This window comes from Coregonus clupeaformis, chromosome 18 (genome assembly GCF_020615455.1).
Source record: "Coregonus clupeaformis isolate EN_2021a chromosome 18, ASM2061545v1, whole genome shotgun sequence".
Lineage (NCBI taxonomy): Eukaryota > Metazoa > Chordata > Actinopteri > Salmoniformes > Salmonidae > Coregonus > Coregonus clupeaformis.
This window is the reverse complement of record NC_059209.1, coordinates 35079579-35150495: the sequence shown is the minus strand read 5'-3', so window position 1 is coordinate 35150495 and position 70917 is coordinate 35079579. Positions and strand designations below refer to the sequence as shown.

Sequence of the window (70917 nt, the reverse complement as noted above, 5' to 3'; positions counted from 1 at the left end):
TGTGTAGCCCCTATGGAGGAGAGAGATAGCCGTTTTAGACTACTGAGACGAGCCATAATGGGTTGTGGTCCACTGGCCTGTTTACGCATCCACCATAGTTGCTGGGACCGTGCTGAAAGCACAATGAGCAAATAAAACCTCTGAGCCAGCGCAGAAAGATTTGGGTTGGCACGATAGTATGAAAAAAGTAAGAAGGAGAGAGTCATAGTGTATGTAGCCCTTTTGGAAAACAGCACGTCAGTGATAATTCGTATACGTGACGTCTAGCAAATACACTGTTAAATGTTTTCAATTTGCCAGGAGAAACCCACCTGCCCTCCAGCCGGCTATAGAGGTTGGTGTTGTCTGTGCGGAGCACGAAGACAATCTGGAACCAGCGCTCTGGGAAAAAGTCACAGCCGTGGTAGTCCACTATCACCCCTCCGTCCCCCATCTTATCCTCCAGCTCATCCACCACCTGGAACACACAAGGAAATAAAAACAGTCAGCCTTAAACTTCGACGGGAAACAAAACACACTGGAGTCCTGTGGCGGGTAACTGCAGTACCTAAAATACACAGGCTTTGTCTGGCTTCGTCATGAGGATGTGAATAGACTGTTTTAGAGGAGATAAGACTCACCCGGTCCTCATCTAGAACTGGGCACTGGTACTCTTCATCAAAGCCATCAAACAGCTGCCCTGAAGAGACCAAAATAAACAACGTCATCAGCATGATCTCCAAAACTTCGAATTAGATAGATAGGCCTATTTATACTCCTTTCATGTGAAAACACAATGATAGTCGAGATGGGGTAGTGTTATGATAGATACAGTGACTTCAGAAAGTATTCATACCCCTTGACTTATTCCACATGTTGTTGTGTTACAGCCTGAATTCAACATGGATTAAATATATGTTTTTTTCTCACCAATCTACACACAATACCCCATAACAAAGTAAAAATAAATATATAATTTACATATGTACTCACAACCCTGAGTCAATACTTTGTAGAAGCACCTTTGGCAGCGATTACAGCTGTGAGTATTTCTGGGTAAGTCTCTAAGAGCTTTCCACACCTGGGTTGTGCAACATTTGGCCATCATTCTTTTCAAAATTATTCAAGCTCTGTCAAATTGGTTGTTGATCATGGCTAGACAACCATTTTCAGGTCTTACCATAGATTTCCAAGTAGATTCAAGTCAAAACTGTAACTCGGACACTCAGGAACATTCACTGTCTTCTTGGTAAGCAACTCCAGTGTAGATTTGGCCTTGTGTTTTAGGTTATTGTCCTGCTGAAAGGTGAATTAATCTCCCAGTGTCCGGTGGAAAGCAGACGTAACAGGTTTCCCTCTCGGATTTTGCCTGTGCTTAGCTCCATTCCATTTCTTCTTTTTTTTATCTTGAAAAACCCAGTCCGATTATAAGCATACCCATAACATGACGCAGCCACCACTATGCTTGAAAATATTGAGAATGGTACTCAGTAATGTGTTGTATTTCCACAAACATAACACTTTGTATTCAGGACAAAACGTTAATTGTTTTGCCACATTTTTTGCAGTATTACTTTAGTGCCTTGTTGCAAACAGGATGCATGTTTTGGAATATTTTTATTCAGTACAGGCTTCCTTCTTTTCACTCTGTAAATTAGGTTATTATTGTGGAGTAACTACAATGTTGTTGATCCATCCTCAGTTTTCTCCTATCACACCCATTAAACTCTGTAACTGTTTTAAAGTCACCATTTAAAGTCCTCTCTAGCAACGGAGTTAGGAAGGACACCTGTATCTTTGTAGTGAATGGGTGTATTGATACACCATCCAAAGTGTAACTAATAACTTTACCATGCTCAGAGGGATATTCAATGTCTGCTTTTTAAAAATGTTCTACCCATCTACTAAAAGGTGCCCTTTGCGAGGCATTGGAAAACCTCCCTGGTCTTTGTGGTTGAATCTGTGTTTGAAATTCACTGCTCGACAGACCTTACAGATAATTGTATGTGTGGGGTACAGAGATGAGTTATTTAAAAAATCATGTTAAACACTATTATTGCACACAGAGTGAGTCCATGCAACTTATTATGTGACTTGTTAAGCACATTCTTCATCCTGAACTTATTTAGGCTTGCCATAACAAAGGGGTTGAATATTTCTTGACTCAAGAAATTTCAGCTTTTCATTTTTAAACATTTCAAATAACATAATAATCACCTGACATTATAGGGTGTTGTGTGTAGGCCAGTGACAATGTTTTTCTCTCAATTTCATCCATTTTAAATTCAGGCTGTAACAACAACATTTGGAAAAAGTCGAGGTGTGTGAATACTTTCTGAAGGGACTGTAGCTAGGGTATCCTTGTGCATTTAGTAATCTGGGGTGTATTCATCAGTCAGATTACGTTTGGAAAACGTTTTGCAACGGAAACAGTTTACTCTAGGTTCCCAAATGGAAAGAACGGGGAGGGGCCTAACTGACCAATAGAAACTCGTTTTCGCTGCAAAACATTTTCTGTTTTTATAGTAAACGGTTTCTATTGCAAAACGTTTTGCAACGGAATCCGACTAATGAATAGACCCCTGGTGTGTCTTCTTACCTTCTTGTGCCAGGTCGCCTACATTGACATAGGTTAGTCCTGTCCTCTGGGCAAGCTCTTTTCCCAGGGTGGTCTTCCCTACGCCAGGGGTGCCTGTCAGGACGGCATGATCATCATCAACGTGCTAACTAGGTAGGTAACGTTAGCTATCTCAATTTTAGCCTACTTCTCCGTTGTACACCTGCAACTACGTCCCAAACGTCTTCCTTTTATATCTCTAAATTGGGTAGCTATGCAAACCAAAATGACAGATGCGAAAGTTATGAAGGGGGATGTTATGTACAGTAGCTAGCCACCAGCCAGGAAATTCGACCACGCAGCATCTTTCGAGCTTATTAGTGGTGCGTTGGCTAGCCACAAGCACAGAATCGCCCTGAACACTTACACTTACAAATGAAATATCTTTATACATGTGGGTAGACAGTGGTAGTTAAATAGATCGTTAACTAGTTGGATGAAGACTTGTTTACCTGTCAGTAGAATATTTGGTCGCTTCATGATTTTCATCGCTGCTTTTCCTTGCCTTGCGTGCTCTGCACGTGACCAAATACAGTTACCTTAGAACTCGGAAAGTTCTCCTATTTTGTTTATTACTTTTGTTAACAAAACCAGACAATGTGTAACAATCAGTAACCCATTCAATCAAAGTTACCTATGAGTAAAAAAACAACAAAGCTTCGGGATGAATCGAGTATTTGCAGAACACGCGCCCCGTGTATAATGTGACGTCAGTATTGCGCGCCGCGTTGGCTGAAGGACCTCAATTTTAAAGGGAAAACGGTCGCTGTTGTGATGTTTTGAGTCAACGTTTGTTACAAACTGAAGTTCTAATAAATTTGACTATCAAACTTTGGAATTACTTCAGATGATGGCCAAGAAAGGTATGCATAGTTTGTTTAATTTAGCTTGCTAGGTTTGTGCGCGAGAAGTGAAGTCTGCGTAGGTAGCTAGCTAACTAGCAACTTTAGCTTAACGTTACTTTGTCAACTTGTTTGCCAACTAACGTTAGGTAGACTATTCGAAACGTTGGATATGTTAGCTACTATTGTAGCTCTTGTGATTTAATCGACTTTATTCCTACTTAGTTATGCCATGTAGCTAGCTATTACTCAGTAGCAATCGCTAGCTAACGTTAGTAGAATTAGCGCTAGGTAGCTACGTTACCTAGTTAAGTTAGTCTGTTTTCTGCATTCGTTATGATGAAAGCTAATGATGATGTTTTCAATTCCATCTTCCTCAGTCTTGCATTGACCAGCTGGCTCCTTTTGTCAATGTGAAGCACCACATCTTATGATGTCAAAACTTTCTCTGAGAGGAAAAGTAGCCTCAAATAAAGTGAGTTCATGGTGTGTGAGTGTGGAAGGCAGGTCTGTGAGCGATTTCAAAGTAGATCGCTAGCACGTAAGGATGCAATGTCACTTCACTAACACCTCTCTCCCCCCAGCTGAATCGTTGGGTGGAGCCATCATTCGGTGAATTCTTCGGCAATGCCAACCTCTCCCTCTCCTCAGGCAGTGGAGGCGCAGCCCTCTCTGGAGGTACCAGGGTTGACAAGGTCCAGCCATCCAGCACCGACCCCAACAGCAGTAAACGCCTCTGTAAGAGGAGGGCAGACCCCAACGCCTCCCAGCTCCAGACCTCTACCTCCACAGAGCCTGCACAGGGGGACCAGGATGAGCCCTGGGTGGACACACACAAACCCCACTCTCAGGTAACTATCCTGGGGGAAGGACTAGACCACCAGACCCCCACTGGAGTGAAGTTGTGAATTTCATCACACACTTATCTCTGTTTGGCCTTGTGTAGGCTGAACTGGCCGTCCACAAAAAGAAGATTGAAGAGGTGGAGGATTGGATGAGAGTACATGTGGACCCCAAGACTGCAAAGGTTTGTCTCTGATGTTTTTATAACTCAGTTTAGGCTCTGTTGTTTTTATTGCTAAAAAGATGGCTATACTTCACTGTTATGGCACTATGTATTCATCACAGTTTTAGAGACACTTTTATCACTTCAAATTCAGAATATTTGTGTTTTCAATTGAGAATAATACACAAAATCAAAGCTGAAACATGACCAACTGTTCATTTACACCAACACAACAGATTTATGTTCTATTTTCAATGTTTGTAATGTTTATCTGTAGAAATGCTTTGTAAATCAAACATAGCCAAGGGCAGAAGGGGTTCTGAGGGTGCCCATGAAAAATCGGAATAAATATGACATATATATATTTTTTGTGTGTGAACATTTTTATTTTTTCCACAAAAGTAGTGCACTGGGCCTTTACTAGTCCTGTATTAGTGGACCGATATAGACATCTGTAGCGCCGGCACATTTTATTGCACCTCACCCCCAAACATCTTCCCATGGCTATGAAATCTAATCTAACCACAAGTTTTCTGAAATGTTACTGTGCCCTCGTGTCCACAGGGTGGCGCTGTCCTGCTGCTGACTGGTCCGTCAGGTTGTGGGAAGTCAGCTACAGTGCAGGTTCTGGCCCAGAAACTGGGCTACAGGGTGCAGGAGTGGAGCAACCCCTCCAGCCTCTCAGATTACCGACCCAGCACAGACCACTCAGACCCTGACACCTACAGACAGACCTTCGACCCAGGTGAGAAAAACCTGGTGTGTATTCAGTGGTGTAAAACTTTCTCAACGTTGCAGATAGTACTGGATTGTGTAGAGCTGACATGATTCCTTATTCTACATGACAAACTATCCTATCTGTTTAGTACATTTCTATATGCTCGTTGTGACATTGTACCCTCCTGAACAGGCCCCAGGTCTGTCTGGACCAAACAGCCTAGGGCCTCTATTTTGGGTTTTCCCATTTTTGTTTTTGTAGACGGAATAAACGTAATTGGACAAATAACAATTGGACTGCCAGTGCACGTCCAACAAATAATCACATGATAAAAAAACTTTGATAACGTTTTCTTCCACCACCAGACTCGAGGTTCAATGGTTTCTATGGCAGCTCTCAGACAGGCCTGTTCCAGGAGTTCCTTCTCAGGGCCAACAAGTACAACCGCCTGCAGATGAGCGGAGAGGGAGGGGCCTCGGACTCAGACAGGAAGCTAATTCTGGTGGAGGTACAGTACTCTACCTACTTAGTACTTACAGACAGGATCGTTGCCGTGATAACTCGGCACGTAAATGTCTACAGCAGTAAGAAAAGCTTTACTCTCTCTCTCAGGACTTTCCTAACCAGTTCTACAGGCAGCCCGGGTCCCTGCATGATATTCTAAGGTGAGCTCATCGTGTTTTGAGCGACTGACTGTGACTGCAGAAGATATTAATATTAATTTGTGGGTGTATTCACACGTGTGTACGTGCATGTTCCTCCTCTGTCAGGCGGTTTGTGAGGACGTGCCGGCGTCCCCTGCTGTTCATCGTGTCTGACAGTCTGAGTGGAGACAGCAGCTCCAGACTACTGTTCCCTAAACAAGTACAGGAAGAGCTGGGGGTCTGCAACATCAGGTGCTGTACAGTAAACACTGTACACTAACCCTACACACACTGCCCACTGTTCTCCAAACATGTACAGGGGGAACTGAACATTTGCAACATCGGGTAGGTTCTTTACAGGTTATCTTTCTCTAACCCAGTGTCTCTCTTCTTCTGTTTCCAGTTTTAACCCTGTGGCTCCTACCAGTATGATGAAGGTTCTGAGCCGGATTGTGTCCGTAGAGGCAGGAAAAGTAAAACAAAACATCTTTGTGTGCATCTTTTCTTAATGTCAATGTGTATGTGTTGTTTGAATGTGTGTGTTTTTAATAGTATATATTAATTATTGTGTGTGTGTGTCCACAGAGTGGAGGAAAGATGTGTGTTCCTGACAAGGCTGCTTTGGAGCTGCTGTGTTCAGGGACCTCTGGGGACATCCGTAGTGCCATCAACAGCCTGCAGTTCTCCTGTCTCACAGGTGAGGGCGCCACACACCCATAAACGCCACACAACAGTTCAAATCAAACAGTTCAGTGGTCAGTCACCTGCTGTTCCTAATCCTGGTGTCCCACTGGAATAAAATCAATGGCTTCCAAACTGTTTTGCATTGTGACACACCTAGAGCTTTTGGGTTTTGGTTTCCTACACACAGATTAAACTGAGTCCTGGACTAAGAAGCATATTCAATGGAAATTATACATTTTAAAGAGTTTTTCTAGACTAGGACTAGGCTTAATCTGTGTCAGAGAAAGCGGCCTCTTTAGCCAGGACCCAGACTGAAGTGTTGACTGAAAGGTAATAGACTAGTATCCTGATGGTGATGAACTACTGCAGTGGTTAATATATTATGGTCGGTGAACCACCTGTAAAGCTGCTCTCAACGGTTATAATGTTCCAGACCAGTCTATGAAGAAGGGGTTCTGGGCTGTGAAAAAGGTCAAGGCGGCGGCGACCTCGTCGCGGAGAGCCGTTATCAAGGCAACGCGTGGGAAGAGGAAGGCCAAAGACTCAGAGGGGCGGGACGAGGAGCAGGCGATAGGAGGGAAAGACGCCTCCCTCTTTCTCTTCAGAGCACTCGGCAAGATCCTCTACTGCAAGAGTGAGTGACAGCAGGGGGAAATGGGCAGTACATGGTGTCCGGTGTGAATGGAATAGAGATATGGAGAGGAAGCCTCTTCATAGCATTTAGATTCACCTGGGCTGTGTTCAGCATGGAACAACATTGCGGAACGTTCAGATATAAATGTATTATAGAGAACAAATGTGCGTCTCTGACATGTAGAATAAGGAATCAGGACAGCTCTCTTCGTCACAATTATATCAGAAATGTTCCACAATGTTGCGTTGCTGGGAGGAGGGGCTCTGTTGAAATGGATGGATTATGATTGGCTGGTGTGTTTATGATTGACAGGGGAGAGCCCTGAGGGCTCCGAAGGTTCCCAAGGACCCAGTCTGCCTGCACACCTCTCAGAGCACCACAGAGACAGACTACTGGTGGACCCAGAGGTACAACACACACACACACAGACGAACACACACACAGACCTAACATGTAATCATATAACCCCCTTCCTTTCCTCTCCCTCATCAGGCCGTAGTAGAACGCTCCCACATGTCAGGAGACTTCTTCAGCCTGTACCTGCAGCAGAATTACCTGGAGTTCTTCTCTGACGTGGAGGACGTTGCCCGGGCCGCAGAGTACCTGTCTGATGCCGACTTCCTCACTGCCGAGTGGAGCGTGAGTAACCCTAGCATTATGGCCATGGCTGATTCACATATATATATATATATATATATATATATATATATATATATATATATATTAGATTTTGTTTTACAACGTTTCCTCTAAATTAGCTTTGCTGTACAATTTAAAGGTAAAATCTATTTACATTTAAGTCATTTAGCAGACACTCTTATCCAGAGCGACTTACAGTTACACTGCGTTTCAAACAGTCAGCAATAACCAATTAATTCAGGGCTTGTGAAATTATACCTAGGCTAAATATAACCCTTCCACAACCATAAGACCCACTAATAATGTAATTATTTTATCAAAGTTTAACCTGTTATTTTGCAATAATCACTGATCTGGCTTTCAAGTCTATGTAAATGACCTTTTTGTTTAAAAAAAAAACTAAAACAAACCAGAACCATGCATGATGCACATCCACTAATAATGACTAACTTCTTGTAGCAGGCATTATAGCCAATTAACACCGGTCTCATCAACAATCCCTCAAGCACAAGCCCATGTTCTACTGAGTAGCCAGCTAATCTTCATATTTCAAGTTTAGTCAACTTGGACCTATTTGCTAGCTAACACGGCAGAACAGTTGAATTGTTATGAACACACCCTTCTGTCCGTCTCCCAACTGTTTGATTGGCATGCTAGCCTGTCCACTTTGTTCAGATGTTGAAATCAAGTGGCCTACCTTATTTCTCAGAATGAGAACGGGTTGCCAATTCCTTAAATAATTGTGTTTTATGCTTATTGCACAAGTGGAGTGTTCACAAACCCATAAATGACTGGTTTTATAGAATTGAAAAACACCAATTGTCCAAATGTACATGAAAACATCAGGAGCACATGTCAGTACATGGACATGAGCTATTACATATTTCAATCTAACTTTGAAGACTTGGATTTGGACACTGTCCCATAGAGGCAAGTTTTCATATTATGCTCCACTGGCACCATATCACTAGCAATGCATATACTTATTGAGTTAATGTTGCAAAACATTTCCCAGCTAGCAGACAGTGTCATGGTATATACAATTGAAGTCGGAAGTTTACATACACCTTAGCCAAATACATTTAAACTCAGTTTTTCACAATTCTTGACAATTAATCCTAGTAAAAATTCCCTGTCTTAGGTCAGTTAGGATCACCACTTTATTTTAAGAATGTGAAATGTAAGAATAATAGTAGAGTGATTTATTTCAGCTTTTATTTCTTTCATCACATTCCCAGTGGGTCAGAAGTTTACATACACTCAATTAGTATTTGGTAGCATTGCCTTTAAATTGTTTAACTTGGGTCAAACGTTTCAGGTAGCCTTCCCCAAGCTTCCCACAATAAGTTGGGTGAATTTTGGTCCATTCCTCCTGACAGAGCTGGTGTAACTGAGTCAGGTTTGTAGGCCTCCTTGCTCGCACACGCTTTTTCAGTTCTGCCCACAAATTTTCTATAGGATTGAGGTCAGGGCTTTGTGATGGCCACTCCAATACCTTGACTTTGTTGTCCTTAAGCCATTTTTCCACAACTTTGGAAGTATGCTTGGGGTCATTGTCCATTTGGAAGACCCATTTGCGACCAAGCTTTAACTTCCTGACTGATGTCTTGAGATGTTGCTTCATTATATCCACATAATTTTCCTTCTTCATGATGCCATCTATTTTGTGAAGTGCACCAGTCCCTCCTGCAGCAAAGCACCCCCACAGCATGATGCTACCACCCCCGTGCTTCACGGTTGGGATGGTGTTCTTCGGCTTGCAAGCAACCCCCTTTTTCCTCCAAACATAACGATGGTCATTATGGCCAAACAGTTCTATTTTTGTTTCATCAGACCAGAGGACATTTCTCCAAAAAGTACGATCTTTGTCCCCATGTGCAGTTGCAAACCGTAGTCTGGCTTTTTTATGGCGGTTTTGGAGCAGTGGCTTCTTCCTTGCTGAGTGACCTTTCAGGTTATGTCGAGATAGGACTCGTTTTACTGTGGATATACAGTGGGGAGAACAAGTATTTGATACACTGCAGATTCTCCTACTTACAAAGCATGTAGAGGTCTGTAATTTTTATCATAGGTACACTTCAACTGTGAGAGACGGAATCTAAAACAAAAATCCAGAAAATCACATTGTATGATTTTTAAGTAATTAATTTGCATTTTATTGCATGACATAAGTATTTGATCACCTACCAACCAGTAAGAATTCCGGCTCTCATAGACCTGTTAGTTTTTCTTTAAGAAGCCCTCATGTTCTCCACTCATTACCTGTATTAACTGCACCTGTTTGAACTCGTTACCTGTATAAGACACCTGTCCACACACTCAATCAAACAGACTCCAACCTCTCCACAATGGCCAAGACCAGAGAGCTGTGTAAGGACATCAGGGATAAAATTGTAGACCTGCACAAGGCTGGGATGGTCTACAGGACAATAGGCAAGCAGCTTGGTGAGAAGGCAACAACTGTTGGCGCCATTATTTGAAAATGGAAGAAGTTCAAGATGACGGTCAATCACCCTCGGTCTGGGGCTCCATGCAAGATCTCACCTCGTGGGGCATCAATGATCATGAGGAAGGTGAGGGATCAGCCCAGAACTACACGGCAGGACCTGGTCAATGACCTGAAGAGAGCTGGGACCACAGTCTCAAAGAAAACCATTAGTAACACACTACGCCGTCATGGATTAAAATCCTGCAGCGCACGCAAGGTCCTCCTGCTCAAGCCAGCGCATGTCCAGGCCCGTCTGAAGTTTGCCAGTGACCATCTGGATGATCCAGAGGAGGAATGGGAGAAGGTCATGTGGTCTGATGAGACAAAAATATAGCTTTTTGGTCTAAACTCCACTCGCCGTGTTTGGAAGAAGAAGAAGGATGAGTACAACCCCAAGAACACCATCCCAACCGTGAAGCATGGAGGTGGAAACATCATTCTTTGGGGATGCTTTTCTGCAAAGGGGACAGGACGACTGCACCGTATTGAGGGGAAGATGGATGGGGCCATGTATCGCGAGATCTTGGCCAACAACCTCCTTCCCTCAGTAAGAGCATTGAAGATGGGTCGTGGCTGGGTCTTCCAGCATGACAACGTTCCGAAACACATAGCCAGGGCAACTAAGGAGTGGCTCCGTAAGAAGCATCTCAAGGTCCTGGAGTGGCCTAGCCAGTCTCCAGACCTGAACCCAATAGAAAATCTTTGGAGGGAGCTGAAAGTCCGTATTGCCCAGCGACAGCCCCGAAACCTGAAGGATCTGGAGAAGGTCTGTATGGAGGAGTGGGACAAAATCCCTGCTGCAGTGTGTGCAAACCTGGTCAAGACCTACAGGAAACGTATGATCTCTGTAATTGCAAACAAAGGTTTCTGTACCAAATATTAAGTTCTGCTTTTCTGATGTATCAAATACTTATGTCATGCAATAAAATGCTAATTAATTACTTAAAAATCATATAATGTGATTTTCTGGATTTTTTTTATAGATTCCGTCTCTCACATTTTGAAGTGTACCTATGATAGAAATTACAGACCTCTACATGCTTTGTAAGTAGGAAAACCTGCAAAACCGGCAGTGTATCAAATACTTGTTCTCCCCACTGTAGATACTTTTGTACCTGTTTCCTCCAGCATCTTCACAAGGTCCTTTGCTGTTGTTCTGGGATTGATTTGCACTTTTCGCACCAAAGTACGTTCATCTCTAGGAGACAGAACGCGTCTCCTTCCTGAGCGGTTTGACGGCTGCGTGGTCCTATGGTGTTTATACTTGCGTACTATTGTTTGTACAGATGAACGTGGTACCTTCAGCCGTTTGGAAATTGCTCCCAAGGATGGACCAGACTTGTGGAGGTCTACCATTTTTTTTCTGAGGTCTTGGCTGATTTCTTTTGATTTTCCCATGATGTCAAGCAAAGAGGCACTGAGTTTGAAGGTAGGCCTTGAAATACATCCACGGGTACACCTCCAATTGACTCAAATGATGTCAATTAGGCTATCAGAAGCTTCTAAAGCCATGACATCATTTTCTGGAATTTTCCAAGCTGTTTAAAGGCACAGTCAACTTAGTGTATGTAAACTTCTGACACACTGGAATTGTGATACAGTGAATTATAAGTGAAATAATCTGTCTGTAAACAATTGTTGGAAAATTACTTGTGTCATGCACAAAGTAGATGTCCTAACCGACTTGCCAAAACTATAGTTTGTTAACAAGAAATTTGTGGAGTGGTTGAAATAACAAGTTTTAATGACTCCAACCTAAGTATATGTAAACTTCCAACTTCAACTGTATGTGTATGTAGTCTCGTAGCACCATGGGGGAGTATGGCTCGTCTGTCGCCACCAGAGGTCTTCTACACTCCAACTCTGGTCACGTGGCTGGCGGCTTCAGACCCTTACACAAACCCAACTGGCTATTGGTCAACAAGAAGGTAACACATGCACACACACGCACATGCACACACACGCGCGCGCATGCTTACTCAGTCACTCACACACACACACACACACATATTCAGGCCCAAGCTCAAACCCAACTTACTACTGGTCAAGATAAGGTGAATGGTCAGAAGATTATGAAGGAAACACTTTCACACATATTGGGGTTGATACCAGTAACAGGAGGGGACTTTCTTAAGTCCTAATGTGTGTGTGTGTGTGTGTTTTATTTCAGTACCGTGAGAACTGCCAGGCTGCCCAGTCTCTCTTCGTCAGTTTCTGCCTGACGCCTGTCAGTCTCCAGACGGAGCTACTGCCTTACCTCGCTCAGCTCAGCAACCCCTTGAGGAATCCAGGTGACACACAGACACGCACACGTGACATGACGTGACCTGCATTGCCCTGCAACCTTAGAATTAGAATGCAAGATTACACCCACATACACACACACAAGCAAATATTATACAAAGAAAGCTAAATACATTACTATAACAGAAACATCCTCATCTTTGTTGAACCTTTATTTGATATTTTCCACATGAGCCGTGTATACACACTATACACATCTATAGACACTATACACATCAATATTCACATCTATACACACTATTCACATCTATAGACACTATACACATCTATAGACACTATACACATCAATATTCACATCTATACACACTATTCACATCTATAGACACTATACACATCAATATTCACATCTATACACATCAATATTCACATCAATACACATCTATACACATCAATATTCACATCTATAGACACTATACACATCAACATTCACATCTATACACATCAATATTCACATCAATACACATCTATACACATCAATATTCACATCAATACACGAAAAGCAAAACACAATAATAGAAAACGAACACATTCTTCAGTAAAAATGTCCTTAGTCAGCTGTCTGAATTGCCCTAGAGCAGGGGTAGGCAACTAGATTCAGCCACGGGATGTTTTTTTTTTGTCGGAGCGGATAGTCAGGGGCCGGAACATAATTCTAATAATTTGTACGTCGCAAATTGACCAACTAAGCCCAACAAGAGGTGGTATTTAAAAATGTCATACCTTGATTACGTTGAGACACGATAACATTTATCTATTTTATTTTTTATTTGTGGGAATAATTGGGAACAGATTTCCTGTATTAAACTAATTCCTGGTGATTTGAGTGGCAAAAAATATAACTTGCAGGCCTTTTTTGGGCCCCTGCCCTAGAGGCACCAATTTCTAACATTTTAGAGAGCCTTGGAGATTATTACAAAAAGTAAGGTGCAAAAAAAACTTGAGCAGGTTTTGTGAGCGGAGATCGATGGGATCTCCAGAGTTGGCTATCCCTGAGACCGGGTCTGGTGTCTCGGGACGTCTGTAAGTTCTAAACAGAATGTCCCTTTATTCTTGCCTGCCCACACCAGCAGAAAGAAAACCTCTGTCCACCTTAGTGGGTTAAACACATGCAAATGAAGGACAGGGTCCATTGTATGACTACGCTTAGCAATGCAGACTGCAGGTGGTTGATTTGCATCTGAAAGCCATGTCGCTCTTGAACCTGTGTTGCTAATGCTACTAGTGTCTGATGACTAGGGGTGTGCTGAGTAGTCCAACAAAACCAGTATCTTAACGGATACGGGCAATTTTCCTGACACGATTATGATCAGAGTATTTTTAGTAATAATCTGTGATACATTTTTTTTTTCGTTTTTTTTTTTCAGGTGCCAGCAGGCATCGTTCAATCAAGTGCAAGGTGCTACATGTTCTAAATAGCTCAAATGGCTAGTTTGCCTGTCTGTAAAGAGAAGGGCGGGCTGTACGTTGATCCTGCTTCTCTGATTGGATGGAGCAAAGCTGTGTTTCTCTGTCCCTCTCCAGGGCCTAAAATTAGCAGCCACTGTGGCAGGTAGATAAAAAAACAAAAACAGCCAAAATATTATTTTTTTGGGGGGGGAAATTACACCAACAAAACACAAAAACACAGATGAGCATGCTTTGTAATGTTTCTAAAACAATACATGTTTTACTACACTGAACAAAAATATAAACGCAACAAGCAACAATTTAAAAGATTTTGCTGAGTTACAGTTCATATAAGGAAATCGATCAATTGAAATAAATTCATTAGGTCGTAATCTATGGATGACCGGGAATACAGATATGCATCTGTTGGTCACAGATACCTTTAAAAAAAGGTAGGGGCGTGGATCAGAAAACCAGTCAGTATCTGGTGTAACCACGATTTGCCTCGTGCAGCGCGACACATCTCCTTCACATAGAGTTGATTAGGCTGTTGATTGTGGCCTGTGGAATGTTTTCCCACTCCTCTTCAATGGCTGTGTGAAGTTGCAATGGCTGTCCCAAACATGCTCAATGGGTGACATGTCTGGTGAGTATGCAGGCCATGGAAGAACTTGGAAATGTTCAGCTTCCAGGAATTGTGTACAGATCCTTGCGACATGGGGCCGTGCATTATAATGCTGAAACATGAGGTGATGGTGGCAGATGAATGGCACGACATTGGGCCTCAGGATCTCATCACGGTGTCCCTGTGTATTCAAATCGATAAAATGCAATTGTGTTCGTTGTCCTGCCCATACCATAACCCCACCGCCACCATAGGGCACTCTGTTCACAACGTTGACATCAACAAACCGCTCACCCACACAACGCCATCTGCCCGGTACAGTTGAAACTGGGATTCATCCATGATGAAGAGCACAGTTCTCCAGCGTGCCAGTGGCCATTGAAGGTGAGCATTTGCTCACTGAAGTCTGTTACGACACCAAACTGCAGTCAGGTCAAGACCCTGGTGAGTACGACGAGCGCGCAGATGAGCTTCCCAGAGACGGCAAAGGAGAAATGCTCACTAACAGGGATGTAAACAAATTTGTGCACAACATTTGAGAGAAATACGCTTTTTGTGTGTATGGAACATTTCTGAGACCTTTTATATTTTTGTTCAGTATAGTTAGAAGTAATGTGGTATATTGGTTAACTTCATTACATTTTTAACCAAAATATCACAGATAAGACAACAATTTCCCCCCTTTATGGGCGGGAGGTTACCTTGGTAACGCAACTCAGTCATGTTTGTGCCTTTTAAGATTGAGAGTCTGACTAGTACCAGCATTGTCTTCTCTTCCCTAGCAGTTGAAACTCAAGCAGTGAAAAACAACCTAGCTTGTGAACAAAACAAGGTAAATAGCCATAGAAACACAAGGACAGTCTCACTTCAGTAGACGTTCGTTTCAAGTAAATTAGACCAACTTTTATGCCTGGACGCAGCGCTTCTAAAAATGAATCTTTCACTCCGCTCTTCAGGTGCGCACAGCCCCCAGCCAGACAGTGTTAGCAGCTATGAAACAAAACAGCTACCTCAGCATTGATTTTACTAGAAATGTGATCATACTTGACTATTTTTAGTCCCAAATGCTAGTGAAATGCTCACACTGTGGAGCCCTGACCACCCACCAACCAATGTGGCTGGTGGAATAGACGTCTTACCCGCTAACGTGGCTGGTGATAGACATCTCACCCGCCAACGCCAAAATCAACCCACATTTGGCAGGTGGCGGGTGTTCATTTTAGGCCCTGGTCCACTCGCTTTGCTTCATAATTTCACCGGATCACTTCTCCTCGCATGTCTCGGTCTGATCATTTAGATCGCTGCTGCCTCCAGTTAGCCGGATACTATGATAACTCAAATGGTGAGGATGTTTTGATAGCATAGCAGGGCGAGTGTAGGGCCAAAATATGAACTGCCGATGCACATTCTGACTGAGTGACGGCAAACTGCCGCTGCAAATTGAGACACACAGACATGCACCCCTCCACGCTGCTCCTAATCTGCAGCTTTTCTGGTCTATAAACTTGCAGGGTGATGGGTATTTTGACAATAATCTATTTAGGCATATTAAAACACTTCCGTTTTTTACGATTACGAGTTTTAAAAAAACCCTCTCTGTCTCTCCCATACAGCTCAGATAGCCTTCATTCAGGACGTGGGTTGTCTTTCCTGCAGAAAGTTCCCTGGCAGGTACATCACCTATAAGCAATCTCTTACTATATTTGCAGTATAGTGGGAAGTTGTCTTCCGTATTTTCTAAAAGCCACTGAACTCTTAATTTGTGTTCCTCTCTGTCTCTGCATCCTGTCCAGGTTGAAACTGGAGGCTCTGACAGACAAAGACCCAGGACTGCTGGAGTTGGACAGTGAGGAAGAGGAGGAGGGGAGGCTTGTGTCTTCATCCATCGACCCAACCTCAGGCACCCTCTCTGGGGAGACAGGAGACCAGGGGGATCCCTCCCTGGAGCCTCCCGTACCAGGCAGCCAGGGCCCAGGGGCTGGGGGACCAGGTGGAGACCTCCCTGCCTCCCAGCCTCAGCCCACTACCACCTCAGCCCTTCTGGAGGAAGAGGACCTAGTCATAGAGGAATACGACAGTGATTTCTGATAGACAGAGCTGACACTAATCACAGTACAGAGACTTCTGATACATTCACCCTCCCGCCTTTGTGATTGACAGAGCCGACGTTCCAATCACAGACTTCTGACATGGTCCCGCCCTCCTGCCTTACCTGTAAACTGTGATCAGTTACAGGACAGAACAGAATACGTTTGCTTTCGTTGGTATTATATGTCTGACTGTCACTGTATCTGTTATTGTTTCTTATGGTAATGACTGTAGTTGTCATATCAAGGAATTTCTGGTATTATTCATTAGTGTTTTGCCTCAGTGAGTACGGGCAAATTCCATCCCAAGTCCTGTCCGATTCCATATCTGAACAAGTGACTTAAATTGAAATGGAATTGGACCTGACACACTGATTTATTTGATACATTTATTAACAAAACACATATGACAGATGTTGTGGCTAGCTTTATTGCAGACTTTATGTGTTTGTTACGGTTTTTGAAATATTGACTATATTTATTTGTGTGTTTTAGAGCACTTATCTTTGAATTTATTTTGTTTGGCTTTAGAACTGTTGAGAACTTGGAGATGTGTACAGTGGTAGGCTTAATATGCCTGCCTGGCTTTTCAATAAGATTGTCCTCATCCTTGTCTTTTGTAAATGACCATGCCAAAAGAGCTTGGCAGTGAAAGGTTAATGTTCACCTCTTTCTAGCTTCCACTGAATCTTGAAGAAAAGATTACTAAAAGTTGTGGCCTCCCATCTTATTTCAAAAGAAGTGTAAAACAGAAAGTGAAATAAAGTATTTTGTTAAAATTGAATACGTTTCTAAATGCAGAAATAATGTAATCCAAGTCTCTTCCATTCATGGGCATCATATCAGAGAACCACAAAATGGCATAAAGTTTTTCTTCAAGACACCTACAGAACTACAGCAAGCAACGCAGTGAATAATGGTAATAATTTTAAACAACTGTCACAAAAAATACTGAAATATTTTATGTTGAGATAGTAGGTCACCACATTTAAAATAATGCGGGAAAGCACGATGATTTTGTGGGACAGTGTAGCCTCTATGAATAAAAACATTTGGCACGGCAGCATTATTTGAAGCTCCATCAGATTAATGGAAATATGCATTTTGATTATTTTGAATTACTGATTCGTGAGAAAATGAGAGCAGATGGTGTTAACAAACTAAATAGCCTTCCTGTATTTTGTTTAAATCAAATCACGTTCTGTTTTGGCTGCTCATTTTTGGGACTATTCAGCTAACCATCCAAAAATGCAGGGGTGCAACTTTCACTGGGGACTGGGGTCATGTCCCCCCCCACATTCTGAAATTGCATTTTTGTCTTCCCCAGTTTTATCGTTGCAAAGTGGTAAAAAAAAAAGAGGCAATGTGTGTTTTAGGACCATGCGGACGTCTCAGAGCAGTCCTGGTATGCTGTTTGGAGTGTTCAGCCGGCTGGATTTAGGACCATGCGGACATCTCAGAGCAGGCTGACAGGCTGTGTGAAGGCAAAGCTTCTGGAAGGCTGGCTGACCAGCACGGGAGAGTTGAGCATAGTTCAGTGTGTATGTGTTGCACTCTTTCACCAAGTCGTAAAAGCAAGCAGGGCAGAAACTGGCTACTATTTAGTTGACTGATGTAGCTGCCAAGGGAACTGCTGTTTAACTTAACAGAAAAAAATGAAACTAGTGTTTATTCGCAGGGCTGAGCTAGTATTGTAACTGACATGTAACGTTAGCTAATGTTTCATCCCCTCTCGACTGAGGTGAATGAATAAGCTATGCTAGCTAAAAGCTACCACAGCCAGGTCAGCTCTAGCCTCTAGTTATCTGTCAGATAGTGATATGATGCGGCTATTATTACTATCTAACAGCTGTTGTTTGTATGGAAATGTTTTGTAGCCTTTGTTTTGTCCCGTTTCAGAAGAAAATTAACTTTGCTAACTTTTGCCAGTTGATGTACCGTTAGAGAGAGAGCTGGCTAAAAGTTGGCTAACGTTAGCTATTATTTTTGCCTCGATCACACTAGACCCGAATCAAATGATTGAAAATGTATATTCTGACGTTTTTCCAGTGCAATGTGAGTTTTATTAGTCAGTATGGCAATGTAACGTCTGTCAGTTTCCCTAGCTAGTTCCCTACTTTTCACACTGACACAGTAATAAACAGCTCTAACGTTACAGGCTTCCCTGTCATGGTGCACAGTAGAGGTCTGTCATGGTGCACAGTAGAGGTCTGTCATGGTGCACAGTAGAGGTCTGCACAGGACTGATTTCTTCATCCCGTTCCCGCCTGCACCCGCCAGCTGGCTTTCTGTCCGACTCCCACCCGCTACCGCAAGAACTGGTCCCAAACACAACCGAAGTCCCGCAATGTTATTTTAGGCGTATGTGATGCAGCTCTCTTGCCAGCCATGGTCCCAGCTATTTTGTGCCCTATAGGCAATATCAAATGGGCAGAAATAACTTAAGAAATAGGTTAAATTACTAGAGACTCTCACATGGCCCATGTATTGTATTACTGGGCTATATCAGCCAATATGCTAGATGTAGTTTGAAGAGAGCAGAGTTGGAGAGACTTGCACTTTCTCTTGAGCTATTTTTATAGCCTACCTTTTAGGAATGGGAAGATTTTCAGACTAAGAAATATGGGTGATCAATATTTAGGCCTATTTCTAGGCAATGTAGTAAACTATAGCCTAATCATAGGCCTATTTAGGAAGTACATTTCCTTGGAAAGATAACTGCCCCGTGCTTCTCCGCCCATGCATAGGCTATAGCCTACTCTATTTAACTGAGACCACACGCGCACCGGATCACGCAGGTTTGGTTACTGAACTGGAAGCAGCAAGACTGACGACAGCGACACTTGCTACGTTTTACATAGCCTACCTTTTAGGAGGACGATTTGCAGGCAGAGACAAATAAATGGGTAATCAATACTTATGGAAAATGAAAAGGCGCAACGCTGGTCACCATAGTAGCCTGACCTATGCACGCGTTGTGCCTTTTCCTTTTCAATCATGATTACATTTTTTGATTGCACCTCGACTCACGTTGGTTGAGCGCCCTCCACTTCTTTCCATTATCAATATTTATTTACAGACACTGTAGTAAACTACAGTCTAATCATATTTAAGTTTATTTCATATTCAAGTTAACTGCCACGTGATTCTCCGCCCATGTAGGCAGCCTACTCTATTTCAATGAGACCACACATACTAGGCCCACTCGAACTCTCACGCCCAACTAGGAGAGGTAGGCTACTGAAGTTGAAGCAGAGAATTCTGACTGTGTGAATAATGAGAAAAATATGTGCTTTTAATACAATTGGTAGGCTAACGCATACAAAGCAGAAAGAGGACCGTTTCCAAATAATCTGTGGGACAACAACCATATCTTCATCCCAAAGTCGTCTGTCTGATCGCCCGCTCCTGCCCACAGCAAGTCGTCTGTCTGATCGCCCGCTCCTGCCCACAGCAAGTCGTCTGTCTGATCGCCCGCTCCTGCCCACAGCAAGTCGTCTGTCTGATCGCCCGCTCCTGCCCACAGCAAGTCGTCTGTCTGATCGCCCGCTCCTGCCCACAGCAAGTCGTCTGTCTGATCGCCCGCTCCTGCCCACAGCATGAAAAAGGTAGGCATCCCGCAGGAATGCAGCCCTCTAGTGCAGTCAGTACACAACACTATGCTCATCATGTCTTAGCAGGATCAGATGGTGACAGGTGTCCCAGCAGGGTCAGACAGCCAGGGAAGACCAGTCTACAGAGCTCAGGTGAATTTTGCAGTATATTAACAATATCATTGAATGATACAAAGTTCCATCTTGAATTGATGGGTAGACCTACAGTAGCTACAGGATAGCAGTTTAAGTTTAAATCTACATTCTGGGATCTGGGAATAATGGTCATTTCAATTATTGAACCATTGATTCTATTCTTGGATAATATAATGTATAAATGTACACTAAGGTAATTCTTTGTTATGCCTCATCTGAGCAGGATCAGATGGTGACAGGGGTCTCAGCAGGGTCAGGCAGCCAGGGAAGACCAGTCTGTGATGACGCTGAGGGGAATTATTGCAGATACAACACTTTATTCTCTCTGTGCAGCAAACACTGGACAAGCCAGATGCTATTTAAAGGCAGTCTGACAAACCTCCAAAGTTGATTTCCAAACTGTATAAAGGGTTGATAGAGGCTTTTTCCGATGAAACAAAACATGTAAAACTGTGAGGAAGACCTGGTAGAAGCTATTGATGATGATGATGATGATGATGATGAATGGATACAGATATGTTTGAATGCCCAGTCATGTTCATATCATCTCAGACATACATTACTGCAGTTTAAGACCATCCATAGGAGGTACTATATGCCAGTGAAACTGAATTACATGCACTCAGAAATGTCATTCCTCTGCTGGAGGTGTAAAACACAAAATGGGACATATTTGCATATGTTCTGGTCTTGTGAAGGCTGGCTGAATTCTGGCAAAGAGTATGTTTATTTTTTTTTATCTCAGCATGTCTACAGATTTTCCCTTCTCCCTGTTTTTGTTTTCTTGGAAATGTTGATACTGGAGACTGTTATCTGAAGAAACTGTGCAACCAAGCATTTATAGCGGCTAAGAAATGCATTGCCATTAATTGGAAGGTTGGTTATCCTCCCACAATTTCAAGTTATGTATCACTAGCATTGATTTATGACAAGATTAAGGATATACTGGGCAACTTTCATAAGGTCTGGATGCCTTATATGGAGTACAGTACGACTAAAGGAGTATGTATTGAAAACATGCCCACGTCAGGGGAGATCCCTATTTAGGCAATCCCTAGCTGCTGGGCTGCTCAGTCCTGGCCCTGGGGGTCTGCTGGGCTGCTCAGTCCTGGCCCTGGGGGTCTGCTGGGCTGCTCAGTCCTGGCCCTGGGGGTCTGCTGGGCTGCTCAGTCCTGGCCCTGGGGGTCTGCTGGGCTGCTCAGACCTGGCCCTGGGGGTCTGCTGGGCTGCTCAGTCCTGGCCCTGGGGGTCTGCTGGGCTGCTCAGTCCTGGCCCTGGGGGTCTGCCGTACTGCTCAGTCCTGGCTCTGGGGGTCTGCTGTACTGTGGGTTGTCACTCTGGCCTTGGCCTAACACACCCGAAACCAATAATAAATGTTTCACTAAGATCCTAAAGCTGAGTAGGGAGTGTTGGGTTGGGGGGGGCTGCAGGGTGGTGGACCCCTATGGACAGGACTGGGCGACCCAGCTACAGTGAGGGGAAAAAAGTATTTGATCCCCTGCTGATTTTGTACGTTTGCCCACTGACAAAGACATGATCAGTCTATAATTTTAATGGTAGGTTTATTTGAACAGTGAGAGACAGAATAACAACAAAAAAATCCAGAAAAACGCATGTCAAAAATGTTATAAATTGATATGCATTTTTATGAGGGAAATAAGTATTTGACCCCCTGTCAATCAGAAAGATTTCTGGTTCCAGGTGTCTTTTATACAGGTAACGAGCTGAGATTAGGAGCACACTCTTAAAGGGAGTGCTCCTAATCTCAGCTTGTTACCTGTATAAAAGACACCTGTCCACAGAAGCAATCAATCAATCAGATTCCAAACTCTCCACCATGGCCAAGACCAAAGAGCTCTCCAAGGATGTCAGGGACAAGATTGTAGACCTACACAAGGCTGGAATGGGCTACAAGACCTTCGCCAAGCAGCTTGGTGAGAAGGTGACAACAGTTTGTGCGATTATTCGCAAATGGAAGAAACACAAAATAACTGTCAATCTCCCTCGGCCTGGGGCTCCATGCAAGATCTCACCTCGTGGAGTTGCAATGATCATGAGAACGGTGAGGAATCAGCCCAGAACTACATGGGAGGATCTTGTCAATGATCTCAAGGCAGCTGGGACCATAGTCACCAAGAAAACAATTGGTAACACACTACGCCGTGAAGGACTGAAATCCTGCAGCGCCCGCAAGGTCCCCCTGCTAAAAAAAAAAGCACATATACAGGCCCGTCTGAAGTTTGCCAATGAACATCTGAATGATTCAGAGGAGAACTGGGTGAAAGTGTTGTGGTCAGATGAGACCAAAATCGAGCTCTTTGGCATCAACTCAACTCGCCGTGTTTGGAGGAGGAGGAATGCTGCCTATGACCCCAAGAACACCATCCCCACTGTCAAACATGGAGGTGGGAACATTATGCTTTGGGGGTGTTTTTCTGCTAAGGGGACAGGACAACTTCACCGTATCAAAGGGACGATGGACGGGGCCATGTACCGTCAAATCTTGGGTGAGAACCTCCTTCTCTCAGCCAGGGCATTGAAAATGGGTCGTGGATGGGTATTCCAGCATGACAATGACCCAAAACACACGGCCAAGGCAACAAAGGAGTGGCTCAAGAAGAAGCACATTAAGGTCCTGGAGTGGCCTAGCCAGTCTCCAGACCTTAATCCCATAGAAAATCTGTGGAGGGAGCTGAAGGTACGAGTTGCCAAACGTCAGCCTCGAAACCTTAATGACTTGGAGAAGATCTGCAAAGAGGAGTGGGACAAAATCCCTCCTGAGATGTGTGCAAACCTGGTGGCCAAGTACAAGAAACGTCTGACCTCTGTGATTGCCAATAAGGGTTTTGCCACCAAGTACTAAGTAATGTTTTGCAGAGGGGTCAAATACTTATTTCCCTCATTAAAATGAAAATCAATTTATAACATTTTTGACATGCGTTTTTCTGGATTTTTTTATTTTTATTCTGTCTCTCACTGTTCAAATAAACCTACCATTAAAAATTATAGACTCATCATGTCTTTCTCAGTGGGCAAACGTATAAAATCAGTAGGGGATCAAATACTTTTTTCCCTCACTGTATATTGTGTTCAAGTCAAAAGAGCTCTCAGTACTATTAGTCCTATGAGATTCATTATATGGAGGAGTTGCTGTTTCTGTGTGTTAATGTGTATGTGATTTGTATTTTTTTTGTTTCCAAACCTTTCCCTTGGGAATGAAAAAAATTAAAGGTGTGAACTGGGAAGGAAATTTTGTTGGGAGAGAGTTGAGTTATTGACTAGACTGGTGGGGGTCGGGGAGAGAGTTGAGTTATTGACTAGACTGGTGGGGGTCGGGGAGAGAGTTGAGTTATTGACTAGACTGGTGGGGGTCGGGGAGAGAGTTGAGTTATTGACTAGACTGGTGGGGGTCGGGGGAGAGAGTTGAGTTATTGACTAGACTGGTGGGGGTCGGGGAGAGAGTTGAGTTATTGACTAGACTGGTGGGGGGTCGGGAGAGAGTTGAGGTATTGACTAGACTGGTGGGGGTCGGGGGAGAGTTGAGTTATTGACTAGACTGGTGGGGGGTCGGGAGAGAGTTGAGGTATTGACTAGACTGGTGGGGGGTCGGGGAGAGAGTTGAGTTATTGACTAGACTGGTGGGGGTCGGGGAGAGAGTTGAGTTATTGACTAGACTGGTGGGGGTCGGGGAGAGAGTTGAGTTATTGACTAGACTGGTGGGGGTCGAGGAGAGAGTTGAGTTATTGACTAGACTGGTGGGGGTCGGGGGAGAGAGTTGAGTTATTGACTAGACTGGTGGGGGTCGGGGAGAGAGTTGAGTTATTGACTAGACTGGCGGGGGTTGGGGAGAGAGTTTAGTTATTGACTAGACTGGTGGGGGTCGGGGAGAGAGTTGAGTTATTGACTAGACTGGTGGGGGTCAGGCGTGCAGGCAGCTCGGGATGGCTGGTTGGTCTGGCTGGAATTTTATATAGAGGATGTCTTAATAAAGACAATCAAAAGTCTTTGTATTTTTTCAAGAGTTGTTCTTTGTTAGGCTATTGGTTTAAGGTGCAACACAATATTTATTATTGAATTACCTTTGATCTAGTTCAGTCTTATTAATCACTTAAACATATTTAATAATGATCTCTTACCTAGCTTAATGACTGTGGGCATTTTTGCTTACTTTTTGTTCTAACTAGAGATGGCATATTGGATTGTGTAAAAATGCAGGAAATTAGCTTTAACATTGTACTATGCTATTATATTTGGTTATGTTATGTAGAATACTAATTAATCATGATGTGATCTTCCAAGAAATGGATTCAGCTTTTATCTAACTTTAATAAACAAGCACTATTGTGAGAAGTGGCGGAGCGACGCCCCGGTGTACTCTGGCAGAAATACACTCCTGCAGTCCGCTGCACCAAACGAGCAATTCATTGACGCATATACGCTTAGTCAACTCTTTTGCCTTGCGTAAAAAATGTGGTGCTGCAGAAACGTGACACCACGTGTGGCTGTTTTATGAAAATCTGGGAATATCTGGCCAAGGAAACATTTCTGGTTGGTGTCAGGGAATGTAAAACTGTTAGGATGGGAGACTTTTAAAACGGGATTTAGTGAAGTAGCAGCAAATATGTTGAATGAGCAACTGATGAGCACGGATAGCCTCAAATGTTTGACAAAATTACCTTATATCTTTCAGTCTAATACGGCTGTTTATTTACTTCTGTAGCTCTTCATCAGAAGAACGCTTTTTGTAAGTAGTTAGGAGGCCTATCTTTATTCTCTAAATTTAGCTGAAATTTTGGCCGAAAGGATTTGAGAAATATGATTGGTTGACAATAAGCCTATGACATTGGCCTACGTTGTTTGAATGTTAAATGACGAGGCAGAGGCATTGATGCGAGTAACCAGTCTTGTTCAGTAAATTGCAATACATCCGGGTATCTCAAGTACACCGGTAAAACACTGGAGTTGCAGTAATTAACATTTACCAACAGATGGCATCATTGTGCCATCTTCCACCCATAACGTCTTCCCTTTTATAAAATAGGACAGGAGCTGTCAATTCACTAACAAAACAAACCTAGTAGTAATTTCCAACATGAACAGTTAAGTATATATATTTTTTTAGTTAACCACTTAATACATTTTGATACTCTCTTCACTTTTATCTCTGTCTGTCAACAATCCCTAATGGGAAACCTACAGATTAAGTCTTTTTGGTGGCTGGGACAGACGCCCGCAGCGTGAAAAGACAGGGGGCTTGTCTGCGTGGACTGCGGGCTCCCGCACAGGCGTGTCACCTGACTGTCTAAGGGGAGTATTGATGGGCAAGGGAGTGGCCGACCTGTGCTCCCCTGGCTCTTCGCAATCCGAAGGTCAACCCTGTTACAACGGTACAGTGATTCATTCACTTCGACCAAGTAGGAGCGTGGTGCCACTTTCTGTACACAGGATCCGAGTCTCCAGAGGCCCGTCCGGTCCCCTGGTAGTGGCTTCATTCGCACCGTTTCACCCACCCTGAGCTCAGGTAAGTCTTTTGCTGATTTGTCGTAGATGAACTTGGAGACCTGTCTTCTGTGACGTAGCTTCACCAGCACGTCTGTCACCACACATGGCTCCAGGAGAGTGCTTGCTACTGGCAGAGCTGCTTTTAAACGCCGTGCCATGAGGCGCTGGGCCGGGCTGCTATCCATGCCTTCTGTCGGGGTATTGCGCCACTGCAGGATTGCTTTCCAGGCATCTTTGCCCTCTCACAGAGCTTTTTTGCAGAGGTTCTTTGCGATTTTGACTGACTCAGCCTTCCCATTAGCTTTTGGGTGTCGTGGTGATGAAGTGACATGCTCGAATTCCCATTCTGTAGCACATTTTCGGAACTCACATCCGGAGAATTGGAGTCCATTATCTGAAATTACCCTATCTGGCTGGCCATAGCAGGCAAACTGAGCCTTGCAGCGTTTGATCATTGTCTCTGCTGAGAGGTCGGGGAGGAGGTCAATCTCCCAGAAGTCTGAGTAATGATCAACTACCAGCAGAAAGTCTTTGCCACTGTGCTGGAAGAGATATAGACTTACTATCTGCCAGGGGCGCATTGGTATCTCGTGGGACATCATTGTCTCTCTCTGTTGCTCAATGGCATATTCATTGCAGATTGTGCATTTACTGACATAGTCTTTGATTTCACTCTGCATTCCTGGCCAATACAGTGTGTCACGTGCTTGTCTGTAACAGGCCTCACCTCCTATGTGACTTGAGTGCACGGGCGCCAACATCTCAGGGCGCAGAGACCGGGGAATAACGACTCTCTGACCCTTGAATATTACTCCATTTTGAACACTGAGCTCTTCTTTGACTGGCCAATATTCTGTGATGACTAAAGCAGTTTCTTCCTTGCAGTCGGGCCAGCCCATCAGAATCACAGACCTCAATGCCTGGAGTTGCTCGTCCCTGTCTGTGTGCTGTCTGATTTGTATAAGGCGCTGGTCCGTAACATTGAGGTAGTCAGCCTGGTTGATGTGTTCAACATCCACTTGCTCTGTTTGTAAGCTGCACACTGCGTGTTGTTCATGCATGGAGCGTGTGTGAGTGCCTGATGCATTAGCCCTGCTGAGCGTGTCACTCACATACATCTCTGGCCCTGGCTTATATACCACCTTGAGGTTGTAGTTTTGTAGGGCCAGTAGCATGCTCTGCAGTCGTTTCGGGGCATTCGGGAGAGGCTTGCTGAGTAAAGCAATAAGGGGCTTGTGATCTGTCTCTGCGGTAATATTGTCACGCCCGTACAGGTAGTGGTGGAAGCGTTGGCATGCAAACACAATGCTGAGGCACTCCTTCTCTATCTGGGCATAGTTCTGCTCTGTTGGAGTGAGTGCCCTAGAGGCGAATGCCACAGGCTGGCCCTCTTGCATGAGGCAACAGCCCAGTCCATACTGGCTTGAGTCACTCTGAATCGTGACAGGTTTTGACACATTGTAGTATCGCAGTACAGGTGTCTGGGTGACCAGTTGTTTTATTTCCCTCACCGCTGTGTCATGTTTTGGGAGCCAATGCCAGATGGTGTCCTTGTCCATGAGCCTCCTTAGTGGTTCACACACTTCAGAGAGCCGCGGTAGGAACTTGGCCAGGTAGGTGACGAATCTGACGAAGCGCTGCACTGCCTTCACGTCAGATGGGTGGGGCATATCCAAGACAGCCTTCACTTTTTCTGGATCCGCCTTCAATCCGGTGGAGGACAAGATGTGCCCATGAAAGCGAACCTCTGGCACTTTAAACTGAAGCTTTTTTATGCTTAGCCTTAGCTTGACCTGTCTGCATCTGACCATCAGGGCCAGCAGCTTGGCGTCATGGTCACATTCTGCCTCCTCATCACTGTCCCCACAGCCCATTACGAGGATGTCATCTGCTATGGGTTCCACGCCGCTGAGTCCCATCAACAGCTCGTGCTGTTTCTGCTGATACACCTCTGGAGCCACGGAGACACCAAACGGGAGTTTCAACCACCTCTTCCTGCCCCAGGGTGTCCAAAATGTGGTCATGTAGCTGCTGGGCTCGTCAAGCTTGCACTGCAGGAAGGCATCTCTGGCGTCCACGAGCGTGAAGACTCTGGCCTTTGGGAGCCTGTAAAGAACATCCTCCGATGTGGGCATAATGTAATGTGAACGTCTCAGAGCCCGGTTGAGGTGTTTAGGATCCATGCATATCCGTAGCTTGTCTGGTTTCTTGACGATAACCATATTACTTATCCAGTCTGTAGGCTCGGTGATGGAAATGATGTGGCCATCTGCTTCGTATTTGTCAAGCTGAGCCTTCGTAGCTGCTTTCATGGCCACTGGTACATTGCGGGGTGCACACTGGACAGGCTGGATTGCTGCATCCAAGTCAAAGTGGACTTCGCCGGGAACTGACTCGACCGGTGCATTGAAGACATCATGGTACTTGCTTAGGAGAGTCTCCTTGCTCAGGGGCCCAGCCTGGACTTTGTCTATAATGTTAAGATCAGCTGGGATGGTGAAGTTAATAAGCCCAAGGCGCTCGCATGTAGAACCTGACAGTAATGGCTGTTGATTAGCCTCAACTATTTCAAACTCAAGAGTGTGTTTCTGGCCACGTAAAACACACTCTGTCACAAACAGGCCTACAGAGGTCATGAACTGGCCTGAATACAGTTTCAGCTTGGTGCTACTCTGTGTGAGTTTGTCTCTGGGCGCGAGCCTCCTTTTATCTTTAAGGCTCATAACGTTACATGTGTCCCCTGAATCTAGCTGGCATTGCTGTGGTTTATTAAGTAGCAGAGTGACAAACCATTTTTTTCCTTTTGCCCTTACTGCCCCTATGCACTCGCTAGCATATACATCCTCTGTGCTGTTGTTCCCTTCATCTGTGTTTATTTCAATGGAGTGCACTTTACCCTCCTTTCTCTTGCTTTTCATGCAGGCCCTTGCGAAGTGATTAGCTGTACCACAGGATTTCCATATTTTTCCATAGGCTGGGCAGTGTTCTTTTCCTCGTCCATGAGAAATGCCACAATATCGGCATGCATTGGAGTTGTCTACTGCAGAGTTGGCTGTAGTATTAGCATTAGCTGTGGCAAAAGGGAATTTCTTTACTGGCTGCCTGAATGTAGCATTGACATTGTCCATATGTTGCCTTTCTAGCTTTTTTTTTTTTTTGTAAACCATAAAAGGTGACTCTAATTTGCGGAAAGCATGGTTAGTTATCCGACTCTGACACCATGTTTGAATGTTAAATGACGAGGCAGAGGCATTGATGCGAGTAACCAGTCTTGTTCAGTCTATTGCAATACATCCGGGTATCTCAAGTACGCCGGTAAAACACTGGAGTTGCAGTAATTAACATTTACCAACAGATGGCATCATTGTGCCATCTTCCACCCATAACATACGTCTCATCTTGCGCTGTGCAGAATATCAGATCTCAACAACGATTGGAGAAGTGTTTCACATCACCAGGGCAACGTTAAGAGACAGGTTGGAATATCTGACTGAAATATGGGACAAATCGACCTTTATTTCCCTAAATTGGTGGTGTTTGAATTTGTTGAAATGCGGGACATGATTGTTTGGTTGTGGCACGCGGGACAAAGGGACAACATGTGGGACTGTCCCGCACAATCCGGGACATGTGGTCACCCTAGGTCATAGGCTATGTTTCTTCATTTGTAGCGTTGTGTGGCTATTTCCATATATCCACGTTGCAGAGATCAGCACAGCGGCAAACGTTTGGCGAGCTGGCATTTGCCCCAACACTTTTGATTTGGTTTAATAAAAAATATTGATAGAAGCGTTGAAAAAGTGGCACAGTGGTCTAAGGCACTGCATCGGAGTGCTAGCTGTGCCACTAGAGATCCTGGTTCGAATCCAGGCTCTGTCGTAGCCGGCCGCGACCGGGAGACCCATGGCACGGCGCGCAATTGGCCCAGCGTCGTCCAGGGTAGGGGAGGGAATAGCCGGCAGGGATGTAGCTCAGTTGGTAGAGCATGGCGTTTGCAACGCCAGGGTTGTGGGTTCGTTTCCCACGGGGGGCCAGTATGAAAAAATAAAAAAAATAATGTATGCACTCACTAACTGTAAGTCGCTCTGGAAAAGAGCGTCTGCTAAATGACGTAAATGTAAATGTAAAAATGAAAAAAGGGACAAAGTAATGTTGTTTAGACGGATGTGATTTGTCAACTCGTGCACAGTTAATCTGTGCTTCAGTCTGATCAACAGTATCCTACTGATAACAACAACAGCACAAATTTGGTTTATATTCAAACTTCCGGTGGCTAGACCTTTTCTATCCAAAATTATTGACTGGAATTAATAAATCAATACAATAATGATGACATACAGTGTGAGTAACTTTTAAATTACAGATGCAAAGTCCTACACAATACAACCCTGCATAAAGCACGCTCAGCCCTGTTAGTTATATTGTCCAATCGCAGCTGTCTCTTTGTCTATTAGTTTAGTTTTAAAATATAATTAATATGAACAAGTAAAAAGTTGCTGCAGTTTGACAGCGTTTTGACGTTTTCATCCTCCCTAGCGCCAGGAGTTTTTTCAAAAACCATAAGGCCTCATTCGAAAAAAATCTGGTCCCATAATAGACCATATAAAACCGTTTTACAATTGATGTATTACTATGTCATACCCTACAACTAGAGTCCGGAGTTTTACCTGGTTAGGTTAGCCCAATGTTGCAAATTAACAGTGGCGTGTATTCATGGTTGCCAAGGGAAGCCAGGCTTCCAAAAAAATGGACTAAGAAAAAAAGAAAACAAAATGTATCTTTCGTCTCTCTGTGTTTCATAATTTTCCTTCATTTCGCAAGAGGCTGAATGTATCTCACAGGAGAAAGCATCCCAGCGAGCGAAACAGCGCCCCTCTGTCTCTCTACGTGTAGGCCATCTGTCTGATGCTGTCTGGTCCAAACGAGTATGACATTGTTGCCGCCCGTAGCATTGAATGCAACGGAAGCCAGCGAGCATCTGGCCTCTCTTGACAAAAGAAAGTATAAAAAATGTGCCAATCAGCGTTGAGCTAAACTGAGTGAGCTCAACTGTGAATGGTCCTGGCGCACCAAAAAAAAAGTGTCACGGGAAGCCAGCTTGGATTTGGCGTCACTCCTATCAAATCCCACTGAGAGCATATGTCATTGACAGAAAAACTTGAATTCTTGCATCTCGTTGTGTTGTTGTCCTCCGGTGGCTAGCTAGCTATTGGCCATTAAAATTGGCCCTTTCCTAAATTAGCCATGGATGGAGATAGGGATTTGGACATGTGGTTTTCAGTGGTGTAAAGTACTTAAGGTAAAATACTTTAAAGTACTACTTACTTACGTCGTTTTTGGGGGGTATCTGTACTTTACTTTACTATTTATATTTTTGACAACTTTTACTTTTACTTCACTACTTTCCTAATGAAAATTATGCACTTTTTACTCAATACATTTTCCATGACACCCAAAAGTACTCGTTACATTTTTTATGCTTAGCAGGACAGGAAAATGGTCAAATTCACACACTAATCAAGAGACCATCCCTGGTCATCACTAAATCAAATCAAATCAAATCAAATTGTATTGGTCACATGCGCCGAATACAACAGGTGCAGACATTACAGTGAAATGCTTACTTACAGCCCTTAACCAACAGTGCATTTATTTTAAACAAAAAAAGTTAAAATAAAACAACAACAAAAAAAGTGTTGAGAAAAAAAGAGCAGAAGTAAAAAAAAATAACAGTAGGGAGGCTATATATACAGGGGGGTACCGGTGCAGAGTCAATGTGCGGGGCACCGGCTAGTTGAGGTAGTTGAAGTAATATGTACATGTGGGTAGAGTTAAAGTGACTATGCATAAATAATTAACAGAGTAGCAGCAGCGTAAAAAGGATGGGGTGGGGGGCAGTGCAAATAGTCCGGGTAGCCATGATTAGCTGTTCAGGAGTCTTATGGCTTGGGGGTAGAAGCTGTTGAGAAGTCTTTTGGACCTAGACTTGGCACTCCGGTACCGCTTGCCGTGCGGTAGCAGAGAGAACAGTCTATGACTAGGGTGGCTGGAGTCTTTGACAATTTTGAGGGCCTTCCTCTGACACCGCCTGGAAGCTTGGCCCCAGTGATGTACTGGGCCGTACGCACTACCCTCTGTAGTGCCTTGCGGTCGGAGGCCAAGCAGTTGCCATACCAGGCGGTGATGCAACCAGTCAGGATGCTCTCGATGGTGCAGCTGTAGAATTTTTGGAGGATCTGAGGACCCATGCCAAATCTTTTCAGTCTCCTGAGGGAGAATAGGCTAACTGGTCTGGTGGACTCACAGACTCATGAAACACAAATGCTTCGTTTGTAAATTATGTTTTGGAGTGTGCCCCTGGCTATCCGTAAATTAAAAAGATTTGCTTAATATCAGGGATTTGAAACTATTTATTATTTTACCGTTGATACTTAAGTATATTTAAAACCAAATACTTTTAGACTTTTACTCAAGTAGTATTTCACTGGGTGACTTTCACTTTTACTTGAGTCATTTCCTATTAAGGTATTTTTACTTTTACTCAAGTATGACAATTGGGTACTTTTTCCACCACTGGTGGTTTTACTTTATTCTCTGTAGTGGCCAATGATTATAACAGCAATTCTAATCCAACCATTAATTCATACATACAGTGCATTCGGAAAGTATTCAGACCCCTTCCCTTTTTCCACATTTTGTTATGTTACAGCCTTATTCTAAAATGAATTAAATAAATAAAATCCTCATCAATCTACACACAATACCCCATAATGACGAAGTGAAAACAGGTTTTTAGAAATGTTTGCAAATGTATAAAAAAATAAAAAACAGAAATACTTTATTTACATAGGTATTCAGACCCTTTACTATTGGCCATGATTTGGAAAGGCACACACCTGTCTATATAAGGTCCCACAGTTGACAGTTCATGTCAGAGCAAAAACCAAGCCATGAGGTCGAAGGAATTGTCTGTAGAGCTCATAGACAGGATTGTGTCAAGGCACAGATCTGGGGAAGGGTACCAAAAAATGTCTGCAGCATCCGTCCGGCCAAACTGAGCAATCGGGGAAGAAGGGCCTTGGTCAGGGAGGTGACCAAGAACCCAATGGTCCCTCTGACAGAGCTCCAGAGTTCATCTGTGGAGATGGCAGAACCTTCCAGAAGGACAACCATCTCTGCAGCACTCCACCAATCAGGCCTTTATGGTAGAGTGGCCAGACGGAAGCCACTCCTCAGTAAAATGCACATGACAGCCCGCTTGGAGTTTGCCAAAAGGCACCTACAGGACTCTCAGACCATGAGAAACAAGATTCTCTGGTCTGATGAAACCAAGATTGAACTCTTTGGCCTGAATGCCAAGTGTCACGTCTAGAGGAAACCTGGCACCATCCCTACGGTGAAGCATGGTGATGGTAGCATCATGCTGTGGGGATGTTTTTCAGCGGCAGGGACTGGGAGACTAGTCAGGATCGAGAGAAAGATGAACAGAGCAAAGTCCAGAGCGCTCAGGACCTCAGGCTGGGGTGAAGGTTCACCTTCCAACAGGACAATGACCCTAAGTACACAGTCAAGACAACGCAGGAATGGCTTCGGGACAAGTCTCTGAATGTCCTTGAGTGGCCCAGCCAGAGCCTGGACTTGAATCCGATCTAACATCTCTGGAGAGACCTGAAAATAGCTGTGCAGCGACGCTCCCCACCCAACCTGACAGAGCTTGAGAGGATCTGCAGAGAAGAATGGGAGAAACTCCCCAAATACAGGTGTGCCAAGCTTGTAGTGTCATACCCAAGAAGACTCGAGGCAGTAATCGCTGCCAAAGGTGCTTCAACAAAGTACTGAGTAAAGGGTCTGAATACTTATGTAAATGTGATATTTCAGTTTATTTTATTTTTAATACATTTGCAAAAATTACTAAAAAACCGTTTTTGCTTTGTCATTATGGGGTATTGTGTGTAGATTGGGGAAAAAAACTATTTAATCAATTTTATAATAAGGCTGTAATGTAATAAAATGTGGAAAAAGTCAAGGGGTCCGAATACTTTCTGAACGCACTGTACATTGTTGTGCCCCTGGCCTGAGAGGATGGAAGTAGCTCAGTTGGTAGAGCGTGGCGCTTGCAACGCCAGGGCTGTGGGTTCGATTCCCATGGGGGGGCAGTATGAAAAATATATGCACTCACTAACTGTAAGTCGCTCTGGATAGGAGCGTCTGCTAAATGACTAAAATGTAATGTAGCTAGATGTAGAAGGATAACGTTAACTAGCTACAGTAACATTGCCCATGAATGAAAGTTAGTCTAGTGAGCAAGCATTTTAGCCAGGTAGCCTAGCACAACAAAAAAATAAAAGCATGCACTGTATGACAGAGTGATAGACCGTTTCTTCAACATGAAAGAGAGGAGGATGGCATTGGTATTTCTCTACAAGTAGGATGAGTCAACATGTTTGCTACTTGCACGAACGCGCACACAAACACACACAAATCAGAACCATGGACAGCCGCGTCATATTTAGCTTACGTTGATTGGACTAAATTGTTTTTGGTATCTTTTAGTTGTAACTGTATTAGACTAAGCAGTTGTGATTTGATGATGTTGAAATGTTGAAGTTGAAATGGTGCTGGAATAGTGGAGGCAGCTCCTGTTTTCTTTGCTACTTGGGCTAACTCTGTGGTTCCAAATTAATAGTTGTTTAGTGGTCCGAAAATGTCGGAAACATTAACTTGCTTGACTATGCTGTAGATCATGTAACTGTCTGTTACTGTACATGCAATATGCTTTGTGGACTTCACAGGACTATCTACTATATCGAAATGTTGAAATACTTTCTCGAAATTACGACTTAGTATCTCAACATTTTTACTTCCTGGCAACCTGGTGGAGAGCGCTGCGCGCGTTGTAAAGTACAACTGCACCGTGCATGTTCACGTTGATGGTGGTGCCACGTTGGTCGGACAGTTGTGTCGGTTGAAATCGATACGAACGAACCCGTATCACCTCAGATTGATACATTCGTCGGGGTGTAAGGATGTAAGCCTATTTCGTTGCAACTTCAAGTTCTCGCTATACTTTTGTCCGATTTGTGAACGGGAACCTTATCGCTTATAGTTTCCTCAAACTTTCAGGTAGGCTGCCGCACCTGTTCCAATGGAAAACAGGTGTGTTCAACGTCAGCGGAATAACAGTCATTTCTAAGTTCAGTAGGTCTACACTAAAAAGTATTTTGACGAAAGTAGCCTTAGACAATGTGAAGAGTTAGATACATCTAGCCTATTGTATTTGTTGCTGTGTCACTTCCATGAGGGGAAAAAACATTACCTGCCTGATCACAAGTTTGGTGTGGGAGGGTCATAATCACAGTTTCTGTAATGTATTCAACACAAATAGCCTTTAACTGGCATCTGCTTGGCTTAAGATAGTGCTCATGACATTTCACAGAGTACACACACACATTACAGTGTGGGTTGCTGTGGAGACTGTGACTGGCTGCAAAGGTCACATAACCTGGTGACAGACAGCTTGCTGTGTGTCTGTCTCTAACGTGTGTGTCTGTATGCATGTCTGTTTCTGTCTGTCACTAACATGTGTGATGTCATCAGGATGCAGGGCGACAACAGAGAACCAGCCCCAGGGCCCGAGGCTTCCCAGTCCGAGGGCGGCCCCAGCCCCAGTGAAGATGACATGGCAGAGGGGGACCTGGGTGACGGGATGGGCAACAGACCAGACTCCACTATCAGGTGAAGGGAGAGAACTATTATCCTCTTGCATGAATAAATGAAAGGGTATGTGGATCCAGCCAACAGTTGATCACATCAAAAATGAACAAATGAAATCAACAAATTAACGTAAAATGTTTGCGCGCATGACTGTAAGTCACTTTGGATAAAATGGTTTTATAAACGGCATATATTAACAAAAGGCCAGCACCCACTTGAATATAAGTTGCAATTGAACCTTTGTTTTAATTCTATTTTTCTTTTTCAAACCAGTCTCAGTAGACCACACATTGCCATACGTTTCGGCTTAATTGCACCTCCTTCCTCCTACTACCAGGAAGAAGCTCCAGAGCCGGAGCAGCAGCAGGGGGCATGCTGAGGAGCTGCTGCCCAGGACAGGGCTCCTGAAGAGGGGCAGCGAGGGAGGGGAGGCAGCCTTCATCTGGACGTCCTGCAGTGGGCTGTACACAGTGTTCAGACAGGAGCAGGAGGTGGAGCAGGCGTCGCCGCGATGGAGGGTCAGGGGGACGGGTAAGCACGATTTGAATTATACATTAATTCTTGGGGGTACCCACATTGGTATTACAATTCTAATGGTGGGCCAAGCCCAGCTGTAGTTGGATCCCTACAGGTGAGGGTGTTTGCATCACCCACCTCATGGTGTCTGGTTAAACGGGGTTCTCTCACAAGTGGTTTACAACTATACACTCTTGTTGTGTAGTCATGCACAACTGTCAAAGGCATGCCTGAGGAAAACTGTTGTTCGAAACGTATTGTATTGTTCAAAAACTTGCTTCACCTTCTGCAGTTTTGAGGCCTGCGCTGCTATAGTTCCTCATAGTCACAGTGAAAGAACATTCAGCTCCTTAATCAGGCTGCGCACCGATTCTCCACCCTTTTCCCAACTTGTTATCATGAATATAACAATGGTGGAGATTCCAATGATCCAGTGCTTTTAAATCCATGACTGGAAGTATGCAAGTGTACACTTTAGGAGAAGGGTGTGGAATCTTTCTCCAATGGTTTCACCTCTGAAGTCAAATGACCATTCTAATGATCATGCTCTAGTCAACATTAACTCTGTAATGGATGTGGATTTGTGCTAAGTGTGCCTTCTCAGAAGGGCTAAAGTAAACACAATGAAAGGCTGTTCTACGGCCTCAGTGAGGCCACTACATGGAGGTTAATCAGTGTGTGCTGGGTCCTATTCATTAGGCACCAAATGTGTTAAAATGGTTGTGTCCCAATGATCTCCCCTTCCTCCTGAAGTGTGCACCCGTTCTCTACTCTGCGCAAATTTGAAAGCATTTGATTGGTGTAGGCATGGGCCTGAAGGGAAGTGAACAAGTGTACAATTCAGGAAAAGTGAGCTATTATTGGGACAGAACCAACGTTTTCCATTTGGTGCCCTAATGAACACGACCCTTCTGGTGTGAGCCCTGTGGTTGCATCGTTAATGGCACCCTATTCCCTATGTAGTGCGCTACTTTTGACCAGGGCCCATAGGGCTTTATATAGGGGATAGGGTGCCATTTGGGACACACCCTGTTGTTCCTGTTTGTGTCCTGTGATGAACCGGCTCTCTCTCTGTGCTCCGTCTGTGTTTACCATCTCTGTTTGATTTTGGTGGGAGAGAGAGGTGAGGTGACGACAAGAGACCAGGACTAACATCTGTCACCTTCCGTCACTGTGTGCCAGTTAGACAGTCTATTGGTCTCTAATATACACACACGACACACACACACACACACACACACACACACACACACACACTCCTGACTCCATTTTCTCTCAGACTGTGATTCGTATATAGTACATTAAGTGTTTCCCTCTGTTCTAGAATCCCTGAGTGATCTGTCCACCGAGGAGCTGAGAGAGAGGCTACAGGAAGTGACCGGGGTGAGGACGGGAAGAAGGATGACGTTTGATATGGGGTTTGCCATTGTGCAGCTGATTATTATCCTTAATGAGGAAATGTGATGTGCAGCAGAAAAAAACAATCATCATTAAAGTCACAGACATTAAAACACACACACACATCACATTTAGATAGGGTTGCTAGTATTACTTTCTTTGCCATCATTGTGTTGATGGTCTGTTGTAACAGGAGGCAGAGCTACTGCGCTGTGAGCTGGAGGTCACCAGTCGTCACCTGGAGGGAAAACACGAAGCACTGAAGATCCTACAGGGACAGGTAAACACACACACACACTCTAACTCTCTTCTCTCTCTCAACACTCCCTTTTCCATTGTTTAAAATACACTTCCTGTCTTTTTCTTCCAGGCTATTCTAGACAGGGCTACCTCTCACACTAAGATTCTACTCCAGAAGAGTGAGGAGAGGACCAAGGCTCTGGAAAAGGTGAACGTTGTTGGTTTCTGGCCTGTTATGTTAAAAGGCCACAGGAAGGTAGTTCAAATAAAGGATTGGTTTGTTTACTTTCACATACTGTAAGAATCAGTCACCTAGCTAATTAATTTCAGACTCTGGCTTATGTGGCTTCCACTAGTATTTACTAGTGCAGTGTTTCTCAACTCCAGTTCTCCAGTACTCCCAACAGTACACATTTTTATTGTAGCCTGGACAAGAACACCTGATTTAACATGTCAACTAATCTTCAAGCCCTAGGTGAGTTGAATCAGATGTGTAGGACTGGAGTTGGGCTGTTGGGAGTACTGGAGGACTGGAGTTGGGCTGTTGGGGGGGGATACTGGAGGACTGGAGTTGGGCTGTTGGGGGGGGATACTGGAGGACTGGAGTTGGGATGTTGGGTGTACTGGAGTCCTGGAGTTGGGCTGTTGGAGGAGTTGAGAAACACTGCAGTAAATGATGATGTGGTAACAATGGGAGCTTTCTGCTACTTTCAAAGAATTCTGCTTGTTTTAATAAATCCTAAAGATGCATACAATTAGTTCCTAGGTTATTATAGTGTACTTACGGTTTGAACATGTATTTAATGAACTTCTCTGTCATAGGAAGTGAATGGCCTGCAGTGGGAGATCACTTATAACCAGCTGCACTTCAAGAACTTTGAGCAGTCCTGGGAGCAGAAATATGTCAGGTGAGGTCATGGTTTTCGTTCAAGACAGGTATTTTTCAGGTTTTGATTGGTTGTTATGTGCTTATGGGTAGGGTTTGCCGTTTTTGATTGGTCGGTGTTTATGTGTGGGCAGGGTTTGCAGTGAGAACATGTTTTTGATAGGTCGGTGTGTATGTGTGGGCAGGGTTTGCAGTGAGAACATGTTTTCTATTGGTCGGTGTGAATGTGTGGGCAGGGTTTGCAGTGAGAAAAAGGCCCTGAGTGACAGCCTTGGAGACAGGGTGAGGGAGGTACAGGAGCTGAGGGCAGAGAACGCTGGTAGGTACCTAGTCCTTCTACTCAATCAACAATTATACTTTTGAGTGGCTGTCTTGCAATGTAATTGAGAAAGAGTGTGTGTGCATGTGCTTCTCTCTCTCTTTGTGCCTGTGTGTGTGTTTGCACGTGCATGCGCTTCGTGTGTGTGTGCATGTGTGTGTGTTTGTGTGTGTGTGTGTGTGTGTGTGCGTGCACATGTAGCTGTGAGTCAGCAGTGTCTGGAGCTCCTAGCCATGCTGAATGTCCAGGAACAGAGAGCCTTCCAGGGGACCAAGCCTTTATGCACCCAGGGGAGAGAGGAGGACCAAGGGACCGTGCTGGAGGTGAGAGAGATATGGAGACAGAGAGAGAGAGAAGGCAGGAGGAGCCAGAGAGTGAGAAGGAGACAGGGGGAACAGGAGGAGAGAGAGAGAGGGAGACAGAGGGAACAGGAGGAGAGCGAGAGGGAGACAGAGGGAACAGGAGGAGAGAGAGAGGGAGACAGAGGGAACAGGAGGGGAGAGAGAGAGAGAGAGAGAGAGAGAGAGAGGGAACAGGAGGAGAGAGAGAGAGAGAGAGAGAGAGAGAGAGAGAGAGAGGGGGAACAGGGGAGAGAGAAAAGAGGAGTAGAGAGAAAGAGAGGGGAAATAAGGGGAGAGAGGGAGACAGAGGGAACAGGAGGGGAGAGAGTGAGGGAGACAGAGGGAACAGGAGGAGAGAGAGAGAGAGAGAGAGAGAGGACAGCAGGGGAGAGAGAGAGAGACAGAGGGAACAGGAGGGGAGAGAGAGGGAGACAGAGGGAACAGGAGGGGAGAGAGAGAGAGGGAGACAGAGGGAGGCAGCTTATGGTAGAGAAATTAACATTCAATTCTCTGGCAACAGCTCTGGTGGACATTCCTGCAGTCAGCATGCCAATTGCACGCTCCCTCAAAACTTGAGACATCTGTGGAATTGTGTTGTGTGACAAAACTGCACAAGGTGCACCTGTATAATGATCATGCTGTTTAATCAGCTTCTTGATATGACACACCTGTCAGGTGGATGGATTATCTTGGCAGGGGAGAAATGCTCACTAACAGGGATGTAAGCAAATTTGTGCTCAAGATTTGAGAGAATTAAGCTTTTTGTGCATATGGAACATTTCTGGGATATTTTATTTCAGCTCATGAAACATGGGACCAACACTTTACATGTTGTGTTTATATTTTTGTTCACTATAATTCTCTGTCTGTGTTCTAGATGGCTGTGTTCTAATTCTCTGTCTGTGTTCTAGCCATAGAGATGTGTGCAAATTCTCTGTCTGTGTTCTAGCCATAGAGATGTGTGCTAATTCTCTGTCTGTGTTCTAGCCATAGAGATGTGTGCTAATTCTCTGTCTGTGCCCTGTAGCTGGCTGTGTTGGGTGCGTGCCAGTGTCCCAATGTAAGGCAGGCCTGCCCGTGTGCCAGGAGTGCTGCTGCCAGCCGAAAACAGGTTCTCCAGCTCAGACAAGAGGTAGGGTACCCACCTAAACCACTAATACATTGTTCACCAACCCCTGGTCCTGGGTGTGGATCAGTGGCGGCTCCTGAAAAAATTCTCAGGGGGGGCAATTTTTCTGATGATTTAGGTGACCTACACACATTTTTAAAAAGATATGTCCAGCAACAACATGAAGACAGGGGCAGCATATAAGTCAATACCAGAAGCATTTATTGACTGATCTCAAAAGTGTTGGCTTACAAAATCAAAATAAGTTATCACAGTAAAAATAATCAAGGGTGTTCTTTCACATTCCTCAACACTGCATAAACAATATGCATTTCCATAAACAAATGAAATATCAGCTGAAAATACAGCATCTTGGTATTTGTTCAGATTGCAGGATCAACAAGAGCTTTTACCACATTTTTTTGCCTCATGGTTGAATTGGAAATATGTGCACCTGAGCATAATTCACAACAAGCAAGCAGGAGCTTTTGATAGAGGCTACTGAAAACATTGATGCAAGTTATTGGTAATAAGACATTTTTATAGACTTCCATATTCTGCCCTCTTGTATAGATTTGTGAAAATGAACAGTGATAGACATTTTGCTTGAAAACAGAATTTGAAAGTAATTTCTAGAAAAGGTAAACACAGCTATCTGTATGGCTTTGTAAAAATGAACAACCATATTCTGGCCAATTGTATAGATTTGTAAATATGAACAACCATATTCTGGCCAATTGTATAGATTTGTAAAAATGAACATGAACAGATATTTTTTTTTGTTTTACTTTTTTAAAATGAAAAATAACTATTTTAAACAACATCAACTGTGAACTGATTTGGGCGTGTGTGTGTTAAAGAGACAGGGAGGGAGGGACAAAGAGAGAGAGAGGCTACATTACTTGTACTGAAACTGTTCTCTTCTCTGTTTCAATACAGCAAAGCGTTCAATGACTTTCTCATTGAAATCAGGCATGCTGAGGACTAGTTCCCTCTCCATGGAAAGCATGGCCAGTGCATTCAGACGTTCCTGGCCCATTGAATTTCGCAGGAATGTCTTAACTCGTGTCAAAGTTGAGAAACATCTCTCAGCTTCAGCTGTTGTCATGGGAGTAGTTATGAGGATGTTCAACAGAGTCACAGTCTCAGAGAACGTCTCCTGGAGGTTGTAGCTCATGAGAACCTGGTACAGTGCCAGTGCACCACAGCCTCCCTTGAATTCAGGATTCTCATAGATCAGAGATAGTTCTGTCTTGAGCTTTGCCTTGCTCAGCATGGGGTATGCATTCACAGTGGCATTCAGAGCCTCATCAGGAAATGAATGGCAGTACCTTTCAAACATGTCTGCTTGCAGTAAGGTAGCACTCACAAGGTGGCCAGAGAAAGAGAACCTTTCTTTGATGTGATCCAGGATGGTGTTGCAGACCTCTTCAGACAGCCTCTGCTTCTCCTCTTCTCTCAAAGCTGTTCTGGGTCTTTTGGCTCCTGTTGCTTCTTGCAGCTGCTGTTGAGAGGAGTCCCTGAAGGCAAACAGACCAATGTGTTTGTTGGCTTTGTACAGTATTGTTGTCTATGTGATGCACAGGTATATGCAATGTATCCATGATGTATAGTACAAATACTTCAGTTCCACTTAAAATGGGCAGGGATGCATAAAGTCTTTAGTGTTTAAGTTAGCCTTTGTGTCTCACATAGCCTGGATGTTCAGCACAGTATACAGTGGTGCTCATAAGCTTATGATCCCATGCTAAAGTTGACTAAAAAGAGGAATAAAAAAGAAAAGAAAATTGGTGTCCATAAAGGTTGGATTTTCCAACTTTTTTAATTAAGTCATTAAGATAAATTTCCAAAAGATTATTTTTTTATTTTTTTATTCCTCTTTTTAGTCAACTTTAGAATGTGTTCATACACTTATGAGCACCACTGCACAGTACACATAGTATATAAAATAAAATAGATTACACCACTGGCCATATATAATGAAAATAATGTAATTTCAAACACAAATGCAGTCTCCTTTCATGCATACATTTTCAAATAAAGCTCTGCTTTGAGAAAGATCGAATGATATTGTTTAATCTTACCTTATGGCCTGCACACTGCTTGTGAAGCTGTCGAGGGCACTTTTGATAAAGACAGCATCGATGTCCTTCTTCTGTAGCTTCTGGTACAGAATGTCGACGTGGGGCATGATTTTGTGAAAAAGCCGCAGGAAAAAAATAAAATCTTCATCATGCAGCATCCTCACGTAGCCAGATGCCTCTCTCACTGTGCCCTGGTCAAATGAACCCAATGAACCCGTCCGGATGGCTTCAAAACATTCTATGAGGTCGTCTCGATTCTCGTAGACAGTGTTCACGACTCTGCTGTTGAAGTTCCACCGTGTGGATGAAGGTCTGGGCAGTCTTCGTGCAACAGTCTGGTCAAGAATGCTGGTGCGTTTGGGTGACCGGGACAAAAAAGTTGTAATCCCGCTCAGATCGGAAAAGAAAATGTTCACTTTTTTTGATGCGAGAAGTAGCTTGCTGCATGATCAAATTCAGCTGATGCGCATAGCAATGCACGTAATGGGCATTCTTGAAATGCTCACGCACCTTTTCTGCACACCAGCCTTCTCTCCCCTCATCACACTGGCTCCATCGTAAGCTTGCGCAATGAGTTTGACTTTCTCGTCATCGGCAAAAAGACCGTTCAGTCTCTCCAAAAGTACACTGGCGATTGAGACTGAGGTTGATTCCGAGATGGGAAGGAACTCAAAAATCGCTCCTGCACTTTGTGCTTGCTATCTATGTACCTCAGCACAAGCACCAACTGTGTCTGTGTAGAAACGTCCGTGGTCTCGTCAGCTTGGATAGCTACGAAGTTCGCAGACTTCACCTCCTCCACAATATGTTCCCTCGTGACCGCTAGCATACACTCCAGTAGCTCGTTTTGAATGGTCTTTGATGTGCCCTTGAAAACTTTAGCATTTTTAAGATGGTCATCAAACACCTCATCTAATTGTGCCACAAAGTTGACAAGTCCAAGAAAAATACCAGGGTTGGTGGAGCCCTCAGTTTCATCTTTGCCTCGCAAAGCTAACTCAAACACGCCCGCAAAACTTCACACACTGGATTAGCCGGGCTGAGGATATGGCGGTTCTTGCTAACCTCATCGTTGTGGCGGCGGACAGCTAGCCTGTATCCCTCATCCAGTTGAGTGGCAATATTCACTCTCCCCAAAGCAGAAATTCTCAAACAGCTATCCATGTGGGTCTTTGACAGCTCATGTTTCTTAATCTTTTCTGAAAGATGGTGCATGTCGGTTACACCAGTCGCTGTCCAAGCGGTGCTGTCTGCCGTGCCGCCTTCAGGGTGAATGAGTAAGCAGGGGTAGCAGAAAACTGCATTAGCTACATCGCAGCCTGCTAGCCAGGTTTTTCGTTCATACCAATTTTTGGAAAATCCTCGGGTGTAGGACTTCCCCCTTTAGTAGAAACCTGTTGAATTATTAAATTTGGTCTGGGAGGTCCTAATTGTTTCGTTGCCAATTTATCTTCATTTGTTCGCCGACAAAAAGGAAATTCTTTCAAAGACACAATCGAGTTGCACTGAAGCCTAGCCATGTTGATAGTAGTAGTGAATTGATTGACGCTGCTACCCTCTCTTTTCTTAGTTACGTTCATGTGACGAAAGCGCGTAAGTGCAAGCCCACAGACACCCATTGAGATTGTATTGAAGGCTCTGAAATTTGAAAAAAATAGATTTTACATGGGAGTCTATGACAGAAGTTCTGGGCGATTTTCAATCTGACTGAAATCGCCCCAAAAGGGGGTGGAGCCATTTGAAGCACGACTTTAGCCTGATTCGACATTTAGTGGCAGTGTGGCACTGTGGCAGATCAGACGTATAGATTACAACACTGATAACTACTGTTGCCGTGATATAATTGATTAGAAAAAAAATCCCTTCCTTTTCCCGTTTGGCAGTGCGTCGCCCATATCGCCCTATTGAACAGGCCGTCCCTGGTGTGGATACAACTGATCTAAATCTTGATGATTAGCTGAAATGTGTGTGTGTGTACCTGTATGCTCAGTGGTGGGAAAGGTACTCAATTGTCATACTTGAGTAAAAGTAAAGATACCTTAATAGAAAATGACTAAAGTAAAAGTCACCCAGTAAAATACTACTTGAGTTAGTGATGCAAATTTCGGTCAATTTTGCTGCCGACTAACTGACCCTCATTAACCATCAACAAACAGTTACATTCTTTCCAAACATTAAAATGACGTGATCAACAGAAAATACTATCAGAGATCCGTATATAATGACGAGATGCTTATGTTTCCGCCCTAACAATGGGAGTCGTCCCAAGGCTGGAAGGCAGGCGTAAGGCGACAAGTTAAGGCCCAAAATAAGCCCATAGAAACGCATTGGACTTATTTTGGACAGATTTAGGCGAGAGTGAAACCTCTCGCTTCGCCTCTTCCTCTCTGAAACTATGCATGCATACAAGGACCTGACATTTTTCATTAAGAGCTTGATGGAAACATCTAACAATGCAAGCCTATCGTCTTACAGTCAAAAGGCTATAGCCTGTTATTGAACGTACAACTCCTGTAATGAACAGCTAATAAAACGTCATTTTCAAACATTTGCCCGAATGCAATTCACGGAAAACACAGTTCTAAAATGCGCACGTAATTGAGCAGTTCCATAGGTGACAGAGATGAAAATCTCTGTTAGAAATGTAGAAAAGGGGGGAATCTAATAGCAGCTACTATGATGGTTTGCTAATATGACTAGGATTGTGCCTTTGGCTTCTGGACAACGAAAGAAAGTTGATATGAAAACCAATAGAACAGGAGAGAAATGCTGGCTAATGGCATGAGGAAGTCTTTATAAAATAATTGCCTCCATGTTTCTATGGATGGATTTTGTCAAGGCTACTTTGACCCAAGGTCAGACATGCCTCATTATTTGAAATAAAGTAAAACATTCAGGTTTCAAACAATTATACTGCCTCAAGCTCACATTACATTATACTGCCTCAAGCTCACATGACATTATACTGCCTCAAGCTCACATGACATTATACTGCCTCAAGCTCACATGACATTATACTGCCTCAAGCTCACATGACATTATACTGCCTCAAGCTCACATTACATTATACTGCCTCAAGCTCACATTACCTTATACTGCCTCAAGCTCACATTACATTATACTGCCTCAAGCTCACATTACATTATACTGCCTCAAGCTCACATTACATTATACTGCCTCAAGCTCACATTACATTATACTGCCTCAAGCTCACATGACATTATACTGCCTCAAGCTCACATTACATTATACTGCCTCAAGCTCACATTACATTATACTGCCTCAAGCTCACATTACATTATACTGCCTCAAGCTCACATTACATTAAACTGCCTCAAGCTCACATTACATTATACTGCCTCAAGCTCACATTACATTATACTGCCTCAAGCTCACATTACATTATACTGCCTCACTCAAGCTCACATTGCAAAGTGGTGTGTGACGCGCTGATAGTCAACGGCAGGCAGGCTATAGCCTATGCATCCGAATGGCGAATCAGAGGCACGCTTTACGAGTTGAGATTGAGAAATTCAAATAGCTCCTTTTTAATCGTGGCCACCAAGGTTTTTAACACGCGATTGCATTTAGAATTGTTATTTGTTGTGCAATGACTGGGATTACAAAAGCAGGTCTCACCCCTGTAGCCTACAGGCTTTTTGAGGAGCCACTCTGGTGCCGTCTGACAGGTGATATTCCTCTACTCTAACTAGTCTCAGTATGCTGTCTGACAGGTGATATTCCTCTCCTCTAACTAGTCTCTGTATGCTGTCTGACAGGTGATATTCCTCTCCTCTAACTAGTCTCTGTATGCCGTCTGACAGGTGGTAGGATATTCCTCTCCTCTAACTAGTCTCTGTATGCTGTCTGACAGGTGGTAGGATATTCCTCTCCTCTAACTAGTCTCTGTATGCTGTCTGACAGGTGGTAGGATATTCCTCTCCTCTAACTAGTCTCTGTATGCTGTCTGACAGGTGGTAGGATATTCCTCTCCTCTAACTAGTCTCTGGTGCCATCAGACAGGTGGTAGGATATTCCTCTCCTCTAACTAGTCTCTGGTGCCATCAGACAGGTGGTAGGATATTCCTCTCCTCTAACTAGTCTCTGGTGCCATCAGACAGGTGGTAGGATATTCCTCTCCCTCTAACTAGTCTCTGTATGCTGTCTGACAGGTGGTAGGATATTCCTCTCCTCTAACTAGTCTCTGTATGCTGTCTGACAGGTGATATTCCTCTCCTCTAACTAGTCTCTGTATGCTGTCTGACAGGTGATATTCCTCTCCTCTAACTAGTCTCTGTATGCTGTCTGACAGGTGATATTCCTCTCCTCTAACTAGTCTCTGTATGCTGTCTGACAGGTGATATTCCTCTCCTCTAACTAGTCTCTGTATGCTGTCTGACAGGTGATATTCCTCTCCTCTAACTAGTCTCTGTGTGCTGTCTGACAGGTGGTAGGATATTCCTCTCCTCTAACTAGTCTCTGTATGCTGTCTGACAGGTGATATTCCTCTCCTCTAACTAGTCTCTGTATGCTGTCTGACAGGTGATATTCCTCTCCTCTAACTAGTCTCTGTATGCTGTCTGACAGGTGGTAGGATATTCCTCTCCTCTAACTAGTCTCTGTGTGCCGTCTGACAGGTGATATTCCTCTCCTCTAACTAGTCTCTGTATGCTGTCTGACAGGTGATATTCCTCTCCTCTAACTAGTCTCTGTATGCTGTCTGACAGGTGGTAGGATATTCCTCTCCTCTAACTAGTCTCTGGTGCCGTCTGACAGGTGATATTCCTCTACTCTAACTAGTCTCTGTATGCTGTCTGACAGGTGATATTCCTCTCCCTCTAACTAGTCTCTGGTGCCGTCTGACAGGTGATATTCCTCTCCTCTAACTAGTCTCTGTATGCTGTCTGACAGGTGATATTCCTCTCCTCTAACTAGTCTCTGTATGCTGTCTGACAGGTGATATTCCTCTCCTCTAACTAGTCTCTGTATGCTGTCTGACAGGTGGTAGGATATTCCTCTCCTCTAACTAGTCTCAGTATGCTGTCTGACAGGTGATATTCCTCTCCTCTAACTAGTCTCTGTATGCTGTCTGACAGGTGATATTCCTCTCCTCTAACTAGTCTCTGTATGCTGTCTGACAGGTGATATTCCTCTCCTCTAACTAGTCTCTGTATGCTGTCTGACAGGTGGTAGGATATTCCTCTCCTCTAACTAGTCTCTGTATGCTGTCTGACAGGTGGTAGGATATTCCTCTACTCTAACTAGTCTCTGTGTGCTGTCTGACAGGTGATATTCCTCTCTAACTAGTCTTTGTATGCTGTCTGACAGGTGATATTCCTCTCCTCTAACTAGTCTCTGTATGCTGTCTGACAGGTTATATTCCTCTCCTCTAACTAGTCTCTGTATGCTGTCTGACAGGTGATATTCCTCTCCTCTAACTAGTCTCTGTATGCTGTCTGACAGGTGATATTCCTCTCCTCTAACTAGTCTCTGTATGCTGTCTGACAGGTGATATTCCCCTCTAACTAGTCTCTGTATGCTGTCTGACAGGTGGTAGGATATTCCTCTCCTCTAACTAGTCTCTGTATGCTGTCTGACAGGTGATATTCCTCTCCTCTAACTAGTCTCTGTATGCTGTCTGACAGGTGATATTCCTCTCCTCTAACTAGTCTCTGTATGCTGTCTGACAGGTGATATTCCTCTCCTCTAACTAGTCTCTGTATGCTGTCTGACAGGTGATATTCCTCTCCTCTAACTAGTCTCTGTATGCTGTCTGACAGGTGATATTCCTCTCCTCTAACTAGTCTCTGTATGCTGTCTGACAGGTGATATTCCCCTCTAACTAGTCTCTGTATGCTGTCTGACAGGTGGTAGGATATTCCTCTCCTCTAACTAGTCTCTGTATGCTGTCTGACAGGTGATATTCCTCTCCTCTAACTAGTCTCTGTATGCTGTCTGACAGGTGATATTCCCCTCTAACTAGTCTCTGTATGCTGTCTGACAGGTGATATTCCTCTCCTCTAACTAGTCTCTGTATGCTGTCTGACAGGTGATATCCCTCTCCTCTAACTAGTCTCTGTGTGCTGTCTGACAGGTGATATTCCTCTCCTCTAACTAGTCTCTGTATGCTGTCTGACAGGTGATATTCCTCTCCTCTAACTAGTCTCTGTGTGCTGTCTGACAGGTGATATTCCTCTCCTCTAACTAGTCTCTGTATGCTGTCTGACAGGTGGTAGGATATTCCTCTCCTCTAACTAGTCTCTGTATGCTGTCTGACAGGTGATATTCCTCTCCTCTAACTAGTCTCTGTATGCTGTCTGACAGGTGATATTCCTCTCCTCTAACTAGTCTCTGTGTGCTGTCTGACAGGTGATATTCCTCTCCTCTAACTAGTCTCTGTATGCTGTCTGACAGGTGATATTCCTCTCCTCTAACTAGTCTCTGTGTGCTGTCTGACAGGTGATATTCCTCTCCTCTAACTAGTCTCTGTATGCTGTCTGACAGGTGATATTCCTCTCCTCTAACTAGTCTCTGTATTCTGTCTGACAGGTGGTATTCCTCTCCTCTAACTAGTCTCTGTATGCTGTCTGACAGGTGGTAGGATATTCCTCTCCTCTAACTAGTCTCTGTATGCTGTCTGACAGGTGGTATTCCTCTCCTCTAACTAGTCTCTGTATGCTGTCTGACAGGTGATATTCCTCTCCTCTAACTAGTCTCTGTATGCTGTCTGACAGGTGGTAGGATATTCCTCTCCTCTAACTAGTCTCTGTATGCTGTCTGACAGGTGATATTCCTCTCCTCTAACTAGTCTCTGTATGCTGTCTGACAGGTGATATTCCCTCTAACTAGTCTCTGTATGCTGTCTGACAGGTGATATTCCTCTCCTCTAACTAGTCTCTGTATGCTGTCTGACAGGTGATATCCCTCTCCTCTAACTAGTCTCTGTGTGCTGTCTGACAGGTGATATTCCTCTCCTCTAACTAGTCTCTGTATGCTGTCTGACAGGTGATATTCCTCTCCTCTAACTAGTCTCTGTATGCTGTCTGACAGGTGATATTCCTCTCCTCTAACTAGTCTCTGTATGCTGTCTGACAGGTGATATTCCTCTCCTCTAACTAGTCTCTGTATGCTGTCTGACAGGTGATATTCCTCTCCTCTAACTAGTCTCTGTATGCTGTCTGACAGGTGATATTCCTCTCCTCTAACTAGTCTCAGTATGCTGCGCGTGTGAGAAATAAAATGCATGACGACTAACGAAAATACACACGCGCCAATTTAATTCCACAAAATTATGCAAATATACCTATAGACCGATAAGCATGACAGTCAAATGTATTTTCAGCAGCTAACCGATTAACGGTTAACCGTTAACATCCCTAACTTGAGTAAAAGTATCTGGTTTTAAATGTACTTAAGTACAGTGGTGGAAAAAGTACAAAATGTTCATACTTGAGTAAAGGGTAGAAAGTAAAAGTCAATGCTGTACATCAAATTCCTTGTACTACGCAAACCGGACTGCACAATTAATTTTTACGGACAGACAGCGCCACACTGCAACTCTCAGACACCATTTACAAACCCAGTATTTGTGTTTAGTGATTCGGCAGGTCACAGGCAGCAGGGATGACAACGCGTTATATTGATAGGTGCGTGAATTGGATCATCATTCCGTCCTGCCTGAGCATTCTAAATGTAATGAGTAGTTTTTGGTGTCAGGGAAATTTTTGGGAGTAAAAAGTATATATTTTCTTTAGGGATGTAGTGGAGTAAAAGTAAAAGTTGTGTGTGTGTGTTTGTGTGTGTGTGTTTGTGTGTGTGTACGTGTGTTTGTGTGTTTGTGTGTGTGTGTACGTGTGTTTGTGTGTGTACGTGTGTTTGTGTGTGTGTGTGTGTGTACGTGTGTTTGTGTGTGTGTGTGTGTGTACGTGTGTTTGTGTGTGTGTGTGTTTGTTTGTGTGTGTGTAGCTGGAATCCCATGGCAGGAGGAGCGAGGAGGCGTTGCTGATGGCAGACGCGTTTCGGATCGCCTTCGAACAGCAGCTCAGGAGGCGCAGCGACCACTTCCTGCTTCTGGGCGAGACAGACAGGAACAAGCCCCGCCCACTCAGGCCAGAAGGTATACTGTATTGTCCTCACGTCAACAAGACATAGAAACATGGAAGTTAATGTTCTGTGTGTCACAGTCAATGGTGTATCTAAAATTATTCAGACCCCTTGACTTTTTCCACATTTTGTTACGTTACAGCCTTATTCTAAAATGGATTAAAGTACTTTTTTTCCTCAGCAATCTACACACAATAACCCATTATGACAAAGCAAAAACAGGTTTTTAGAATTTTTTGCAAATGTATAAAAAATAAAAAACAGAAATACCTTATTTACATAAGTATTCAGACCCTTTTACTATGAGACTCGAAATTGAGCTCAGGTGCATCCTGTTTCCATTGATCATCCTTGAGATGTTTCTACAACTTGATTAGAGTCCACCTGAAGCATGGTGATGGCAGCATCATGCTGTGGGGATGTTTTTCAGCGGCAGGGACTGGGAGACTAGTCAGGATCGAGGGAAAGATGAACGGAGCAAAGTACAGAGAGATCCTTGATGAAAACCTGCTCCAGAGCGCTCAGAACCTCACACTGGGGCGAAGGTTCACCTTCCAACAGGACAACGACCCTAAGCACACAGCCAAGACAACGCATGAGTGGCTTCGGGACAAGTCTCTTAATGTCCTTGAGTGGCCCAGCCAGAGCCAGGACTTGAACCCGATCGAACATCTCTGGAGAGACCTGAAAATAGCTGTGCAGCGACGCTCCCCATCCAACCTGACAGAGCTTGAGAGGATCTGCAGAGAAGAATGGGAGAAACTCCCAAAATACAGGTGTGCCAAGCATGTAGCGTCATACCCAAGAAGACTTGAGGCAGTAATCGCTGCCAAAGGTGCTTCAACAAAGTACTGATTAAAGGGTCTGAATACTTATGTAAATGTAATATGAACGTATGTTTTTTTATACATTTGCAAAAATGTCTTACAACCTGTTTTTGCTTTGTCATTGTGTGTAGATTGATGAGGGAAAAAAACAATTTAATCCATTTTAGAATAAGGGTGTAACGTAACAAAATGTGGAAAAGGTCAAGGGGTCTGAATACTTTCCGAATGCACTGATACATAATTGATCACACTGTTTTTAAGACAAAAGAAGTGAGGCTGTTTGTACAGTATGAATGAATGAATGAATGAATGAATGAATGAATGAATGAATCAACGATTGAATGAATGAATGAATGAATGACTGGCTATATCTGTGTATTGCAGGCAAGGATAAGAGAGCATCTCTCAGTGTGGCTCAGAGACTTAGAGGACTGCTGCCGTCCAGCACAGAGATCACAGACGACCCCACAGAGACTCTGCACAAACTCCTCGACCTGGTCTGTACTGTACTGGACCCACCCTAATACAGTAGACTGGACCCACACCCTAATACAGTAGACTGGACCCACCCTAATACAGTAGACTGGACCCACACCCTAATACAGTAGACTGGACCCACACCCTAATACAGTAGACTGGACCCACCCCCTAATACAGTAGACTGGACCCACCCCCTAATACAGTAGACTGGACCCACACCCTAATACAGTAGACTGGACCCACCCTAATACAGTAGACTGGACCCACACCCTAATACAGTAGACTGGACCCACACCCTAATACAGTAGACTGGACCCACACCCTAATACAGTAGACTGGACCCACACCCCTAATACAGTAGACTGGACCCACACCCTAATACAGTAGACTGGACCCACACCCCTAATACAGTAGACTGGACCCACACCCTAATACAGTAGACTGGACCCACACCCTAATACAGTAGACTGGACCCACACCCTAATACAGTAGACTGGACCCACACCCTAATACAGTAGACTGGACCCACCCCCTAATACAGTAGACTGGACCCACCCCCTAATACAGTAGACTGGACCCACACCCTAATACAGTAGACTGGACCCACACCCTAATACAGTAGACTGGACCCACACCCTAATACAGTAGACTGGACCCACACCCTAATACAGTAGACTGGACCCACACCCTAATACAGCAGACTGGACCCACACCCTAATACAGTAGACTGGACCCACCCTAATACAGTAGACTGGACCCACCCTAATACAGTAGACTGGACCCACACCCTAATACAGTAGACTGGACCCACACCCTAATACAGTAGACTGGTCCCACACCCTAATACAGTAGACTGGACCCACACCCTAATACAGTAGACTGGACCCACACCCTAATACAGTATACTGGACCCACACCCTAATACAGTAGACTGGACCCACACCCCTAATACAGTAGACTGGACCCACACCCTAATACAGTAGACTGGACCCACCCTAATACAGTAGACTGGACCCACCCTAATACAGTAGACTGGACCCACACCCTAATACAGTAGACTGGACCCACACCCTAATACAGTAGACTGGACCCACACCCTAATACAGTAGACTGGACCCACACCCTAATACAGTAGACTGGACCCACACCCTAATACAGTAGACTGGACCCACACCCTAATACAGTAGACTGGACCCACACCCTAATACAGTAGACTGGACCCACACCCTAATACAGTAGACTGGACCCACACCCTAATACAGTATACTGGACCCACACCCTAATACAGTAGACTGGACCCACACCCTAATACAGTATACTTAGGGCCCTGAATATTTCCTGTCCATGTGGATAAATAAATTAGAATAGGGGTTTATATTTGTAGAAGTTCAGGTAGTATTTCAAACGTTTCAAAATGTTATCTGGCTTTTCCTTCCTACCCACTGATCACTCTCTCTCTTTCTATTTGTATTCTCTCTCTCTCTGTCTCTCTCTCTGTCTCTCTCTCTCTCTCTCTCTCTCTCTCTCTCTCTGTGTCTCCCTCCTTATCTCTCCCCCTCCCCATCTCCCTGTGTAGCTGAGTGATAAGGAAGAAGCTCTAGCTCACCAGAGGAAGGTTAGCTTCATGCTAGCCCGCAACACAGAGGAACTAGAGCGACGGTTGCAGACCGACTATATGCTGCAGACACAGGTCACACCACCCCCACACCGTTCTTCAGACACCCACACATGCAAGTCCAACCATGCAGGCACAGGCAGCTGCAGTTCCAACCATGTCCAGGAGAGGGCAGGAGAGGACCAGTGTTATGGTGGGGCATCATCATCAGAATCAGACGCCACAGACCTCCAGCCCTCCGAGATCCAAGAGGCTGAGACTGAAGCCTCCGACCTCCAGATACAGGGCCTCTCTCTGGGGCAGTCACCCATCGAGAGAGAGGGAGTTGATAAGCGAGGTGGAAGAGAGGGCCATCTGGTCACCCTACTATGAACTGTTTGTCATCAGAGAGTGATCCTGCCTGGTCTTCTTACTGCCGTGCATTGCTTGAAGTGGAATTAAATGTGTGCCGGCACTCATTCTGGGTTCCCGATACTCATGATATTTAGGTGAAAGGTATTCATAATTTATTAGAGGCAATGTTCTTTAAGAGGTGCCGGTACTCTAGTAGAAAATTAGAGGTGCCTGCACTCGGTTCCTCTGTGTACCAGCCCAATTCATGCACTGCCGCTGTGCATCTGACTGGTCTTTCAACAGCTCTGCTCCTCTATAGGCCTGCTTTTACCTGAATATATCAGCCTCTGTGTAGACGTTGAGATTACATTTTATGTTAATAATTCCTAGCACATTAGAATTTATAGAAAGTGACTGAATGCTTTACATTTTGCTAAACCTCTTGCTCCGAATATTTCCTGAGCTCTGATAAGATATTTTAATGTATCCACCAATGAAATGTTATGATGGTCAAAATAATGAAGTGAAATTATTTAGAGTTGTGTTGCTGTGTGTAGAATTGTTCAATTGTTATTTTTTTGTCATGCAAATGTAAGAAATGGATATGTGCCAATGTTGATGAAACTGATTACACAATGTATTTATACCAAATTACATATAGCCTCTGCCTCCTTTCAAGCCATTGGGCGCGTTTGAGTGGTAAGGCGAAATCAACTGGCTGTAGACGAAAGTCGAGGAGTGAAGTCAGGGAAGTGTATCTGCGACAGCCGAAAGTCACAATTTACCCACAACTCACCATGGATTTGATGCTCTCAAACATGGCCCTTGACCTCTGACTGCAGTCAACTTCATGAACTTTGATCACATGATTTCTGTAAAGTTCATGCAATCGACATGTAGGCACAAGTCGGACAATTTCTATCCCCATAATGCAACACACTTTGAAAGCGACATGACAAAATTGACCCACTCGAACGCGCCCAATGACTGTTCAAGCTCATAAAGCAGGAATCTTCGTTATGAAATCCCACAATCCAATGCGACCAAACACAGACAGCAGTGAGACAAAGGAATGTGTAGTATCGGTGGGGAAAGCTGTGTGTTAGCTGTATGGGTACCCATGGTGCTGGAGATCAGAACTGTCCGGTGAGAGAAAGGCCTAATGTATGCCAAATGTATGACCACAGAGACACATATTTCCCACAGATCACACAGACCCACATAGAATTTGAAAACAAATCAAACATTGATAAACTCCCATATCGGTTAGGCGAAATACTGCAGTGTGCAATCACAGCATCAAGATTTGTGGCCTGTTGCCATGACAAAAGAGCAACCAGTGAAGCACAAACTACATGGTAAATACCACCAATATTTACCTGTTTACTTATCTTCCACTACTATTTGCACATTGCTAAAACACTGTACATAGCTGATAATATAACACTTGAAATGTCTATCTTTTTAAAACCTTTTTGAGTGCAATATTTACTGTTCAATTCTAATCGTTTTTTGTTGATGTTGTGTCTTCTCACTTTTGTTTACTGTTTATCTCACTTGCTTTGGCAATGTAAACATGTGTTTCCCATGCCAATAAAGCCCTTTTGAATTGAATTAAAAGGCAGGTCGAGGTTGCCAGGATCAGAGTAGTACAGAAGGTATGCTGAGGCGGTGAAGAGAGGTCCAGGGCGAGGGATCCTGAGAGGCTCCCTGTGAGTAGGCCGAGGCCAACAGAGAGTGATATGAATAACATATGTTTCAGTAAGGTTGGTTTCTGAGCGTTCATAGCCATGGTTATCAACTGTACTGCAGAAATGGAACATACACTGAACAAAAATATAAACGCAACACGTAAAGTGTCCCATGTTTCATGAGCTTCTTCACCTGCGGGATTGTCTGAGATCAGCCACCCGGCCAGCTGATGAAACTGTGGGTTTGCACAACCGAAGAATTTCTGCACAAACTGTCAGAAACTGTCTCAGGGAAGGTCATCTGTGTGCTCGTCATCCTCACCAGGGTATTGACCTGACTGTAGTTCTGGGGCAAATGCTTTAGTGGGCAAATGTTCACCTTCGATGGCCACTGGCACGCTGGAGAAGTGTGCTCTTTATGGATGAATCCCGGTTTCAACTGTACCGGGCAGATGGCAGACAGCGTGTTTGGCGTCGTGTGGGCGAGCGGTTTGCTGATGTCAACGTTGTGAACAGAGTGCCCCATGGTGACGGTGGGGTTATGGTATGAGCAGGCATAAGCTACGGACAACGAACACAATCACATTTTATCGATGGCAATTTGAATGCACAGAGATACTGTGATGCGATCCTGAGGCCCATTGTCGTGCCATTCATCCGCCGACATCACCTCGTGTTTCAGCATGATAATGCACAGCCCCATGTCGCAAGGATCTGTACACAATTTCTGGAAGCTGAAAATGTCTCAGTTCTTCCATGGCCTGCATACTCACCAGACATGTCACCCATTGAGCATGTTTGGGATGCTCTGGATTGATGTGAACGACAGCATGTTTCCGGTTCCCGCCAATGTCCAACAACTTTGCACCGCCATTGAAGAGGAGTGGGACAACATTCCACAGGCCACAATCAACAGCCTAATCAACTCTATGCGAAGGAGATGTGTCGCTCTGCATGGCAAATGGTGGTCACATCAGATACTGACTGGCTTTCTGATCCACGCCCCTACTTTTTTTTAAAGATATCTGTGACCAACAGATGCATATCTGTATTCCCAGTCATGTGAAATCCATAGATTAGGGCTTAATGAATGTATTTCAATTGACAGATTTCCTTAACTGTAACTCAGTAAAATCTTAGAAATTGTTGCATGTTGCGTTTATATTTTTGTTCAGTGTAAATCACAGAAAATAGATGTTGTGGTGGCAGCTGCAGAGAAGTAATTGGGTGTATGAGCAGTGCCTGACTTGGACTGAAATAGGTTCCGGTACTCATTTTGGGTGCCAGTACTGTTTATATTTAGGTGCCTTGCTCAAGGGCACATCGACAGATTTTTCACCTAGTCGGCTCGGGGATTAGAACCAGCGACCTTTCGGTTACTGGCACTACGCTCTTAACCACTAAGCTACCTGCTGCCGGAGTGGTGAGGTTTTAATGGGTGGAGGGTTAGTTGGTATAGTGGTGAGGTTTTAATGGGTAGAGGGTTAGTTGGTATAGTGGTGAGGTTTTAATGGGTGGAGGGTTAGTTGGTATAGTGGTGAGGTTTTAATGGGTAGAGGGTTAGTTGGTATAGTGGTGAGGTTTTAATGGGTGGAGGGTTAGTTGGTATAGTGGTGAGGTTTTAATGGGTGGAGGGTTAGTTGGTATAGTGGTGAGGTTTTAATGGGTGGAGGGTTAGTTGGTATAGTGGTGAGGTTTTAATGGGTGGAGGGTTAGTTGGTAGGGACATTTTCTTCCCTTTTCAACGTCCTTTTCCCTTTCCTTTTTTGTGTCACAAAGTGTAATGAATTCACACGCCAGAACAGTAGTCGGAAAGACATGGCTAGATAAGAGAAATATATATATAATAGCCCCACACTCCGGTACAGTAGGTGGCGGTGTATGTACCTTTCAGTTGGTTGCGGTCCGCCAATACAAATTTAAAGAAGAAGAAGACCAAACACGGAAGCGCACGTTTGAACAAAATCAGCTTTGCTACTGCTGTATTTTACATGCATTTTGCAGTATTTAATGGGTGTTTTAAATAGCCCAAGTTTAAGCCGTTTGCGAGTTATTGTTCTTATATTGACTGGAAGCTTTGTATTGTGTGTCGTCTGGAATTTGAAGCCTAAAACGCCAGAGATATCCACAGGTAGGCTAGCATGCTAACGTTCTCTAAACGCACTGCTCTCTGACTATGATTGCACTTAGTTGCCAAGAGTCCAACATCACTGTTCAAATCAAATTGTATTTGTCACATGCGCCGAATACAACAGGTGTAGACCTTACAGTGAAATGCTTACTTACAAGCCCTTAACCAACAATGCAGTTTTAAGAAAAACAAGTGTTAAGTAAAACAATAGATAAGTAAAATAATTAAAGAACAACAGTAAAATAACAGTAGTGAGGCTAAATACAGGGGGTACCGGTACAGAGGCAATGTGAGGGGGCACCGGTTAGTTAAGGTAATTAAGGTAATATGTATATGTAGTTAGAGTTAAAGTGACTATGCATAGATAATAAACAGAGAGTAGCAGCAGCGTAAAAGAGGGGGTGGGGGGAACAATGCAAATAGTCCGGGTAGCAATTTGATTAGCTGTTCAGGAGTCTTATCAAATCAAGTCAAATTTTATTTGCCACATGTGCCGAATACAACAGGTGTAGACATTACAGTGAAATGCAAATAGTCCGGGTAGCCATGATTAGCTGTTCAGGAGTCTTATGGCTTGGGGGTAGAAGCTGTTGAGAAGCCTTTTGGACCTAGACTTGCCGTGCGGTAGCAGAGAGAACAGTCTATGACTAGGGTGGCTTGAGTCTTTGACAATTTTTAGGGTCTTCCTCTGACACCGCCTTGTATAGAGGTCCTGGATGGCAGGAAGCTTGACCCCAGTGATGTACTGGGCCGTACGCACTACCCTCTGTAGTGCCTTGCGGTCGGAGGCCGAGCAGTTGCCATACCAGGCGGTGATGCAACCAGTCAGGATGCTCTCGATGGTGCAGCTGTATAACTTTTTGAGGATCTGAGGACCCATGCCAAATATTTTCAGTCTCCTGAGGGGGAATAGGTTTTGTCGTGCCCTCTTCACGACTGTCTTTGTGTGTTTGGACCATGATAGTTCGTTGGTGATGTGGACACCAAGGAACTTGAAGCTCTCAAGCTGTTCCACTACAGCCCCGTCGATGAGAATGGGGGCGTGCTCAGTCCTCTTTTTTTTCCTGTAGTCCACAATCATCTCCTTTGTCTTGATCACGTTGAGGGAGAGGTTGTTATCCTGGCACCACACGGCCAGGTCTCTGACCTCCTCCCTATAGGCTGTCTCATCATTTTCGGTGATCAGGCCTACCACTGTTGTGTCGTCGGCAAACTTAATGATGGTGTTGGAGTCGTGCCTGGCCATGCAGTGATGGGTGAACAAGGAGTACAGGAGGGGACTGAGCACGCACCCCTGAGGGGCCCCCGTGTTGAGGATCAGCGTGGCAGACGTGTTGTTACCTACCCTTACCACCTGAGTGCGGCCCGTCAGGAAGTCCAGGATCCAGTTGCAGAGGGAGGTGTTTAGTCCCAGGATCCTTAGCTTAGTGATGAGCTATGAGGCCACTATGGTGTTGAATGCTGAGCTGTAGTCAATGAATAGCATTCTCACGTAGGTGTTCCTCTTGTCCAGGTGGGAAAGGGCAGTGTGGAGTGCAATAGAGATTGCATCATCTGTGGATCTGTTGGGGCAGTATGCAAATTAAGGTGGGTCTAGGGTTTCTAGGATAATGGTGTTGATATGAGCCATGACCAGCCTTTCAAAGTACTTCATAGCTACAGACGTGAGTTGCTACGGGTCGGTAGTCATTTAGGCAGGTTATCTTAGTGTCCTTGGGCACAGGGACTATGGTGGTCTGCTTGAAACATGTTGGTATTACAGACTCAGTCAGGGACATGTTAAAAATGTCAGTGAAGACACTTGCCAGTTGGTCAGCACATGCTCGGAGTACACGTCCTGGGAATCCGTCTGGCCCTGCGGCCTTGTGAATGTTGACTTGAGGGTAGAAGCTGTTAAGAAGCCTTTTTGACCTAGACTTGGCACTCCGGTACCGCTTGCCGTGCGGTAGCAGAGAGAACAGTCTATGACTAGGGTGGCTGGAGTCTTTGACAATTTTTAGGGTCTTTCTCTGACACCGCCTGGTATAGAGGTCCTGGATGGCAGGAAGCTTGGCCCCAGTGATGTACTGGGCCGTACGCACTACCCTCTGTAGTGCCTTGCGGTCGGAGGCCGAGCAGTTGCCATACCAGGCAGTGATGCAACCAGTCAGGATGCTCTCGATGGTGCAGCTGTATAACTTTTTAAGGATTTGAGGACCCATGTTACACAGGCATATGACACGCTAGTTTAATGTCTTGTGCGTATGTTTAATGTCTCGTGAGGAACACAACCTAGCTTGGTTAATTGCTGACAGTAGTATAAACACATTGTATATAGAAGTATAAAATCACTAGAGCTAGCTATCCAAACGGTTATATCAAAGATTTGTATAACTAACCCAAGATAGACCACAGCCTGTTGTTTCCAATGGGAGCAAATGAAGCATAGTGGGCAGAACAAGCAAGGTGGGCAGAGTCCAGCACGAGCTAGCGAGAACCTATTGTCGCGTTCTAGCATGTATTTGCATTTTTCCGTTAGGGAAAGCCTACTCTGAAGTGGGCTTGTGCAATAACTCGATTCGCCCTTGCAATCCTTCTAAACAATGCACTTTAAAAATAACTTGGGCAAAGGCTAAAGTCTACAAAAACGTATTCCACTCTGTTTGTAACATATTCCAATTTTGGAAACAGAAAACTGTTTTGAGATCAAATGTTTCATTGATGAGAAAATTAAAATGGGCAGAATTTTGGCCAAAATCCATCTCCCTCCATCTTCTCCCACTGCCGGACACTGGGCTACCTCTCCACCATATTGGGTAGTGAGTGGAAACGCCAACAGGATGCTTCACATTTATACATTAGGTGAAATATCTGTCCCATTGTTCTGTCTGTGGTATATATTTCCTGTCTATTTCCATCTCTTATTTCCGGCCGTCACTAGTTACTACAGCCACAAAGTCATAATTATGGCTAAACCCCGCCTAGTTCTAAAATGTATCTTCTTAAAATGTTAAACCTAACCTTAACCACACTGCTAACCTTATGCCTAACCCTAACCACACTGCTAACCTTATGCCTAACCCCAACCACACTGCTAACCTTATGCCTAACCACACTGCTAACCTTATGCCTAACCCTAACCACACTGCTAACCTTATGCCTAACCCTAACCACACTGCTAACCTTATGCCTAACCACACTGCTAACCTTGTGCCTAACCATAACCACACTGCTAACCTTATGTCTAACCTTAACCACACTGCTAACCTTATGCCTAACCTTAACCACACTGCTAACCTTATGCCTAACCTTAACCACACTGCTAACCTTATGCCTAACCACACTGCTAACCTTATGCCTAACCCAAACCCTAACCTTATGCCTAACCCAAACCACACTGCTAACCTTATGCCTATCCCTAACCCTAACCTTATACCTAACCCAAACCCTAACCTTATGCCTAACCCTAACCTTATACCTAACCTTATGCCTAACCCTAACCTTATGCCTAACCCTAACCTTACATTTCAGATGTAAAAGCTCATTTTTGTTTTCATGGATTTATAGCCCATTTTGACTTTGTGGCTGTGGTAATTAGTGACAACCCTTATTTCCTGTCCATGTCTAGAACCGATGAGTGACCAGACTCTGGAGTATTTTCTCAGCCAGGGGAAGATACAGGTGAAGGATGCAGCAGATATTGAATGGGCCCATGCTGCCAACAGCAAGACCAAAATCACAGAGGCACTACAAAGTAAGACCACCTAGGATGGAGAGAGTTATATCAAATCATCTAGAGTGGATATGGTTGTCTTTACACAGGCCCATTATTCCTCTAGAGATGTCATATAATTCTGTGGAAAGTTGGGGCTCTATTAGAAATACATAAGTGACTTGCGCACAACGTAACCCAGAGAGTTATCTGGTTGTAAAGTGGTTAACCCACTGGCTATAGGGTGAATGCACCAATTTGTAAGTCGCTCTGGATAAGAGCGTCTGCTAAATGACTTAAATGTAAATGTAAATGTTGTAAAGATGCAGTGGAAAAGGTACAGTGCATCAATTCATTTGCTCATTCTAGTATTTCATATCCATACACCCAAGGCTCCGCCCACATGATTGAGGCAGACCTTCTTCTGAGGAGCCACGACCCTAAAGAGCCAATCATGGCTCATCCTCCTGAGACTGACAGCGATGTCACGCTGAGTGATTGGCTGAAGGAGGTCAAGGCGTCAGACAAGGGGATAAAGCTAGACTTCAAAAGGTGAATGATCTTTCTACTAATGATTGTTTAGTACTCGTTATACTTTTTTGTTATACCTTAACTAGCTATAGATGTACCCTCATTTGTGTATCACCTGTAAGTAGGATGGAGTATCGTACAACCTGTCATAAAGGAAGGAGGCTTGTCTGAGCCAGAACAACACACAGGGCAGGACGCTAACTGCTTGAGCGCCTATTGACGATAGTATCTTCTGACTAGGGGGGGGGGAGTTTTGTTAAGAGACCTGACGATTGCTCTAAACGTTAACACGCATCGCTTGCGGTGTGGTTTTGGAAAAATAAGGAACGTATCTTTCATATCAGCGAGAAATAATTGTCAAAAAAAAAAAAAATGTTAAATTACTACGCACCTTTTATAGGGTTAGGGTTCCCACATGGCCATACAGTGCCTTGCAAAAGTATTCATCCCCCTTGGCGTTTTTCCTATTTTGTTGCATTACAACCTGTAATTTAAATTGATTTTTATTTGGATTTCATGTAATGGACATACACAAAATAGTCCAAATTGGTGAAGTGGAATGAAAAAAAATTACTTGTTTAAAAAAAGTATAAAGAATTAATAACAGAAAAGTGGTGCATGCATATGTATTCACCCGCTTTGCTATGAAGCCCCTAAATAAGATCTGGTGCAACCAATTTCCTTCAGAAGTCACATAATTAGTTAGATTGCACACAGGTGGACTTTATTTAAGTGTCACATAATGTGTCACATGATCTCAGTATACATACACCTGTTCTGAAAGGCCCCAGAGTCTGCAACACCACCAAGCAAGCGGCACCATGAAGACCAAGGAGCTCTCCAAACAGGTCAGGGACAAAGTTGTGGAGAAGTACAGATCAGGGTTGGGTTATAAAAAAAATATCTGAAACTTTGAACATCCCACGGAGCACCATTAAATCCATTATTAAAACATTTAAAGAATATGGCACCACAACAAACCTGCCAAGAGCGGGCCGCACACCAAAACTCACGGCCCAGGCAAGGAGGGCATTAATCAGAGAGGCAACAAAGAGACCAAAGATAACCCTGAAGGAACTGCAAAGCTCCACAGCGGAGATTGGAGTATCTGTCCATAGGACCACTTTAAGCTGTACACTCCACAGAGCTGGGCTTTACGGAAGAGTGGCCAGAAAAAAGCCATTGCTTAAAGAAAAAAAATAAGCAAACACGTTTGGTGTTCGCCAAAAGGCATGTGGGAGACTCCCCAAACATATGGAAGGAGGTACTCTGGTCAGATGAGACTAAAATTGAGCTTTTTGGCCATCAAGGAAAACGCTATGTCTGGTGCAAACCCAACACCTCTCATCACCCCGAGAACACCATCCCCACAGTGAAGCATGGTGGTGGCAGAATCCCAAAAAAATGTTTTTCATCGGCAGGGACTGGGAAACTGGTCAGAATTGAAGGAATGATGGATGGCGCTAAATACAGGGAAATTCTTGAAGGAAACCTGTTTCAGTCTTCCAGAGATTTGAGACTGGGACGGAGGTTCACCTTCCAGCAGGACAATGACCCTAAGCATACTGCTAAAGCAACACTCGAGTGGTTTAAGGGGAAACATTTAAATGTATTGGAATGGCCTAGTCAAAGCCCAGACCTCAATCCAATTGAGAATCTGTGGTATGACTTAAAGATTGCTGTACACCAGCGGAACCCATCCAACTTGAAGGAGCTGGAGCAGTTTTGCCTTGAAGAATGGGCAAAAATCCCAGTAGCTAGATGTGCCAAGCTTATAGAGACATACTCTGTAGCTCAGCTGGTAGAGCACGGCGCTTGTAACGCCAAGGTAGTGGGTTCGATCCCCGGGACCACCCATACACAAAAAAAATGTATGCACGCATGACTGTAAGTCGCTTTGGATAAAAGCGTCTGCTAAATGGCATATTATTTATATGTATTTCATACCCCAAGAGACTTGCAGCTGTAATTGCTGCAAAAGGTGACTCTACAAAGTATTGACTTTGGGGGGGGGTGAATAGTTATGCACGCTCAAGTTTTCTGTTTTTTGGTCTTATTTCTTGCTTGTTTCACCCCCAAAAATATTTTGCATCTTCAAAGTGGTAGGCGTGTTATGTAAATCAAATGATACAGACCCCCAAAAAATCCATTTTAATTCCAGGTTGTAAGGCAACAAAATAGGAAAAATGCCAAGGGGGGTGAATACTTTCGCAAGCCACTGTATTTCCATGTTACAGGGCTTGTTTATGGAAAACGGATGGAAGACAGAATGGACTACCTGTGTGCTAATTGGCTATTTGTGTCTCTGAACACCTGTGTGCAAACGGAAGACGGACGCCTCAAACGTGTTGTCACCTGAAAAACACTGTCGGCTGCAACTGTGTTAAAACAGTGTGCAGTAAGTGTATATTTAGCATTTATGAAATTATTTTGATGTGATATGAAAGTAGAGGGCTTTGTGTTTCTAGAACCGTACCGCAATTGAGAATCCGATTCACATTTAGATGGAGTTATTTGGCTTTTTTGGCTTCCAGAGCCAATTCACCTCTAAACAGAACATGTAATCAATCAATCAATCAATCACATTTATTTTATAAAGTCCTTTTTACATCAGCAGTTGTCACAAAGTGTTTATACAGATACCCAGCCTAAAACCCCAATGCAGATGTAAGGTCCTTGGACGAAAAGGAGTAACGTTAGGCTACTATAAGTTCATTATTGGGCTAGCAGCTAAATCCCCTGTTTCTTTAGTGTGAGGCAGCTTGATGTACACCGCCTGGACAGGACGCTAGTCTATCGTACAACCTTTAGGTGTACCCAGATGTTAGTCAGGACTGCGTGGTTTTCCTAGACAGAGCCTATTTCTGGACTAAAAGCTACACTGAAAAAAAATACAATCGCAACATGTAAAGTGTTGGTCCCATGTTTCATGAACTGAAATAAAACATTCCAGAAATTGTCCATATGCACAAAAAGCTTATTTCTCTCAGATTTTGTGCACAAATTTGCTTACATCCCTGTTAGTGAGCACTTCTCCTTTGCCAAGGTAATCCATCCACCTGACAGGTGTGGCATATCAAGAAGGTGATTAAACAGTATGCTGAGGAATATAAAAAGCCACTCTAAAATGTGCTGTTTTGTCATGCAACACAATGCCACAGATTTACATTTACATTTTAGTCATTTAGCAGACGCTCTTATCCAGAGCAAACGCCATGCTCTATCAACTGAGCTACATCCCTGCCGGCCATTCCCTCCCCTACCCTGGACGACGCTGGGCCAATTGTACGCCACCCATGAGTCTCCCGGTCGCGGCCGGCTGCGACAGAGCCTGGATTCAAACCAGGATCTCTAGTGGCACAGTTAGCACTGCGATGCAGTGCCTTAGACCACTGCGCCAATCAGGAGTACAGATGACTCAAGTTTTGAGGGAGCGTGCAATTGGCATGCTGATTTTAGGAATGTCCACCAGAGCTGTTGCCAGAGAATTTGATGTTAATTTCTCTACCATAAGCCGCCTCCAACGTCATTTTAGAGAATTTGGCAGTACGTCCAACCGCCCTCACACACGCAGACCGCGTGTATGGCGTTGTGTGGGCGAGCGGTTTGCTGATGTAAACGTTGTGAACAGAGTGCCCCATGGTGATGGTGGGGTTATAGTATGGGCAGGCATAAGCGACGGACAACGAACACAATTGCATTTTATCGATGGCAATTTGAATGCACAGAGATACCGTGACGCGATCCTGAGACCCATTGTCGTGCCATTCATCCGCCGACATCACCTCATGTTTCAGCATGATAATGCATGGCCCCATGTCGCAAGGATCTGTACACAATTCCTGGAAGCTGAATTGTGTACATGGCCTGCATACTCACCAGGCATGTCAGTCGTTGAGCATGTTTGGTATGCTCTGGATCGACGTGTACGACAGCGTGTTCCAGTTCCCGACAATATCCAGCAACTTCGCACAGCATTGAAGAGGAATGGGACAACATTCCACAGGCCACAATCAACAGCCTGCTCAACTCTATGCAAAGGAGATGTGTCGTGATGCATGAGGTAAATGGTCACACCAGATACTGACAGGTTTTCTGATCCACGCCCCTACTTTTTCTTTTTAAAGGTATCTGTGACCAACCGATGCATATATATTCCTGGTCATGTGAAATCCATAGATTAGGGCATAATGAATTTATTTAAATTGACTGATTTTCCTTATATGAACTGTAACTCAGTAAAATCAAAGAAATTGTTGCATGTTGCGTTAAAATTTTCATTCAGTATATTTCAGTGGAGATTTTCCAATCCAGGACCAGGGTTAATCTGTGTCCAGGAAACCGGCCTCATAATTTTCTCTCAGTCAGTTTGTGTAATCCCATTGATTGTTCAACCCAGCCTGGCAGCGGTAGCTCCATCCATGGTGTTATTAGACGAGGTTCGGACGGAGCTCCGTGGTCCTGTGTGGATCAACGCTGACATCCTGCCAGGCCCTGGAGGCAAGGCCACACCCCTTGACCCCAAAGTCTTCCTGGAGGCAGCTGTGACCCCAGGTTCCCATGGTGATGTTCTCTCCCTGGGCTGGACAACGGGCTGGACTGCAGATACACACAACCCAGGTGAGTTACCTGAACACAGATGAGCTGGTGTTTACATCATAGCTACCGTGGCTGTACTCATTCATCATACCTGGTAAATATAGGTTGCAGGCATAATGTTTAATAACATATAAGTATGTAGGAGCCTTATGATGTCTTAATAACTTCTCTGCCCCATAGGGTACAGCTGGGAGATGGTGAGGGAGATGGAGGCAGTGTGTCGGACCCTAAGACATCCGGTCACCTTCCCGGTCAGAGCAGCCCTCCTACCCCAGTCATTCTCCCAGCTACACTGGCTTCTACAGCAGTCAGACAGGTTTGATTTATTTTACATTTATTTAACCAGGACGTCACAGAAAACCTCTTTCCCAAGGGAGACCTTGCAACAGAAGTGATTTGGTGGGCCACGCTTGCATGATAAGAAACCTTGCCCAAGTGTTGAACAGCTAGGCTTTAGCTCAGCAGGCTAACCCAGTTTTGTGGAGCACAGATGTATGGTTCCCATATTCAGATGGGCAACGGGTCAGAAAGGTTAGCATTAGTCAGTTATTATGCCTCACTGTTGAATAAGAGTGGTTTGAGTAGGATATGGTACGCCTGCCTCAGTTCACTTAATACATTCTTCTGTGGCACAAAGCTCCACATTTATCCATGTTCTCTAGCCGTCCACTATCCTCCACTCTTCAGTCTATCCTCCTCTCCTCCACTCTTCAGTCTATCCTCCTCCTCCTCCACTCTTCAGTCTATCCTCCTCTCCTCCACTCTTCTCGCTATCCTCTGTTTGTGAATGTGCAAGCCTAATGTGCAAGCCATTCAGATCTAATAGCATGAAGCATCTCCACCCTCTCCCAGGATTTTGTTCCAGCCCTGCTTTAAACACCTGATTCTACTAATCAGCTGCTCCTCATGACCTTTTTGTGTAGGCAAAAGCACATTTCAGTGACCAGCCGACCGACAATAAAAGATGTGTGATCTGATCCTGTGTATAATACTGTCTGTTCCGTGTCCTCTCCTAGGTACAGCCTGACAGTGTGGACTGGCCACGCTGATGTCTTAGCTGTAGAGGACCTGCTGCCTTACAGGAGAGACCTCGACAAGAGCAGGATCTATTACGACCTGCTGGACTCACAGAGGGCACAGCTCAAAGGACTAAGGGGCTACTGATCTCCTGTTTTATTTATTTTTCTATTTGTCTTTCTGCATTGTTGGGAAGGGTCAGCATTTCGCTGTTAGTCTACTCCTGTTGTTTTACGAAAGGATGTGAGGAATAAAATGTGATTTGAATTGATACCCCCCGGGGGCCTTATGATCTAAAAAGGCTAAACTGATCCTGGATCAGCGCTTCTGAATATTGGGCCCAGAGCTCAGAAGACTCCTAGTCTACTCGTGAAAGGACAACAGTTGTGTAGCCGAAGTGGCACCCTATTCCTTATGTAGTGCACTACTTTTGACCGGAGGCATGGGGAGCAGTGCTTTTCGATCAGCGGTAGGGAATGGGGTGACACGCCGGTGAAAGGAGTCCGATGGAAATGATTCTACGCTAAACTAGTTGAAGAGGACTTTAGCACACTGAAGTTTACTGGAGTTACACAAGACCAATTAACTATTTAATAACCGTTCAGAAGTCAAGACAATAGTTACCATTTCTGAACTGAAATCAGGGCCACATTCAGGATCACAATGTAGCAGAATGTTTTCAGTTTGAACAAAACATTTACCTTGAACATTTGGCAAATAACTATTTCTGGTATCAATGTGTTTTTCAAATAATACATTATGTGTAAGACGTCACCCTTGAGATTTCCTGTTCAGCTCATAAATACGGATTTAATTAGCAGTAAAGGAGCACAACAGAACAAGCGAAAGGAAACACAACTACCTCGTCAAATGGTGTACAAAACAACCCTGTTGAATAAATACTATGTAAATACAATAATTGGATGCTCTGAAATTCTAATCACTTTCAAACAGAACATTGCACCTTATGATCAAGAAGCTTGATTGTCTTGTTTTCATTTTTTGGTGTTTGTTCTTCCCTTTGACGCATACATTTTCCTTAGTGAGTTTGATCTTCGACAGTCAGAGGAGTTCGCTTGAGTCCCAGATGTGTTTGTGCCGTCTTGCCAACTCCATTGCTTTCAGTCTGTCATTGATTTAGTCAGAGAATGCCACGCTTCCCTTTCCCTTTGAAGATCCTGTCTTACATTTACATTTTAGTCATTTAGCAGACGCTCTTATCCAGAGCGACTTTCAAATTGGTGCATTCAACTTAGGATAGGCAGTGGGACAACCACTCCTTTTTTAATCTTTTTTTTTGTTGTAATCTTTTTTATTTTTAATAGGGGGGGGTAGAAGGATTACTGTTATACTATTCCAGGTATTCCTTAAAGAGGTAGGGTTTCAAGTGTCTCCGGAAGGTGGTCAGTGACTCCGCTGTCCTGGCGTTGTGGGGGAGCTTGTTCCACCATTGGGGTGCCAGAGCAGCGAATAGCTTTGACTGGGCTGAGCGGGAACTGTGCTTCCGTAGAGGTAAGGGGGCTAGCAGGCCAGAGGTGGATGAACGCAGTGCCCTCGTTTGGGTGTAGGGTCTGATCAGTTCTCTTCAAGCTGTAGGTTCCTCTTTTTCAGTCTCTGCACCTCCTTCCCTGTACATTCCCTTCAGACTCTGAAATCCATTGTCTTTCTTCAAATGTCAAGCTCTGGCCCCCAATGTTCATAACAGGGGCTCCATACTCAAGACCCAACACTATTTCCCTCGTAGACCGATCCAGCGTGTGCAGATTGAAGAGAGAAACAGACTTACATTTTACATTTTAGTCATTTAGCAGACGCTGTCTTCTGTCCTTGTCAGAGAGTCTATAGGATTCAAGGCTTCCATCGAAGTTCATTCCATGTGTTTAAAAGTAGGGCTGGGAATTGGCAGGGACCTCACGATACGATATTATCATGACACTCAGGTGCCGATACGATATGTATTGTGATTCTCACGATTCTATATGTATTATGATTCGATACTGCGATGTTATTGCGATTTTATGTTCCAAACATTGCTCACTATACTCTGAGTATACCAAACGTAAAGAACACCTTCCTAATATTGAGTTGCACCCCCCCTTTTGCCCTCAGAACAGCCTCAATTCATCAGGGCATGGACTCTACAAGGTGTCAAGTGTTCCACAGGGATGCTGGCCCATGTTGACTCCAATGATTCCCACAGTTGAGTCAAGTTGGCTGGATGTCCTTTGGGTGGTGGACTATTGTTGAAACACACAGGAAACTTTTGAGAGTTGCAGTTCTTAACACACTGAAACCGGTGCGCCTGGCACCTACCACCATACCCTGTTCAAAGGCACTTAAATATTTTTGTCTTGCCCATTCACCCTCTGAATGGCACACATACACAATCCGTGTCTCAATTGTTTCAAGGCGTAAAAATCCTTCTTTAAATTGTCTCGTCCCCTTCATCTACACTGATTTGAAGTGGATTTAACTGGTGACATCAATAAGGGATCTTAGCCTTCACCTGGTCAGTCTATGTCATGGAAACAGCAGTTATTAATGTTTTGTCCACTCAGTGTATGTCTGCTGCAGAGGAGGCTGGTGGGAGGAGCTATAGAAGGACGGGCTCATTGTAATGGCTGGAGTGGAATTAATGGAACGGTATCAAAAACATCAAACATATGGAAACCACATGTTTGACTCCGTTCCATTTGTTTAATTCCAGCCATTACAATGAGCCCGTCCTCCTTTAGCTCCTCCCACCAGCCTCCACTGCTCTGCTGCAGAGAGACAAGAGCATGGGAAAATTCTTTATGATCCGTAACGGAAATAAGTGCTGAAAACATGTTGGCTCACTATTTAAAAAGAAGATGGAGAACAAAAATACCAGGGTTTTAGTGCTGGTACAGCCGACTAGCGCAAGCTAACGCTACCAGGCAAAGAGTATCGATACAATATCGTCCAAAATAAAACATACGTGTAATTAAGCACATTGAAAAAGCTGGGATGAGCAATAATAGTCTTCTGGTAAGAAGTTATTTGTTAACGATGTCATGGTCACAGAGCAGCAACAATGCTTGACATAGAAAGCGATCAGAGTCAGCCAATAGAAAGCGATCACAGTCAGCCAATAGAAAGCGATCACAGTCAGCCAAGCACACAGTAGCCAGAGACAAAGAAAATGCAACCTTTTATCCTGGTCCCAGAACTGTTTGTGCTGTTTTGCCAAGGCGTAACATTGACAAGACAGCACAAACAGATCTGGGACCAGTCTAGCATCTTTCATCTTAGTGGCCGAAGAGCTCCTGGAGGTTGACCAGCTGTTTAATCTGCTCTGTCTGCATGGAGTGTCTCCTGGAGGTTGACCAACTGTTTAATCTGCTCTGTCTGCATGGAGTGTCTCCTCA

At 44.2% G+C, this 70917-nt stretch overlaps 5 protein-coding genes across 10 annotated transcripts in view; 3 read left to right on the top strand and 2 right to left on the bottom strand.

Annotated features, from left to right (window-relative positions):
* Nucleotides 1–3291, bottom strand: part of ak6 (adenylate kinase 6) — a 4997-nt gene extending 1706 nt beyond the window's left edge. The window contains exons 1-4 of the mRNA XM_041836421.2: nt 3049–3291; nt 2579–2671; nt 621–679; nt 312–457 (exon numbers count right to left, since the gene is read on the bottom strand). Coding sequence (XP_041692355.1) covers nt 312–457; nt 621–679; nt 2579–2671; nt 3049–3085 — 335 coding nt within the window. The 5' untranslated portion in view covers nt 3086–3291. The remainder of the gene's footprint in view (nt 1–311; nt 458–620; nt 680–2578; nt 2672–3048) is intronic.
* rad17 (RAD17 checkpoint clamp loader component) lies at nt 2624–17437 on the top strand. Of its 2 annotated transcripts, none has more exons than XM_041836420.2 (17): nt 2624–2710; nt 3819–3913; nt 4023–4289; nt 4385–4465; nt 5009–5189; nt 5528–5670; nt 5775–5827; nt 5933–6058; nt 6210–6279; nt 6392–6503; nt 6924–7124; nt 7437–7531; nt 7617–7763; nt 12051–12179; nt 12422–12542; nt 16180–16237; nt 16360–17437. In XM_041836420.2, exons 2-17 carry the CDS (start codon nt 3869–3871, stop codon nt 16652–16654), a joined length of 2124 nt encoding a protein of 707 aa, XP_041692354.1. In that variant the 5' UTR covers nt 2624–2710; nt 3819–3868; the 3' UTR covers nt 16655–17437. The 2 variants fall into 2 exon arrangements, with proteins under 2 accessions (XP_041692354.1, XP_041692353.1); XM_041836419.2 differs by lacking the exon at nt 2624–2710 and adding an exon at nt 3344–3459.
* Nucleotides 17438–34831: 17394 nt separating this feature from the next.
* On the top strand, nt 34832–55077 carry ccdc125 (coiled-coil domain containing 125). 5 transcript variants are annotated; one of them, XM_041836424.2, is made up of 14 exons: nt 34832–34932; nt 35028–35060; nt 35502–35639; nt 35956–36149; nt 37459–37517; nt 37726–37812; nt 37903–37980; nt 38595–38680; nt 38895–38977; nt 39179–39300; nt 40346–40450; nt 50476–50626; nt 51825–51937; nt 53497–55077. In XM_041836424.2, exons 2-14 carry the CDS (start codon nt 35050–35052, stop codon nt 53905–53907), a joined length of 1638 nt encoding a protein of 545 aa, XP_041692358.1. In that variant the 5' UTR covers nt 34832–34932; nt 35028–35049; the 3' UTR covers nt 53908–55077. The 5 variants fall into 5 exon arrangements, with proteins under 5 accessions (XP_041692358.1, XP_041692359.1, XP_041692360.1 ...); XM_041836425.2 differs by lacking the exon at nt 35028–35060; XM_041836426.2 differs by lacking the exon at nt 35028–35060 and having other exon boundaries at nt 34832–35027.
* Nucleotides 55078–57474: 2397 nt separating this feature from the next.
* fam151b (family with sequence similarity 151 member B) lies at nt 57475–68743 on the top strand. The gene is made up of 6 exons (XM_041836428.2): nt 57475–57690; nt 61298–61423; nt 61774–61933; nt 66312–66532; nt 66692–66827; nt 67528–68743. Exons 1-6 carry the CDS (start codon nt 57570–57572, stop codon nt 67673–67675), a joined length of 912 nt encoding a protein of 303 aa, XP_041692362.1. The 5' UTR covers nt 57475–57569; the 3' UTR covers nt 67676–68743.
* A 1574-nt stretch (nt 68744–70317) lies between these two features.
* The window catches only part of ankrd34bb (ankyrin repeat domain 34Bb), a 3217-nt gene continuing 2617 nt past the window's right edge, over nt 70318–70917 (bottom strand). Inside the window, exon 5 of the mRNA XM_041904280.2 lies at nt 70318–70917. This exon is cut by the window's right edge and continues 697 nt beyond it. Coding sequence (XP_041760214.1) covers nt 70835–70917 — 83 coding nt within the window. The 3' untranslated portion in view covers nt 70318–70834.

Coding starts and splice junctions, on each gene's coding strand:
- rad17 (XM_041836420.2), top strand. CDS start 3,869: ATGATGTCAAAACTTTCTCTGAGAGGAAAAGTAGCCTCAAATAAA. Junction 6,280..6,391: donor TGTCCGTAGAGGCAGGAAAA/GTAAAACAAAAC, acceptor GTGTGTCCACAG/AGTGGAGGAAAGATGTGTGT. Junction 12,180..12,421: donor GGCTATTGGTCAACAAGAAG/GTAACACATGCA, acceptor GTTTTATTTCAG/TACCGTGAGAACTGCCAGGC.
- ccdc125 (XM_041836424.2), top strand. Junction 40,451..50,475: donor TTCTCCAGCTCAGACAAGAG/GTAGGGTACCCA, acceptor GTGTGTGTGTAG/CTGGAATCCCATGGCAGGAG. Junction 50,627..51,824: donor CCGCCCACTCAGGCCAGAAG/GTATACTGTATT, acceptor TGTGTATTGCAG/GCAAGGATAAGAGAGCATCT.
- fam151b (XM_041836428.2), top strand. CDS start 57,570: ATGGGTGTTTTAAATAGCCCAAGTTTAAGCCGTTTGCGAGTTATTGTT. Junction 57,691..61,297: donor AACGCCAGAGATATCCACAG/GTAGGCTAGCAT, acceptor GTCCATGTCTAG/AACCGATGAGTGACCAGACT. Junction 66,828..67,527: donor CTTCTACAGCAGTCAGACAG/GTTTGATTTATT, acceptor GTCCTCTCCTAG/GTACAGCCTGACAGTGTGGA.